The sequence below is a fragment of the Primulina tabacum genome, chromosome 2 (genome assembly GCF_025594145.1).
Source record: "Primulina tabacum isolate GXHZ01 chromosome 2, ASM2559414v2, whole genome shotgun sequence".
In the NCBI taxonomy this organism is placed as follows: domain Eukaryota; kingdom Viridiplantae; phylum Streptophyta; class Magnoliopsida; order Lamiales; family Gesneriaceae; genus Primulina; species Primulina tabacum.
The window spans coordinates 45615623-45687711 of NC_134551.1; the positions used below are offsets into that span (position 1 = coordinate 45615623).

General features: G+C 36.7%; 3 protein-coding genes and 2 pseudogenes across 5 annotated transcripts; 3 read left to right on the plus strand and 2 right to left on the minus strand.

Annotated features, from left to right (window-relative positions):
- The first annotated feature begins 16028 nt into the window (after positions 1-16028).
- On the plus strand, positions 16029-18450 carry LOC142532613 (pentatricopeptide repeat-containing protein At4g16390, chloroplastic-like; annotated as a pseudogene).
- Positions 18451-18498: 48 nt separating this feature from the next.
- Positions 18499-20595, minus strand: LOC142532626 (two-pore potassium channel 1-like). 3 transcript variants are annotated; one of them, XM_075638956.1, is made up of 3 exons: positions 20363-20595; positions 18996-19910; positions 18499-18771 (listed from the first exon to the last, which is right to left on the minus strand). In XM_075638956.1, exons 2-3 carry the CDS (start codon positions 19892-19894, stop codon positions 18627-18629), a joined length of 1044 nt encoding a protein of 347 aa, XP_075495071.1. In that variant the 5' UTR covers positions 19895-19910; positions 20363-20595; the 3' UTR covers positions 18499-18626. The 3 variants fall into 3 exon arrangements, with proteins under 3 accessions (XP_075495071.1, XP_075495078.1, XP_075495084.1); XM_075638963.1 differs by lacking the exon at positions 20363-20595 and adding an exon at positions 20237-20332; XM_075638969.1 differs by lacking the exon at positions 20363-20595 and adding an exon at positions 20064-20227.
- Positions 20596-42083: 21488 nt separating this feature from the next.
- LOC142537724 (uncharacterized) lies at positions 42084-45808 on the plus strand. Its single transcript, XM_075643219.1, has 6 exons — positions 42084-43209; positions 43468-43808; positions 44037-44358; positions 44420-44748; positions 45084-45374; positions 45656-45808. Exons 1-6 carry the CDS (start codon positions 42084-42086, stop codon positions 45806-45808), a joined length of 2562 nt encoding a protein of 853 aa, XP_075499334.1.
- Positions 45809-45983: 175 nt separating this feature from the next.
- Positions 45984-46571, plus strand: LOC142537725 (uncharacterized). The gene has a single exon (XM_075643220.1). It carries the CDS (start codon positions 45984-45986, stop codon positions 46569-46571), a length of 588 nt encoding a protein of 195 aa, XP_075499335.1.
- A 2605-nt stretch (positions 46572-49176) lies between these two features.
- LOC142532621 (transcriptional adapter ADA2b-like) lies at positions 49177-55073 on the minus strand (annotated as a pseudogene).
- Positions 55074-72089: the final 17016 nt, after the last annotated feature.

A 72089-nucleotide genomic window follows, 5' to 3' on the forward strand; every position in this document is an offset into this window, starting at 1 on the left:
ATTGTAATGCCCGAATTTGAAAATTTTAATTGAAAAAAATAATGTTCATCATGTCACTATTCAAGCGCTACAGCGCTAGAATAGTAGCGCCTAGGCCCTAGAGATGCAAGATTTTTGGCACTGAGGCACTAGAAAGTGGCGCTGCGGCGCTACAGACGCAAAAAATTGATATGTATACTCACTTTTACCTCATCTAATCATTATCTCCATTTTTCCTCCTCCTTATCCATCGAAACTCTCTCTCCTTCCATTTCTAAAATTCTTCTTCAATTTAAGGTAGATTTGCTCAAGAAAAATATGAAACGAAAGTAGATTTGTGCCTCTCATCACGGGCTTCAAGATGACGTAAGTATTTCTCGATTTTATTCAAGTTTGGAAATGAGGTGAAATTTGAAATTGATATTTAAGTTTATATTTGAGATATTAAGATGTTGAAGATGTTGTATTTGAGTTGGTTTGAATTTTAAAAGGATATGAGAATGGTTTCTTGTTTATTTGAAAAGAACATTTTTTACACATTCTGTATTTTGTGTATATGGGACAGCTTTGTTTGGATTTTGGAGTTAGGGTCATCATCAAACTTGTAGATCATCAAATTAGCTTTGATTTGGTTCTTGAGTCACTCAATTCCAGAAAGAAATGAAATAGATATGTGATTTGTATTAAAAACTGGTTTTGTAACGTCCGAAAAATCAGTTCACGTAAATCGCATGCATGCAAAATTATTTTAATTGCTTAATTGTTTTATTTAATTGTTTTTAAATGCTTGCATGATATTTTATTATATGATTAAATGTATAATTGCATGATTAAATGATAATATGGCATGATTTCATGAAATTAAGGATCTTACCCGAATATTCGATAATAGGCAGGGGAAAGGAGACCGGGGACGACCAAGACAAGAATATGTATTTTTCATTAAATAATGGCAATGCTTCCTAATATTATTTAAAAATGATTTAATTTTCCCAAAAATGTTGGAGTTCGAATTATTTTACGCGTCGAGCTCGATTTTTCCTGAGAAACCGGTTTTGGGCAAACAAAGAGTTTTAAAATATCAAAAATAATATTTTATGGAAATAAATTTTATAAAATTTTATTAATTAATTAATTAAGTGTTATTGGGCACAATTTAATTAATTTAAGTAAGCCCAATCACCCCTAAGCAAACAAGCCCAAACCTAAGCCCAATTACATGTTAATTAAAATACATAAATAGTGTTTTAGAGTTTCTTTCACCATAATTATCCTCCAAAACAGCCGAGAACAACTCGCACACACTCACAAGTATTTTCGAAAATTTGGGAAGCTTGTGTTCTTCGTCGTCTGTTCGCCCAACGTCGCACCCTCGCCGAAGATTGTATATTCGAGCGTTATAAACACAAAGGTACGTTTCTAAACTATTTTAAACATCATACAAATCATATTACGTGTGTGTTATTTGATTATGCATGAAAAATACATGGGTTCGATTATTTTACGGTACGTTACGTATTTTCAAAGTTTTTACGATTTTACGCTTGTTTCAAAAGAATCGTTATGAACCCAATGGAAACTCTGTCATATGATAAATTATGGACAAAACATGACAAAATAATTGAGAAAACATGCTGGAAACCGTAGGCTAAGAAGCAAAGAAGGACCATAGGTAATTGTGTGCATGTGTGGTTCAAGTAGCTCGTTTGGTTTGCATGGGTTGATGGGGCTCGACCAGGGCTCGTCCAGGGTTAGGGGTGGTCTCTGTCTAGGGCTGGGTTGGGTCCTAGGGTGGCTAGGGCTCGCGCTAGGTGGGCTGGAAGAGTCCTAGCGTGAGGGGAGTCTTCACGCGCAGGTCCAAGGGGGTGGCCGAGAGTTCCAGGGGCTGTGGCTCGGTTAGGGGCTGGCTAGGTGGTCCATAAGGGTCCTAGGGAGATGGATAAGGTCTGGACTAGGGGCTGGTGCAGCTGGGTCGCTGCTGGCTCGAGGAAGAAGAGGGAACCGTGAGAGAGCAATTGCGCGCATGTAGTTTTCCTTATTCAGAAGCTTCGTGCTTGGGCTCCAGGGGCTGGGTTGGTCTGGGCTGGGTATGGACGTGGTCTAGGGATCGTCAGGGTCAGGTGGGCTTGGTGGTGGCTCAACTGAAAGTATCCTAGTTGGGTTAGGAGTCCTAGAAGTCATGGGAGTCTCACGCACAACACCTACAGATTTTGGGTTCGGTTCCAGCAGGGTTTGAGCAAGCTAGGGGCTGGTTCTTTGGGCTGGGCTTGGTTAGTAGGGTCTCTAGGTAGATTGGCTAGGGTTTGGCTCGAGGTGGCTCGGGCATGGCTCAAGTAAATTGGGAGATGGCTTGATAGGTTCATTAATGGGTCAAATTTGAAAATAATAATAAAAAATTGAATCCATGGGTCCACAGGTGTGGCTCATGATTTGGAAGGGTAGAATAAATATTAAAAATGTTACGTTTAAAATTTGAGATCAAAATATTGAGTTTTGGATTTATCCGGGATTTTATCGCCGCACGAAACGCTAATTAAAGAATTAATTGAAAAGCCTAGTTTTAAGCTTTATAAAATTATGAAAAATTATATTTAGACTTAAATAATTATTTATAATAAGCCCATGTCATTAAATGTGAGAAAAATACAAATTCGAGAAATTTTACGTCCATGGGCAAAACTGTCTTTTTACACTTAGGAAAAATACGAAAACGCTTGGCAGCATCCCGAAGGATCATAACGCATGTTAAATGATATTATATAATTTAAAATGATGATTTTGATTAAAATATGTATTTTATGATATATGGTAAAGCTATGCAATTTATACTGTCTAAAATGTTATTTTTGGAAAGCTGTCTTATTTTATTATTTTTAAAAAAAAAGAAAAATATTTTGAGGGATTTGAATTGACTGTGATAAAAGATATGATATATGATTTTGTGGGGATGACGTGAGGGTCAAGGCCCCAGAGGGACCTCGTTTACGGGCCAAGGCTCCAGAGGGACCCCGTGTATGGAAAAAGGCCCCAGAGGACCTCGACGATAGTATTTCCACGGTGGAGCCTAGTGCACACCCCCATGGACCATGTGGAGCTAAGACTGCAGTCGACCAAAGGATAAAAGCTAGTCACTTTCAAGGATCAAACTTCACCAAAAATGATATGTGATTAAAAGCTTATGATAAAAACGATTTTATGATGTACGATTCATGATGATGATTAAAGTTATTTTTAAAATGATTTATTTATGCTCAAAACTTATTTCTAAATGAGTTTTGAAGGATTTATTTATGCTTTAAATATTTTAAAATGATTTTACGATTTATGATTTATTTATGCTAAAATGATTTTAAATGGTTTATTTATGTTCAAAAGATATTTTAAATAAAAATATGATTTTAATGCATGTGAATGTATATGTATTATTTGATATCCATGTTTAGAACGTGCTGACTCTTTAGACTCACTAGGTTTGTATGATGCAGGATTTGATGAATTTATGGGAGACGGTGACGATTGAGTGGATCGAGTGCAACAGTACACACTCGAGGGCCTTTATGTTTCCGCACTAGCTTATTAGATTAATGATTTAAAGATTATGTTAATGATTTTTTTATTAGAGATATTCTTATGCTTTATTTTTATTGTTAGTGATCTTTTCAAAGGTCGATTTATGAATTTTGGTTAGTCGATGATTTAAGATTTATTTTATGCATTTGAGATTTAAAATTTGTTAAATTATTATGAGTCATGATTATGTTAAATTATTTTATTTAGTAATTTAGAATTTATGGTTTAAAGATTAGAAAAAAAATCGAGGTCGTTTCAGGTTTGGAACTCCAGGTTAGTGCAGATTTGTGTACATGCCTTTTTTATTCGAATTTTGGGATTTATTGGTTGTGAATGATCGTGTGCTGAGCACCTTGAGGTGCTTCAAACAAAATATTCTCCAAGAGCTGCAATAGCTCGTGTTCTAAGAATGTATACACTGATGAATTAGATCGAGTTTAACATTAAACCAAGCGGAAAACACTCGAAATAATTCTTCGTTAAGAAACATTGATATATTTTATATCCTGTGTAACTGAATAACTGAAAAATAACAGGAATCAGTTGTGACATATATCAGTTCAGTTATGGTGAAAAACTGAACCGACGGATGCTCTTACTGATCAAATCAGTTTGAAAACAATAGTTAAACAATTAAATACACAAGATATGTTTATGGATGTTCGGAGACTTCAACTGCTCCTACGTCACCTCTTCTATCACCTCAGGTAGGATCCGCTAGAAGACTTTGATTAATTACAACAAGTGTAATAACCCACCCATCTTAGGACTTACCCACTGCCTAACTAAACTCCAAGACTAGACTGAAGGCAGCACCTTCCAATCAACACTTGTTTTGTGGGGCCCTTAAATCCTAATCGTTATTACAATGCAATTTGATTAGGGTTAATTAATTACAGCGGAAAACGAGTTTAAAATTTCTTTACAATGAGCCCAAAACATATTATTTGAATACTAAAACTAGTATTTCATCTCATTTCATAAATTCTGCCCACACATAATCAAACTAAATACAGACAAATAATCATATCCTCGGGACATGCCCCGGTAGATAGATACATATATACACTGGGATAACAATTAAACCTCAAATCATACATGACTCCCTCCAAAATTACCCTCTCTGGTATTCTGATATCCTGGAGTACCTGCCATTGTCCACACACAAAGACAACAACAGCCCCCCTTGGGGGTGAGCAAGGCTCCATATGGAACAACCATCATATATACTACAAATATCTACACAATGATATATGGTATACAAATGCAATATATGCATGTCGTGGAGATATCAGGTCAAATGCCCATCCACTGAGCATGTATCAGAATCAATCGAATCGCTATCAAATCAATGCTCGAGCTGGTACACCGGCCTCAATCAGAGATACTCGTATGATAGCGTCGACAAAGCGCCATCAAATCCCAAATCTCAATCAATCATCGGGGCCACAAATGACTATGCTTTAAGGGTCACATAATATCAAACATAGCATCGTGTTCACAAATCCCAGAATCAAATCAAATCATATCAGGGTATCCAAGGATCATAGCTCAACATGCATGTCATGTATCGATGTATGCATCAAACGATGTGTGTTAAAAAAATATTTATTTTATACATCGATATTCCAATCATAATGTCATGTATGCCACATCAAATCATCACATAAGGCATATAGACACATATTCTCAATCAAATTAATCAAACATATATCATATGATACAGATACCTGTCGTATGTTACTTGGTCGTAACATACCTCAATTCTTCGTTTCCAATTGATGCAGCTTGAAGATATTAGTATAATACTCTATCTATATCAATAACACATTCATTTCATTCAATAACATCATTCAAAATCAACAATATAAGTTTCAAATATCTTTTGAAACTTCGAAAATTCATATCAAATCAAAATCATAGCATAATTCAATTCCGACTTTAAAACTTAGTTTCTTGTCGGTTGTTCTACTACATATATGGATCTCGACTTCAAATACATGCTATTCCAGCACTTTAATAATTAGAGCTGCTGAAACCAAAAGAATCTTACCTCAAAAGGAAGCTCCCAATGCAAGAATTCCGAATATATAAGTTGTTTCAAGTTTGAACAACGTTTCAAGGTAGATTCGTACGTTTGAATTCAAATTCCCACTTTTCCTCTCAAACCATCGAAGGAAGAAGAAGATATATACTGAAAATCTGATCTTTATCGTTTTTTAAATAATGTTTCAGAGAAACTCGCGCATATGCGCGCAATGTGCTGCCCATGTGCTCGGTTCTGCGCAGATGTGCGTCTTGTTCTGTCCGAAACGCTATTTTAGGTTCCGAATTTGCAAAAATGGTCAACATAAAAGTTGTAGCTCTATGTCTTGGCTTTCAATTTCCAACGATCTCACTCAATTTGGGTATCGGATGCAAGAGTTATGCTCATTCTCCCAAAATGTGTCAGTGCAAGAACTTCAACGCACACGATACACTTCGGGATGCTTTTGCCCATATTTCCAAATGGATTTGGACAAAACTCAAAACATGAAAGTTTTAGTACTATGTATTACCTTTCCAATGAAATTGGTCTCATGTCATTTGGACCAATACTCCGTTAATTATGCTAAAAATCGTAACATGTGTCACTTTTCTGTTGCGGTTCATCACATGTTTCAAATACAAATCAATTTCTAATACAATCTTTCATCCTCACCATATATTTTCTCACTTTCATTGTCATGATATACATCATATACATAATCACATGACAATTTCATGAATTATCGATAATCAACATAGGATTTACGATAATACGACACACGGTCCTTACATGTTTAATGTCTGTGTGTCAAAGAATACATACACAAGTTTATTGTCTTTGTGCAAGACTGTATTTTAGTGGTGATGTGTGTGCGTGTGTGAGAACTAAACAAGGAATGCACCACGAATGTGTTCTCACACACTGAGGGAAGTAAGCTTCTAAACTAAGCTGATATGACTTGAGTATTCTCTCTGGGAAAATTGCTTCTTGCAAGATGATAAGTAAATAAGCGTGCCCTTTCTTTGTATATTCACACACTTTTGTATATTCGTCTACTTGCTGATGGTCTTGAGCTTGTATTTATAGAGGCATTGAGACTGTGCTTCAACACTCATCACATGTGATCATTGCAGCTTGAATTTGTTCCTTGATATATGTGTCTTGACTTTTCTGACATGCCTCCAGGAATCTCTCGGCTTTAATCTTAGCTGCAACGTCCATTATTGTACCTTTGATCATACATATGCTTTTGTCTCTTTGTGCGTAGCTAGAATCTACTTAGATAGGCTTGTCTAGATCTGCAACTGATTGATTCCTAACTGATGTTCCTAACTGGTCATCTGAACTGATCTTCAGTTGGGCTGGTGAAATCAGTTGACTCATCAGTTGAACTGATTTCACTTTTCAGTTGAACTGGTCTGCTGGGTTCTTCATCAGTTGAACTCTTCATCAGCTGGCCGGGCTTTTGAAGGTCTTCTGCTGAAACACCTATCAGCTGGACAATCAGTTGAACTGTTTTTTGATATGTTAGTTGACCCGATTCAGTTTGGTCGATCAGTTGATGTTTTCAGTTTACGTCTCGATAACTTCAGTTTTACCTCATTTAACTAATCAGTTCGAAGCCTGATCAGTTCCAGCTTCCTGAGCACTTAGGTAAATCATTAGAAACAAAATAGCAAGTTTTGTTAACATCAAAATCAAGATTGCGAACATGAAATATTCCAACAGGTTGGGATTCTTGATTTGATTTTCCAATGAAAGTTATAGAACATTTTCTTGTCTTAGAAATGATACCAAATTGGCTTGATTCCATTGGATATTGAAGAAGTTATGCTCAAAATACTAAAATGTGTCAGAAATGTATTGACGCATAATTCATGGGAATTATGTTATATGATTCAGATTATGAACGACTAGGTCAACAACCTTATTTGACAAAACTTTGTGAAAAATAATTTTTTGACTTTGAGTTTTCTTGCATATCCAATTTACGGATCCTGATTTGAAGCAGTATTGAATTAATTATGAATTTTGTACAGAAACTTCTATGTTTTGATAAATGATCTGAGTTCTTGAGTTATAGTAGACTTTAGGGGTTCAAGACTTCTCAACTAAACCTTTCGATCTACTTTTGGTAATATTTAAACGGTATGTTACTGTCGGTAACATACGAGGTAAAATTATCATTTTTATTTTAAATTGAAAATTCTATGGCTCGATGAATTACTTGTGATTTGATGATGATTATTGTCTTGAGATGAGTTTATTATCATATCGAGATGATGATATTGATTTGCATCATTACGTTGCACATTGATCCACTTGTCGATTCAAATTTGATATGGCGGAGGTCGCCTTGATTTATTGATTTGTTGGACGTACGAGCTATAGTTGAGTTGGCATAGTAATGCGGAGGTCGCTGCTATGGCCTGAGCACTCTCTATAGGTGCACCATAATCCTGGGATTGTAGAACACAACACCCCACCTCGAGCGGATGAGTCGGTGGATGTTGCTGGTGGATTCTCTTCCCTTAAGTACCCTATGACCAAATGATTCACTTGATCTTGAAATTTATTGATAGCACACATGTTCTGATCATGCATTGCATTATATTGCATCTTTATGAATTTCATATGAACTAATTTTCATTTTAATTCTCATGTGTTATTGATTGTATCATACTGGGTTTATACTCATTGGCACGTCAGTTACCTCTTTTTTTCATGTGCTTGACGGTAGGTGAGGCGAGGCTTGGGATGCCAGAGTCCAGCTCCAGGCGAGGATATACGAGTTAGAGTGGGATTCTCGGGTCTTAGGAGCTATTTTATGATGTTAGGATTATTTTGGCTCACTAGTTATTTTGGCATGTTAAAACTTGTATTTCAAACATTTGAGATCTTTAAATTATTTTGACGATGTTTATGTCGGTTTGTGAATCACAGATTATGTGTTTTACTCAATCGTTTGGTTTGTTACATTTATAATTATTAGTATTGATATGGGACCCGAGGCCCCACATTAGGTGGTATCAGAGCGTAAGATATTTGGGAACATGGTAGATCGAGTCGGTTTAAATTTCTTGGTCATTTGATATATTTGCTAGCATTTACACTGTGCCATAATGCGAAATACATGATTATAATTGAGATATTATATTGTTGAGCTTTATTAGAGATATTTGAGATTTGCCAGAGATGATTGATACAAAATTGAGATGATTATGATATTGTGGTTTTATATGTGTTTGATCTATTGTATATAAGACATGGCTACTCGAGGTAGAGGTCGTGGTAAACCTAGACAGAACATAACAGTGGCACAAGATCAGGCAGTGTTACTCATACTCAGATGGATATAACTCTGACTCCGATAGAGATACTATTAGCCAGATTTCAGTCTTTTCACCCACCAATGTTGAAGGGTACAGAAAATGCATTAGAGTGTGAGAGTTGGTTGGAGAGTAACGATCAGTTATTTGAATCTCTTGATTATCCAGATGATCGTAGAATCAAGTTAGTTGTTCATCAGTTATTAGATGTTGCTAAGAGTTGGTGGATCATGACCAAGAAAGCTTTAGAGGGTCGAGGTACGATTGTTACTTGAGATATCTTTAAATCTGAATTTTATCAGTGTTTCTTTCCCACCTCTTACATGAAATAGGGGAGCCGAATTTGCAAATTTAAAGCAGGGAAATCTGAATGTTGAGGACTATGTTGCTTAGTTCTCGAATTTACTGAGATTTGCGCCTCATTTAGCATCCGATGAAGAAGCTAAGGCAGATCACTTCATAAATGGTCTTAACCATGATATATTTACCTTGGTTAATACCAGAAGGCCTAACACTTTTGTTGAGGCTCTTGATCGAGCCAAGGGAGCTGAAACTGGGATCATTATATAGGGAGTTCTCAGGTTTCAAATGTCCTTCTTAGAACAGCTTGCTCTAATACCAATTAATGGATTGAAATCGTTTGAGCACCCAATACATATGATGCTTCAAAGACACGAATTCTCAATGAGCTGCAATAGCTCATGTTCTAAGAATGCATACACCGATGAATTAGATCAAATTTTGTTTCAAACCAAGCGGAAGACACTCGAAATAATCCTTCGTTAAGAAAACTGATCAATTTTATATCTTATGTAACTGAATAACTGGAAATTACAAGGGATCTGTTCTGGCTTATATCAATTCAGTTATAGACAGAACTGAACCGATATCAACTGAACTGATCAAATCAGTTAAGAATAAAAAAAAGAGGTTTAAATAGAAATCACACAAGATATGTTTATGGATGTTCGGAGACTGAACTGCTCCTACGTCACCCCTTCTACCTCTTCGGGTAGGTACCACTAGAAGACTTTTATTAATTACAACAAGTGTAATAACCCACCTAGCTTAGGACTTAACCACTGCCTAACTGAACTCCTAGTCTAGACTGAAGGCATCACCTTCCAGCCAAAACTTGTCTAACGTCTGTGTGTCAAAGACTACATACACATGTTTTTACGTCTTTGTGCAAGACGGAATTTGAGTGAAGGTGTTTGTGTGTGTGTGTGAGAAATGATCTCTAAAAACTAACGGAAAGTGTTCTCACATACTGAGGGAAATATGCTTCTGAAACTAAGCTGATAACACATTGAAGTGTTCCCTCTGAGCTGATTGCTTCTTCAAAGATGATAAGCATTGTGTCTGCCATCTATTTTATCTTTTCACTCGTCAACTCTCATCATCGTCTTCACTAAGTTTCGGCTTCTATTTATAGGCATTTGGCTGAACGGACAGTGAGACTCAGTGAATGAATCTGTTGCAGTTTAAATTTGTTCCCCCAAATAGATATCTGGAACATTTGGCTTTAAGCACTGCTGAAACGTCTCTATTGTACATTGATCGTACAATAGCTTTTGTACCTTTGTGCACAACTGGATTAAGCTTGTCATATCTGCAAACTGGTTCGCTCATAACTGATGATCTGAACTGTTCTTGAACTGGTGAGGTGAAATTAGTTGACTCATCAGCTGGGCTCTTCATCAGTTGAACATTTCATCAGCTGACCGGGCTTATGAAGGTCTTTTGTTGAGCCACATATCAACTGGACAACCAGTTTAACTGCTCTTGATACTTCAGTTGTACTGGTTCAGTTCGATAAATCAGTTGGCACTTTCAGTTTGCGTCTCGATAGCATCAGTTTAAGCTTGGTAACTGATCAGTTCGAAGCCTGATTAGTTTCAGTTTCTACGCACTTAGGTAAATTCATTAGAAACAAATAAACAAGTTTTGTTAACATCAAAATCAAGATTGCAAATATGAAATGTTCCAACATAAGGCTAGGTGTTAAAGGGCTGAACACGTTGAGGGCTAAGGCGTCAAGGGGCTGGAGTCCAGAATTGGTCGAACCTTGGTGAGAGTACATCGAGTCTAGGGATTATTATTGATGTTTAGGCTAGTTCGAGCCTTGGGTAAGGAACCGGATATAGGGGAGACAATACAAGCCATGGTGCAGTCCCTAAGGGGGCTAAGACGTGGTCTAGGAGGGCTCAACCGCGGCTGGTCATGATCTAGGAGGTCAGCCGAAGCGCATGAATCGAGTAGGGTTGAGTTTGGACTTGTTTTTTGGTGGTTCACGTACTGCAGAATGCATGAGCAGTAGGCATGGGTAGGGCTGGTCCAGGAGGGATTCCAGGGCTTGATCTTGGTCCTAAGTAACATTGGTTCAAGGCTGGTTCGGGTTGGTTAGGTCTAAGATCGAAAATTTGAGGGTTTAGTGCACTAGGGTTTTCGGTGCATGAGTGCAAAAATTTCCAGCAAGTGGCAGTGGGTTTTGAGGGGTTCAAAACGGCTGGAATTGTGTTGTTTAGGGGGTGGTAGGGTGTGAATAATTTGTGGTTAAAATTTGAGAAAGTTTGGTTAAGTTTTGGGTTGATTCGGGTTGAAATCGGGACCTCGGTCCAAGTTTTAAAACGAATCGTAGAAGTTACGAAACGAGCTCAAGGTTACGTCTAGGAAATGATTATAATTATGTTTTGAGGTGCTTTAAGGAGTTTGGTTGGCTTCAGATCGAAATTTTGGTGTTCAGGGGTAAAATGGTAAATTAGAGTTTCTAGGGGCAAAATGTCATTTTGCACTCGAGTCGAGTCAGCGGTCCTAGCAGCGCCCTAAACAATAAAATTGTACGTTTAATATGTATATTATGAACATGAAATTTTATGAAAATACGAAAAATATGTTGCATGTTTGGTTTGAAAAAATTTACATATATGCATATTTTTATAAGTGAATAATACGATGACATGTTTTGAAAGAATGGAGTTGATTGTGACTAATACGAACACGAAGACGAACATGTAAGGCCAAGGTTCAGTGGATTGGTAATACTGTCGTTGATGTCCCCACCGCCGGGAACCGCGGTTATACGTAAATGTATCCATCGACTAGAGCTGATACGAAAGTCACAACTAATGAACGGAATTCAAATTTGACATGTCATGTTTATACTTACGCTTTTGAAATCATGAAATGTATTTTAATTACAGTATTTTTCACAGTTGCATTTATGTATATGTACTTTCTATTACGATTCAGACATGTCGAGTCTTTAGACTCACTAGGTGTGAATGATGCAGGTGAGTATATTGATATGGAGACTGGAGGCGCCGAAGACTGAGTAGGCGGGGCTGAATGTGCGAACGCTAACCTGAGGACCATATTTTTCCGCACATTATGTTTATGAGTTAGGAGTAAACATAGATATTTTTATACACTTTCGCTTTTATATGTTGATGGATGACAGGACTTTGCATGTCGCATATTTGAATAATTTTAAATAACAGTCTAGGGTTTGATGATGAGATATTTTTTTTAACGGCGACCAGTAGTTGAATACTTTTATTTTAAAAAATGTGTGCTTGACAGATGTTATTGCATACATGCGCTTAAATGTAATTTTAGAAAAAATAGTTTACAAAAAAATTCTAGTCGTATTTTAGTAGCACAAGTTGTTTAACCTTAGCCACTTTGAGGTCCTATGGTTTAAAGTTGAACCTCCAAAAATGCATTTTCGAGGTCAAGAGCGGAAATTTTCTAGTCTATATGGTAACAGAAAGAAGAATTAAAGCCAACCCTGAGAGAGTAAAGATCATTCAGTCTGTGTCACCACCTAGAAATATATCCATGAGGTCAAAAAACTTGCCAGAAGGATTGCCGCTTTATTACGATTTATATCAAGGGAAGCGCATCACAGTTTGCCTTTCTTCCGCATTCTCCGAAGAGCTAAGAAATTTGAATGAGATGAACAATGCGGGAAGGACTTTGAGGAGTTAAAGAAGTACTTAGCCTTGCTTCCAGTATTAGCAAGGTCAATTCCAGGAGAGCAGTTATACGTCTATCTCTCAGCTACCGAAGCGGCTGTGAGTTTGGTCCTAATCAAACATGAGGGCACAAAGTAGAGCCCCGTGTATTACATCTCTCACGCACTCAAATGAGCTGAGCTGAGATACACGGTGGTAGAAAAACTTGTCTTGACTTGGGTCACAACGGCTTGGACATTGTGGTCATATTTCTTATCTCATCCAATCATGTTCTTCACCAACAGCCCTCTCAGGAGGATAATGACTGAGTACGATATACAATATGGACCCATGACAAATATCAAAGCAAAAGCATTGGCTGATTTCTTGGCTGAAACTTTGCATGTAGAAGTCGAAGATTTGTGGAAGGTATATGTGGATGTCTCATCCACCAATTAAAGCAGCGGAGTAGGAGTGCTATTAATCTCTCCAAAGGGAGATGAGGTAAATTTGGCCGTAATACTGGACTTCAGGGCATCTAACAACGAAGCAGTCTTAGCTATCCTAAGGACAGCACGACAATTTGGAGCCGTTCGGGTTTACATTTTCTCTGATTCTGAGTTGGTTGCCCAACAAATGAATGGATCTTATGATATCAAAATTGAAAGGCTAATGGAACGTGAAGGAATTTGAGGTTGCAAAGGAGCTCTTTACTGAGCTTGCATTTAAGCAGATCCCCAGAGAAGAAAATGAGAGAGTCGACACCCTTACTAAAATGGTCAGCTCACTTCATAGTTAGAAATCAAGTGAGGTGGAGATCCAGGTAGAATTGAGTCCCTACTCAGACCCTTGACCTCAAGAACTCGAATACAATGACTGGCGAGCCGGGTTATTGGGGTACATGAAAGATGGGGATCTCCCTCGAGATCCAGAAGTGCCTACAGGCTGAAGCAGCAAAGCATTCAATTTATACTTGTTGAATGAGTTCTGTACGAGAAGTTACTTTCTCGACGTCTTCTAAAATGTTTGGGTCACTAGCAATCCGATTATGTACTAAGAGAAATTCACAAAGGCTGTTCGGGATAACTTGAGAGCTTATTTCTTGGCACGAAAAGCACTTTTGGCCGGGTATTTCTAGCCTACTATGCAAAGAGACGCCCTAGCTATGGTGATTTCATGTAACAGCTGTCAACGTCATGCTAAGCTCCAATGAGTAATAGTAGCGGCTTGCCCATTTGACCAATGAGGAATCAACATTGTGGGACCTTTCCCCATGGCCTCGACTTAGAAAAAATTTTCTTGTAGCTATTGACTATTTTTCGAAATGGGTGGAGGCCAAGGCTTTGGCCAAAGTTACTGAGAATGAGGTCCTCAAGTTTCTCTGGAAGAACATTGCCTGCAAGTTTGTGGTGCCAAGAAAGCTGATATCAAGTCATGGAAGACAATTTCAAAAAAGTCGGATCCAAGCATGGTGCAAAGAAATGCAAATTCAGCAACACTTCACTTCCATAGCTTACCCTAAAAGTAACGACAAGTGGAGATCACCAATAAATATCTAGTACAAAACCTTAAAATCATACTTAAGTATGCAAAAGCGAATTGGGTTGAAGAGCTCCCAAGTGTGCTATGGTCGTATATAGGACCACTCCGAAGATTGGCACCGAGAAAACACCTTTCAACCTGGTTTATGGAAATGAAGCAGTCCTTCCAATGGAGATCGAAGAAGATACATCCAGAGTTATGTTTTAAGATAAAAAAAAATGATGAGAGACGAGCAGCAGATTTAGATCTAGTTGAAGAGAAGAGAGAAGTCGCAGCCATTAGGATGGAAGCTTACAAAGGATGCATAGCCAGGTCCTATAACCGAAGGGTCTTTCAGAGGAGTTTTCAAGTTGGAGACCTGGTTTGGAAGAAGATTCGAGATGTGGATCTCGGGAAGCTGGATCCCAAATGGGAAGGGTCATTCAAGGTGATAGAGAAACTCAGTTCAGGAGCCTACTATCTAGAGGACCTAGCAGGGAAGAAATCGAATGGTCGAGATCGTTTCGATGTACGTAAAAGTAACTATTATGGTAATAAATGAGAGAAACATTTCAAATTCAGGGCAAGAACAAACACATCTAAGAGATCTATCTCACACCTCAGCACCACCCATAGGATACCGAGAGCTCAGACCACCGCGAGCTTCTGGTCTCAGATGCCCCGACTTAAGGGGGACTCGTGATACCTCAAAAGATAGGCTCGACCCATTCTCGATAGCCCGTGGAAATTCAGAACGGATATCCAAATAGTTCCGGGAAGTCATGTTAAGTGTTAGAATTCATCAGAAGGTCACGTCATTCACCCAGATCCATTAGATCATCTAGGGACCCACTGGGGACTCAATTTATCCAGATTCATTGGTAGGTCATCCGAGAGCTCACCCCAGCTGACCTCCCATACTCCCATTATCTCGTCGATCAGCATGACATATGGCCGACCTCCCGAGCTGACATTCCATGCAGGTTTTTGGTCAATCTCCCAGAATATATTATCGCAGCGATGGAGAAGGTCTTGGCCGACCTCCCGAGTCGAGCTCCCATAGAAATCCTGGACTCACTCAATACATGTTAGACGAGCTCATGCCTGAAGGAGCTCCCACTCATATATATCAATGTGTAGTTCGCAGAAATAAAGCTCGTAGAGATTTAATCTAAGATTCAGGGAAAGCAGAGTCCAACTGATTTAGAACTCTACAAAGATCAGAGTTTTAGTCGCTCTAGTCATACAAGGACTCTTCTCCTATAAATATCAGGTTCTGGTTATTGTTTATTCATTCATACATTCACTCATTTTGAACATACACAATATTCTCTTTATTTTCTTATTTTTTGACTTGAGTGTTGGAGGGTTGGAGGGACTACGGTGTAACAACTTTCTGACCTTCTTATAACGTTTTTGTTTGTGCTTTCAGATCCGAAAGTCCAACCTAAGCTTCCAAAGCGAGATCCAATTTCCCAACTTCCTTTGCGATTTTCATCAACTTCAATATGTATTGCCTTTTTTCAAAGTTTGAAAATGATATTTAGAAAAATACGACTGAAATTCTATTTTTGAAAAGGGAAAATACCATCCATATACTCAAGGATAAGTTGGTCGTGGAGAGTTGGTCTCTCCAATATGTCTTGATGATAGTTGATGAGCCAACAACAAAACCCAAAAACTCCGCAATCACACACACTAACCCCCACACTGTGTTAAAAAGATGAGAGGAGCAGAGCAGATCAACAATGGCGTACAATCTCAGTGCCTCGACATCTGCCTCATTGTCCCACGAAACCCATCTCTTCGTCCCCTTTATCTCCCCTCAAGCCTGCTTGAACTCAGGCCACCGCAAGGAACTCTCAAATTTCACTCCCCAAGCAAGTCTTTCTCATCCCCCAAGTTTCTTTGCAAGAATGGATAGCCACCATTGATTCAAGAGATTCTGACAGCGCAGATGAAAAGGCTATATCTTCATCGAATTCTTACGTCTGGGTCGACCCGAAGAGCCCCAGAGCTTCAAAATTGAGGAAGAAATCTCATGATTTCAGCTGCGCTTCGTTAGTGAAAGTTGCGGAGTCCTTGGATTCTTGCGGGTCAGCTGAAGAGAATATATTGAATGTTTTGGCTACTCTAGGAGACACAATTATCGAACGGGATGCCGTGATTGTGTTAAATAATATGTCGAATACCGAAATTGCATCTCTCGTGCTTAATTACTTTCAAGAAAGATTTAAAATCGGTGGGCGGGTTGTTTTGTATAAAGTGGCTTTGAAAATATTTAGGAACTGTAAGGATTTAAATGGAGCTGAAAAATTGTTTGGTCATATGCTGGAGAGGGGGATCAAGCCGGACAATGTTACTTTTTCTACCATAATCAGTTGTGCTGGACATTGTAATTTGCGTGATAATGCTGTTCAGTGGTTTGAAAAGATGCCATCTTTTGGGTGTGAACCCGATGATGTGACTTTCTCGGTGATGATAGACACTTATGGGATAGCAGGGAACATGGATATAGCTCTAAGTTTGTATGATCGGGCAAGGAGCGGGAAATGGTGTCTTGATGCCATAACTTTCTCTACTTTGATTCGGATTTACGGGTCTTCAGGGAATTTTGATGGGTGCTTGAATTTGTTCGAGGAGATTAAGGCATTGAGGGTTAAGCCTAATGCAACTGTTTATAACACTTTGTTGGATGCAATGGGGAGAGCCAAGAGGCCGTGGTAGGCAAAAAATATCTATCGGGAGATGGTGAGCAAAGGGATTAAGCCCACTTGGGGTACTTATACTGCACTAATACGGGCATACTGCAGAGCTCGATATGGTGAAGATGCACTTGAAGTGTATATGAAGGAGAAGCAGTTGGAGTTGACAGTTGTTTTATATAATACTCTTTTGTCAACTTGCGCTGATGTAGGATTTACTGAAGAAGCTATGGAGATTTTCTAGCATATGAAAAGTTCGAGGACATGCTCTCCAGACAGTTGGACATTTGCCTCCATGATTACCATATATTCTTGCCGTGGGCTAGTTAAAGAGGCTGAGGCTACGTTGACTGAAATATTGGAAGCTGGCTTTAAGCCTAACATCTTTGTCTTAACTTCGCTTATCCAGTGTTATGAAAAAGCTGGCCTTGTAGATGGTGTTGTGCGCACATTTGATCGACTGTTGGTATCGAACATAACTCCTAATGAGAGATTTTGTGGGTGTTTTCCTAATGTCATAACTCAAGGCCCGAAAGAAGAACTCAGTAAGCTGACCAGTTGCATTGAGAAGGCTAATCCCAAGCTCAGTGATGTTGTAAAACCCCTCGTTAATGGGGAGAATATCAAAGGAGAAATCTTCAAGAAAGATGCCAGTGAGCTCTTTAATTCAATCGGCAATGATGTCAAAAAAAGCTTACTGCAATTGCTTGATTGATCTTTGCGTCAACCTAAACCAGTTGGAGAGGGCCTGCGAGTTGTTAGACCTTGTGCTTACACTTGAAATATACTCTGATATAATGTCTAGAACTCCAACACAATGGTCTTTGCATTTGAAAAGCCTTTCTGGGGGGGCAGCTTTGACAGCACTCCATACATGGATGAATGACTTGTCCAAAGCTCTCGAAAATGGCGAGGAATTACCATCTTTGCTCGGTATTAACACAGGGCATGTGAAACATAAATTTTCCAAAAAAGGCCTGGCAGTTGTTTTTGAGTCGCACTTGAAGGAACTTAATCTTCATTTCACGAGGCACCTGACAAGGCTGGCTGGTTTTTGACTAAAAAGATCGCAGCAACATTATGGTTGGAGTCCAGGCATTTCCACGAGGTAGCTGCTGCCTAGGTGAATTTTTTTTAGGCTGGTGCTATACTACTTCCATTAATCACCGGATCTTTAGGCTAAGGCATCAGATTGGTATCTTTAGACACAAGGCATCACGATGGTACAAGTGTTTCTCAAATTAATTTCCCTAAATCTATTCTGAATGTGCTACCAGAGGGAGTTTTGTGTTTTTACATGGTTATTGCTATACGGAAATATTCTTGGTAATTTTTTCATTGAATGCAATACAAGGGATATGAGCTGTTGAAATCTAGTATCAGTTATCGTTTTCCTGCAAGATATTTGCTAACGTACTAGTCAAAAGCATTATGAATTATAAAAATTTCAACATCAAAAATGTATTTAGTGATGTCCAGAGCACAATCTATAGCAGAAGAGAAAAAGCTGAGACATTTCACCTTCTAAGTATCTAAGCTATTCAGGATTCAACAGATCAGCTATTGTCAGTGTTCCTGAGTGATCGATATCAAGACTTTTAAACCCGGCCATTACTACTGCGATATCTTCCTCGCTGATCTTCCCCATCTCTTTGAGCTTATACACAACGAATTCGGCAGCACTGTATGGAAAAGATGAAAAAAACAGTGAGTCTATTACAAGATTTGCCCGAGTCTTGATGAAGGATGTGTCCAAGAACAAGAATCATATTGGGATTTTAAAGATCTAGTTCGAGGACAATCCAGAACCCAGGATTATACATAAAATTTGAAATGTTTTAGTGTAGTTGCCATTATAGTTACTTTTGGATCACCCACGGTCAAAACCATATAATATTCTTTTTACCTCACTACTTTGTCATTATCAAGATCAGCAGCTTCAAGATCTGAAACTGTCAACTTCCTAGAAAGAACCCAATTCACCAGTGATTGCCTTCTTCTCTCTGTATATAATTCAGCCACAGAATAAAAGAATTGAGCCAAACAAATGGTGCTGATCAATATCCAGAAAGAAGCAAATAAACGTCCCCCAGATGTGGAAAAGCTCTTATCCCCATACCCAAGCGTCGTAATAGTGGCACATACACAATAGAATGCATCAAAAAGATCCAATCCCTCTTTCAGAGACAAGAAAAGTATTCCACTGCACACAAGAATAAGAAGAAAAGCCAGTGCTGTGATGACTTTGTACTTAGCCCTGTTGGTCTCAACCTCTCTAAGCATCTCGACGGGGCTACACTTCTCGTGCATGTGTATTGCCTTAACCATGATTATCTCCTGCTTTTCAACGATATAATCTGCTGCTTTGCTTAGTATAAATCCAACAAGAGCCATGCCAATGAACACGAAGGCGCAAGCTAAGAGCTTCGACACAACACTATCAGGCACCAAATCTCCATATCCAACGGTTGTCATTGTGACAATGCAGAAATAGACGGCATCAATAATTCCATTCGTTTTGTTTCCTTTGATCTGATGGCTGACGAGGAAGAAGCAAAGGGATCCTATGCCTAGATATGCTGCCAAGAAAACGAGTACTCGTTTGAAATCAGGATAATCTGCAAAAATTGAGTTGGGTTGATGAAGGGACGAATCTAGATGCTGCTCAGGATGATTGACATCTTCAACTGGAACACACTTGCTCCGGTGGTATTTTCTTTTCTTTAAGGCAGAGCTCGAGCTAGATTGATAAGAAGAATCTGCAACTGGGGCTAGTAATGGATCGCACACATCATTCTTAGCCATTTCAGACGCTCAAAACCTGTAAACAAGTACCTATCATCAGGTCTCGTTAAATTAAGATCATGCTGCATTTTTCAGATGAAGTGAAATTAGTTTGTAATCATTCTTTGTTGTGCATCAAACTCATACGTACTCATTCAAACTTTTTTCTTAAAAAAAAAAAAACAATTACCAAGTAATCCCGCCCATTGTAACAATCGTTATATCAAAAAGAAGATATTATCAAGGTCACATTTGTACGGAAATATTTTTAGATTTTATATTTATGTTCTTGACAATTAAAAGCTTTGTTCTTCAAATGCATTGTGAAAATATAATCTTGGCAGAAGGATTCCAAGAACCCACTCGATCCACAAACACAGAAACTGTATTAATGAATAAAATGGAACCCAAAAATACGGCTGAAGAGAGCTAACGATAAAGGAAATGAAAGTGCATGGGAAGAATCATTATGGCACGATCCATTCATACCTATAGAAGCAAGAAAAGTGGGAGGGTCAGTTTTCGTTTGTCTGAGTCTTACAACACAAAACATGAGACTGGTTTCTTAGAAAACTTTTCTTGACCGCTGAATATCTAAATATAAATTTAGTAAATGCGAGGAATGGGACATGTTTAAAAACTTAAACGCACAGGAATAATGGACTCTCCGATGACTTATAATCCATCTGTATTAACGTTCCAAATTTAGGAAGAAATTTCTCCTCCCCAAACTCAGAAAAAAGAAACAATGGACTCCTAATATTTGGAATGTTACGTTTGAACAAGTCCAAAATTTTCCCCCGGTTTCTCCTTTTTCTTTCTTATTATTTTCATATTTTAACCATCATATCATAATTATGATGCCATCTCCGATTAACTAGTCCAAACTAGCGCAGGTGTTGAGAATTTGCTTTAGTTTCTTTAAGAATAAAAGTCCACATGTGCACAATCATGTGTTTTGAATTAGTATTTGATTCTGTTATGTTATCCTAGTCTTAAGGAATTAGTTTAGTCATTTTGTTATTTTCAGTTCTTTAAATATGTGATTGAGCATAACTTTTCTGATATGAGAAAATCATCTTCGGACTTGATTTGCATTTGTTTTCTCTAATTCCTTCAGCAATATAATTTTACAACAACAAATTGGTATCAGAGCATTCATCTTGAGGGACCTGTGTGAGTGAGTGTAAACATGGAAGCACAAATGAGTTTCTCATCTATTTCTCCACCTATGTTCGACGGAGAAAATTACCAAGTTTGGGCAGTTCGGATGGAGACACACTTGGAAGCTTTGGATCTTTGGGAAGCTGTGAAAGAAGACTATGAAGTCTCAGCTCTTCCAAACAATCCAACCGTTGCACAACTGAAAACACACAAGGAAAGGAGGACAAACAAATCAAAGGCGAAAGCTTGTCTATTTGCAGCAGTCTCATCAACCATCTTCACTCGAATTGTTGGCCTAAAATCAGCACACGAGATATGGAATTATCTCAAGACTGAGTATGAAGGAGATGAAAGAATTCGAGGTATGCAAGTTTTGAATTTGGTTTGTAGCTTTGAGATGCAAAGGATGAAGGACTCTGAAAACATAAAGGAGTATGTTGATCGACTTCTCAACATAGCCACTCAAGTCAGATTGCTTGGATCTAGCCTTGAAGATTCAAGGATTGTTCAAAAAATCCTTGTAACTGTGCCTGAAAGGTATGAAGCTACAATAACAACTTTAGAAAATACAAAAGATTTGTCTAAGGTTACAGTAGCAGAATTACTTAGTGCCTTTCAAGCACAAGAGCAGAGAAGAGCAATGAGGCAAGAAGGAGTAGTTGAAGGAGCCTTGGCAGCCAAGCATCAAGATGATGGAAAGCACAAGAAATACAAGAACAAAAAGAATGAAAGAGCAAACAGTCATGATATTGCAACCAACAACATAGACAAGCAAGAAACAAAAGGTGTTGGCAACAAAGGAAATTATCCTCCATGTCAACATTGTGGAAAAAAAGGTCATTCTCCGTACAAATGTTGGAGAAGACCTGATGCAATGTGCAACAAGTGCAACCAGCAGGGACATGAAGCTGTGATTTGCAAATTCAAAAATCAACAACAAGAAGTTAAAGTTCAAATTGAAGACCATGGAGATCATGATCAACTATTCGTTGCATCATGCTACACAAATCATGTTTCATCTGAAGATTGGTTGATTGATAGTGGTTGCACCAATCACATGACCAAGAACAAAGAGCTGTTCAAAGAATTGAGGACTGCAGATTCGAAGAAAATTAGAATTGGAAATGGTGACTGCATTGAAGTAAAAGGCAAGGGCACCATAGCAATAGAAAGCTGCACAGGAACCAAGTTAATACATGATGTACTATATGTTCCTGAAATTGATCAAAATTTGATAAGTATTGGTCAATTAATAGAAAAGGGGTACAAAGTGACTTTTAACAATGGTTCTTGTCTGATTGAAGACCAAGCAGGCCTGAAAATCTTCGAAATCAGAATGAAAAAAAGAAGTTTTTCTTTCAATCCACTTGAAGAGGAGCATGTTGCATTCTTGGCAAAGGAAAGCATCACTGAAATATGGCACAAGAGGCTGGGTCACTATCATCTTCGAGTCTGCAATACATGAAGTCAAATCAGTTCACAAATGATTTGCCTAACCTTGATAAACAAATTCCAGATTGCCAAGCTTGTCAGTATGGAAAGCAAAGCAGAAAGCCATTTCCAAAGACGGCTTGGAGAGCACCACAAAAATTGCAGCTAATACACACTGATGTGTGTGGACCTCAAAGTACAGAATCACTGTCAGGAAGTAAGTACTACGTTGTTTTCATTGATGACTTCACACGCATGTGTTGGATTTTCTTTTTGAAGCACAAGTCAGAGGTTGCACGAGTTTTTTGGAATTTCAAAGCAAAAGTTGAAAATGAAAGTGGATGCAAAATTAAAGCACTTAGATCAGACAATGGGAAGGAGTATACCTCAGAAGCTTTCAATCAATTTTGTGTGGAATCGGGCATTCAACATCAACTAACTGCTCCATATACTCCACAACAAAATGGAGTTAGTGAAAGAAAGAATAGATACATTATGGAGATGACAAGATGTATGTTGCACGAGAAGAGTCTGCCAAAGAAATTCTGGGCAGAAGCAGCAAGCACAGCTGTATTTCTTCAAAACAGACTTCCTACAAGGGCAGTCAAAGATCAAACACCATTTGAAGTCTGGTATGAATACAAACCAACCTTAAAATTTCTTAAAATATTTGGTTGTTTGTGTTACACTCATGTTCTGCAGTGCAAGCGTGACAAACTTGACAAAAGAGCATCACCAAGCATCTTTATAGGCTATAGCGATGCGAGTAAAGCTTATAAAATTTTCAAACCACAAGATGGGAAAATTGTTGTAAGCAGAGATGTGCATTTCGTGGAGGACAAAAAATGGGACTGGAATATTTCAGCAAAGGAGGACAAACTGAAGTTTCAACATCTGACTCATGGTGAATTATCAGATCAGATTGATGATGACTGGCAAAATGAAGCATTTGATGATGCTCCTGTTAGAGGTACTCGATCTCTTTCTGAAATATATCACAGGTGCAACATAGCAGTGTGTGAACCAGCAAGTTATGAAGAAGCCAAGAAAGATCAAAATTGGATGGTTGCAATGAAGGAGGAGTTGTCCATGATTGAAAAGAACAAGACTTGGTATCTTGTGGAGAGACCTCAAGACAGAAAAGTAATTGGAGTCAAATGGGTGTTTAGAACTAAACTCAATGCCAATGGTTTAGTTCACAAGTACAAAGCAAGGCTAGTGGTGAGAGGTTTTGCACAGATATTTGGTGTTGACTACTCTGACACTTTTGCACCGGTTGCAAGGCTTGACACCATCAGAATGCTGCTTGCAATTGCTGCTCAAAAAAACTGGAGAGTCTACCAGTTAGATGTTAAGTCGGCCTTCTTGAATGGTGACTTGAAGGAAGAGATCTATGTTGATCAACCTGAAGGATTTGTGAAGAAAGGAGAAGAAGACAAGGTTTATCTTCTCAAGAAAGCTCTTTATGGCTTGAAGCAAGCTCCAAGGATTTGGTACAGCAAAATTGATGATTATTTGTTAAGCTTGGGATTTGTTAAAAGTCTCTCCGAATCAACTTTGTATGTAAAACAAGAAGGCAATGAGGTTCTTGTTTTATCACTTTATGTTGACGATTTGTTAGTTACAGGATCCAACACAACACTTGTAAAAAACTTCAAGCTCAAGATTATGAAAGTTTTTGAAATGACAGATCTTGGCTTAATGACATTCTTTCTTGGAATGGAAATTAAGCAAAGAGAGCATGAAGTCTTCATCCGTCAGAGGAAGTATGCAAAGGAGATTCTGAAGAAGTTCAAGTTTGAAGATTGCAAAGAAGTGAGTACACCAATGAATCAAAAAGAAAAGTTGTGTCAAGATGATGGTACTGATAAAGTGAATGAAGAATTTTTTAGAAGCTTGGTGGGATGCTTGATGTATTTGACAACAACAAGACCAGACATTATGAATGCAGTAAGTATTCTATCTAGATTTATGCATTGTGCTAGTGAGATACATCTAAGGGCTGCCAAGAGGGTGATTCGATATGTTAAAGGCACAATTGATCTTGGAGTCAAATTCACAAAAGGCAAGGAGTTCAAGCTTGTAGGATTCTCAGATAGTGATTGGGGAGGATCAACTGATGACATGAAAAGCACCTCAGGTTATTGCTTTAGTTTTTGGGCGGGCATTTTTTCATGGTGTTCAAGAAAACAAGAAAATGTGGCACAATCCACTGCAGAGGCTGAATTCATTGCTGCAGCCTCAGCTGTAAATCAAGCAATATGGTTGAGGAAGATTCTAACAGATCTCAACATGGAGCCAAAGAAAAGCACTGAAATTTTTGTTGACAACCAAGCAGCCATTGCTATCTCAAAAAATCCAGTGTTTCATGGGAAAACTAAGCATTTCAACATTAAGTTGTTCTTTGTAAGAGAAGTACATAAAGAAGATGTTGTAACACTGCTCTACTTCAAGTCTGAAGATCAACTGGCAGATTCATTCACAAAGCCACTACCTTTAAACAGGTTTGAGGTTCTTAGGCAGAAAATTGGAGTTTGCAGTTCCTAAAGCAAGGAGGAGTGTTGAGAATTTGCTTTAGTTTCTTTAAGAATAAAAGTCCACTTGTGCACAATCATGTGTTTTGAATTAGTCTTTGATTCTGTTATGTTATCCTAGTCTTAAGGAATTAGTTTAGTCATTTTGTTATTTTCAGTTCTTTAAATATGTGATTGAGCATAACTTTTCTGATATGAGAAAATCATCTTCGGACTTGATTTGCATTTGTTTTCTCTAATTCCTTCAGCGATATAATTTTACAACAACAGCAGGTTTTGCACCGAAACAATCATCTTCCATCTCTCTATTTCAATATCCGTTGTGAAATATAAAAATTCTAATCAATATATTTCTTATTGTCTTCTTTACAATAATTCTTCTATTCAATCACATATCTGTTCATAAATTTATTAAAGTATTTGTAAATATTTAATTTATTTTTAAGTCACTTATGTAAAATGTAATAATTCATTTAATATATTTGAACAATTTTATATTAATTAAATACTATAGTAAATTAAATACTACACAAATAAATTAGTAAATTCATAATAAAACTTTGGGAAAAAAAATTAGATCTTAAATATCATGAGAAATAATTTAATTATTTGGATGCCAGAAATTCTATAAGACATGTAGATGTAAGTTCCGTGGGATTTGTTTGGAAACATATAAGCTATGAAAAAAGTGGACCTGCATTCCTAAAATTTTATTATTTTTGTGAAGATATTTTTTATCCAACAGGAGAGTGAATTAATGGAATCAGTATCTGGATCCTTGCAGCAAACAACTCTTGAACGTTCAACCTATAATGCCACTATGCCAGTTTCAAGAAATGGGCAACTTTCGCAGGTTGTTATTTCATCCCTTACGCCATCTTTTTCATTTGTATTAAACTTCCAACAACCAAATTCCAGTGTAATATTATATCAAGAATTTCATATCCAGAGCCGTAGATTTTCATGTATAGTGCAGTGCAGGCTGGTGTTTTTACAAATTGGTGAAATTTTGGATATAAATCTGGCATTTTCTTTGCTCATTTGAATCCATATCAAATATAAGCAGTTGAAACTTAGAAAAGAGTTGTTGCTGATGAATGAAATCCAAGAATCTTGTCCCTAGTTATATGTTCGTGGCAAGTTTCTATCAAGTCATTTGATTCATTTCGGGTTGTTCAGTGTGCAGTCTCCATGTTTTGGCTTCTCTTCTCGGTTCTAGCATTTTAACTTTACCATAATCGCTGCCCATAGTGGAACATGAGCCATTTGAGCCTCTTGCAGAGTTATGGCTTCTTTGAGCCTCTTCCATTTGATATAGATTTTTAACAATGGAAACTTTCTTCCTCCTTTGCGTTAAAGTAGAAGCCCTGGAAGCCAACTGTTGGCTAAGGATTTTATTGACTCAGTTGTAATTAACAATCTTTATTTTAATATAATTCATTATTTCATGGTTTGTTATTTCTTTATCTGTATACCCATGTTATCAAACATAGATAAAGACCTTGATTATACTTTAATACAAATGAATCGTAATTCGATGTTGAAACTCATTTTTAAACAATGTATGATCTAAATTCGTTCCTAGTCGATTCAGGCGCCTAAAACATGGATAAAAGTCGCTTGAGCTCGAGACTAGCATCTGTGATGTTGTGTACTGCGTTTCTTGGTAAGGGCATAAAGATGTCCAAACATGCAGATGGGTAGTCATATGATGATTATACCGAACAACTCTCCCTCGGACTTTCCAAGTGGTTATCATTCATCGAGAGGATAAGTTCGTGGTTATGATTGTACACCATTAGTCCTTACGACCCGGGACAACACTGAGGCTCTATATGCTAGGGCTGTGCTTTGACTCGTTTACCGGCTCCAGGAGAGTCATCAGGTGGCGAGGTTGGGTACAGTTGCGACACATATAGGAGCCAGTACATTGTAGTCGGGAATTCACCGCTCACCTGCAGGTGTGGATATCCTATGTGATCTGATTAAATAATAGTGCATGGAATCTCTGGCCTGAGTATGAGATGTACGTTGGAGAAGGAGTTCTCCAATAGTACACGCGATGCCACTATTATAGTTATCACATAGTTATCGAATTAATATGCAACCCTCGATGAACCAATGGTTGCAGATTCAATCGGAATATATGAGATGAAGGGACCGTACTGTACGTTAATCATAATGGTTCTTGCAGGCACTATCAGTGATACCTAGGGGATCATGGGGCGATGCTACTAGACGCTCTTACCACGATCCGATGGGTGCAATCAGAAATGAGTTCTAGCATTCTTGATCAAGGCGTTGATGAAAAGAATTGGGCTAACTAGGGTAAGCCCGAATAAAGGATTATGTCCTGAATCACAAAGAGTTGTGAACTCACGGCTAGCTGTATCTCTGAACCATTGAGGGTCAAACAAGCACTGGATCGTTTGTTCCCGTTGAGAGAATAAATCAAGGAGTTGAATTTATAAAATTTGAGAATTTAATTTATTAAACTCAAATGTTGGGTTTATTAGATATTAAATTTTGGAGTTGATATAAATTCAAGGAGTTAAATTTATAATTTAAATAATAAATTCAAATGTTGAATTTATAATGATTTAATTTATTAAACTCAAAAGTTGAGCTTATTAATTAATAAATTAAATATGTTGGGTAATATGTTAATGGGCTTGTAAGAGTACAAGTCCAACATATTAAATAATTAAAGTTATTAATGGACCTTGATTAATTGATTAAATTAGTTGGACTAATCCAATTAATTAATTAAGCTCATTAATGTTAATTAAAGGGCCCAATTATTATACTATGATAATTAGGTCAATGGTTAATTATAAAAGTGGGTTGAGAAGTCATAACCCTAGCCTCCCAATCACCATATTTTCGAGAAAACCACTCCTCCAAAGAAACAAAAATCGGCCACCTCTCTTGAGAAAGAATTTTGAGCCGTCTCTCAAATATTTTTCTCCTACGTAAAATCTCTTCCATATTTTCTAGTGCAGTTTGGAAGAGGATCAAGCGATCTAGTCGTGGACTTGATATGAGGATCATAGAAAGCAGATCTGAAGAAAGTTCGTAGGGATTCATCAAGAGCTAATCCGTTTATATCGGATTAGTTGGAGTCCAGTGATCTATTCACCAAAGGTATAACGATTCTAACGCCCTATGAATGTTTATGATAAAATCATACGAGCGCCCAAAGCAAAATATATTTTGATTGTCAAAACTATTAAAATTTTTAAAACTTCCGCTGCGTTTGGGCATGTAGAAAACCCAGATCCAACAGTGGTATCAGAGCCAGTGTAGTGCCCAAATTCAGTACACGTATAACACATGCATTTATTTAATTATTAAAGCAGTTATTTAATTTTAAATCGAGTGTTAGTAGTGCATGATTTATTTAAATGCATTATTTTAAATTAATTATGTTTACGTGATGCACGTTAAAATGTTTTTTGAGTTTCATGTTTCAGGCGATTATTCGAGGCGGGATCGAGGAAAAGACCGGGGACGATTCTTGGCAATTTAAAGTGCGGTATGTTATTTTAAAAGTTTAGAAGGGGCATTTTAAATAATTCATTTAGTTTAGTATTTTAAAGCCTTATTTATGTATTTAATAATTTAAGAGTTTAGAACTTTTAAAATTAGTGTGTAATTATTTTAATTGAGGAGATTGATTAAACTAGTGTGTGTTAACATTTAATTAGTTAATTTAGTACTAATTTCTCCTAATTAAAAACCCACACACGTTACACACACTCACACACACTTACACGTTTTTACACACACTAAAACACACAACACACCCTACCCATTTTATTTTCAGATTTTTAAAAGAGAGAAAACCTAGGGTTCTTGTGAACTCAGCAGCCGCCCCTCCCTTCATAGAATTTCAGCACTTTTCAGTGAGTTTTATTGCAAGAAAGTCGAGCCGCAAGTCGTCCCGGATCAACCTCGCTTCTTTCCCGCGTCGGTGTCGTCGTTACGGTATTTTTAAGTATCAAAAGGCACGTATATTCTGTTATTGCTGCATCGATCTCGTCATATTATGCGTGTGTTGTTATTTATGTGTAAAAATACATGTGCGATGCGTAGGAGTTTGAGCAATTATGTTTAGAACACTTTTGAAACCATTTTCAGATATAAAATTTCGTTTTTGCTGTATTTTTTAAATACTGCGATTTTTCGGTCACGTTTTTGAGAAAACTTTCAACACGAAAATTGTAGAACTTTTTGATACCTTCGATTTGACAATAAATTCGAAATTTTTGGATGAAAATTGAGTGAGACGGTTTTCGTGAGACTGCTCAAACTTCGTTTTCCAGAAAATTATGTTTTGATGTGTTCTTGAGATTTTATTGTTGCAGGCTTCGTTGGAGATCGACGGGTGATCATTGCTGCATCTAAGTATGCGTATTATGATGTTGGGATGTTATTTGATAGGTCGTTTAGTGTCGATAGATATGCAAATGCATTAGAAGTCATAGGAAACGAGTTGGTGTCATTTGCCACGTTTTTTGAATTGTATGTGTCGTAGGGTGGACGTTGTTGCTTTGGGTGTTGTGCGAAGTTGGGTAGATGTTATGGCATGCTAGGATGGGTCTCGGGGCTGTCGGTTCATGGTCCGTACTATCGAGTCTAGAATGACAAGCATAGCATGTATTGAAATTTCGTGAGTTTGCACTTCCCGCAGGTACACGGACCTTGGCACGGGGTCCGTGCCTTTGGTTCTTCTTGGTGCCATTTTACCGAGACTACACGGACCCACACACGAACCAGGGCACGGGGTCCGTGCCTTTCCCTTTCTGCACGACAGCTTTTACCGAGTCTACACGGACCCGGAGCCAGGTCAAGGTCCGTGTCCCTTCTCCTTCCAGAGTATTTCTTTTGCGTACCTACACGGACCCAGGCACGGGGTCCGTGTACTTCATGTTTTGGGAAATTTTATACTTTGCTTTGGGGTTTCATGTCTTGGGTTAGTACGATGATTAAAATGAGGTCAAGTCCCGAGCGTTTTAGAATTCCTTAAGCTATTTAATTGATTCGGGTGAGTACGATTACCTACGTCTAGGTTATGTAAGTTAAGCTTAAATTCATGTTAGTATGTGCAGCAGCGGCCCCAATCGAAGTCCAACGAATCCCTCAACGTCAAGTAAGTATGTTTGACGTGCAAAGAAAATATTTTCAAGTTTTTGAGATAAGCGAAATGTCTTGTGGCCAATGTATGTATGGGGTTGAAAAGCGTTAAATCATGAACGGGGACCAACCCACCCCGTTAAAGCATGAACGGGTTTATATCAGGATTGGAAAGCGTTAAAGCATGAACGGGGACCAATCCACCCGTTAAAGCATGAACGGGGATCTCATGTATGTGGCAGTGGGTTCGCCCCTGTCATCCCAGTACTGTGGTTTAGTCTGATCAGGCGATTATGTTATGGGTCACTTGCATTGAAACATATCTCTATGCAAAATAATGAAGTTCATGTATGTTTATGTATGTACAAGTAGGCAAGCATGTTTATGAAAGTTTTTACGTTATGGCACGTCTATGATATGTATAAGTTACTTCAAGTTCAAGTTTCAAGTATGTATGTTCTATTTTTAAGCTGCATGTGGTTTTATTATGTATTATTCGTTATTCCCAGTTTATACGTGTTGAGTCTCTAGACTCACTAGACTTGATCGATGCAGGTGAGGATGTTTATGAGGAGACAGGAGGTGGGGACCAAGGAGCAGGCTTGGACTGAGCGGGAGGCTAAACCCGAGGGCCGCCATGTTTTTAAGTCTTTATGAAAATGTTCAAATACTTTTGTCAAACTCTATTTTAGATCTTTGTTGAGACGTACAATTTATTTTACCGAATTTTGAATGCTCACGTTTTATTTAAGAAAAATTTTTAATTCTTCCGCAAATTTTAGTAGTAAAAAGTACGGACGCGCACAGGAGGCCGCCACTGCCCGAAACGTTCGGGCAGCGGGCGGGCAGCGAGGGCGGTAGCCCTGGATCATCTCGAGAAGCGTGCTGAATGGCGCGCAGGGCGGCGCACAGCGTGCGGACGTTCCGCACGCTGAGCGCGGCGCCGCGCGCACAGGAGGCCGCCACTGCCCGAAACGTTTGGGCAGCGGGCAAGCAGCGAGGGCGGCTGCCCGGGATCATCTGGGAGGCGTGCTGAATGGTGGGCTTGAATTGTTTGGGCCCATGGTGCAATTTTCTGATTTTTCAAAATTTTTGGCAAAATTGATATTTTTGAAAATTGGTTCAATTTTTATTTTGAAAAATTAATAATTTTCTTGTAAAATAAATAATTAGAATATGATTTTAATTATTTATGGTAAAAATGAGTTTTATAAAAATCAATTATTATTGATTTAATTGAAAATTAAATAAAGGATTTTATTTAATTTATTAAATTCTTTAATAATTGTGGTGGTTAGTGATAAAATTATTAGATATATGATTTATCAATTAATTAAAATTTTTAATTAATTGATGTTAATATTTGATATTAAATGCATGAAGGATGATCGAGAGCCTTGACCAATGTGTTAGGTGTATGTTAGGATATTTTACTGTTTTATTCGTTTTTAATATTTGATATTATTAAAGTGGGCTTGGTTTATGGCCCGTTCCCACCCCATGAGATGTATCACTTATGTGTCATGGCTATTTAAATGTAATTATTAGAAATAGTGGGAGATCAAGACTGGAAGATGGTGGGCCCGATGAACGAGATGAAGACATATAAAATATTGGAAGCTCTTGTAATAGTTGCATTTGCATCTCTGCATTCACCTAGGTTTTGGACCTGGATCCATGTTTGGCTCACATGGATCTAATAGTGTTGGCGATCGATCATCCTTGTTTATTGTTGAATGTCATATTATGATATATGCGATATATAGTAGTATGCATGTATGTATATTATTAAATAATATAGTTTCATGAATCCAGCAAACATACAAACTCGTGGCACGCGATTTTTAAATTAAAATGATGAGACAATTTTAAAATTAAAATCCCTCATTTTGAATAAGATTCAAAATTTATATCAAATCGGAAAAAGGAAAAATTAAAAGGGGAGGCCTGTACGCCGGAAAGCTGTGACTTCCACCGGACATATGATGTGAATTGAGTGAAACTCCCATGACTTCGGCTCATATTATTGGGGGAACTCATGGCGACCATCTACTACAATTCAATATTGATGGGTTGGTTTGACACGTGAAAATAAACAGCGTCATATTATTGGGTCTTTATTAAACGTGAGGCAAAACACACGGAGGTTGCATAGAGATGCAATTGAATTCTACCTTTTAGAAATTATAATTGGCTGATATTATTCGGGATTATAATTGGCTAATTGGACTCTACGTGCCTACTAAAGAAATACGATTTCCCTTTTTCATCAGAGGGTGGTGGAAATGTCAAAATAGTGGGAGGGGAATTTATAAAATAAAATCCATATTTTATATCTTAGAATTATTTTAAAATTATCAGTAACCATTATCTGTTTTCATTTTCAGTATATTTACGATGACTACTCGTAACCCGCTTTCAATCATTCTCGATCAAAACAAATTGACTGGCCCTAACTATCATGACTGGTTTCGAAATTTAAAGATTGTTTTTAACTCCGAAAGGATTGCGTATGTGCTTGATAAGAAGCCACCTAAGGAGGCGGCTCCTGATATCAGTAGGACTAAATTAGCTAAGCTTGAGAAACATTGGGATCATGATCTTCAAGCTAAGAGCTTCATGTTGGCTTCTATGTCGAACGAACTTCAAAGGAGGTTCGAGGAGGCGGTGAATGCTGCTGACATTCACCTTCATCTGAAAGAATTGTATGATGTACAAACTCGTTCCATGCTACTGTTAAAGAACTCATGACTAAACGCTTGCGAGAGGGGACTTCGGTCCATGAGCATGGTGTTAGGATGATTGGGCTCATCGAGAAGTTGGTGGGGCTTGACGTGGTTATTCCTAGTGAGCTCTCGACTGATATTCTCTTGTTGTCTTTGCCTGCCTCGTTCGATGGATTCGTGGTTAATTTTAATATGAACAAGCTTGAGGCCACCCTTGAAGAGTTGGTCAATATGCTTACTAATTATGAGGACACAATTAAGAAGGAAAAGCCTGTTCTTCTAGTGGGTTCTTCGTACGGTACGAAAAAGGGAGCCCCATATAAAGGCAAGAAGCGTTCTGCCCCTCCAAAGAAGAACAAGCCCAACAAGAAGCCATACAAGAAACCTAATCCGGGGCCCACAAAGCCTGACAAGTCAGAACAAGTCTGTTTCCACTGCAACAAGCCTGGATATTGGAGGCGTAATTGCGAGGAGTATCTAGCCCAGAAACGTTATGGCCATGGTATGTTTTATATTGAAGTTAATGTTTCTATCAATTCCTCTTCTTGGGTATTGGATAGCGGATGTGGTTCTCATCTATGCAATGATTTGCAGGTGATGGGAAGAAGCAAGAGGCTTAGAGATGGTGAGACCTTTCTAAGACTAGGAAATGGAGCAAGAGTTGTTGTCACTGCCATTGGAGACGTTACTTTAATTTTGGACAATAATTTTAAGTTGTTTTTGAGAGACGTTTTATTTGTTCCTGAATTAGTTAAAAATATTATTTCTATTTCTATACTTGATAGGGATGGTTATTCTTGTGTTTTTGCGAAAGGTGTTTGCAATTTATACAAGAATGAATGTTTGATTGGAACTGGAAAATTAACAAACGATCTTTATAACTTAAAATTAAAAGATATTCCGTTAAACAATATCCAAGCGCATACGAAAACATCAACAAAAAAAGAAAAATAGAAAACCCGAATCCCGCACAAATATGGCACGCTAGACTAGGTCATATTTCCCAAAGAATGATGCACAAGCTAGTGGGAGAAGGCATATTTGACTTGTCAGAAATAAATTCTCTACCAACTTGTGAGTCCTGTCTAAAAGAAAAAATGACTAAAATTCCATTCAATGGAAACGTGGAACGTGCGCATGGTCTACTGGATTTGATCCACACGGACGTTTGTGGCCCGCTAAGTGTTAGCACAAAATTTGGGCATTCCTACTTCATTACCTTTACTGATGACCATTCGAGGTATGGGTACGTTTATTTGATGAAACACAAATCTGAAGCATTTGAAAAGTTCAAAGAATTCAGATCTGAAGTAGAAAATCAGCTAGAAAGAAGTATTAAGGCACTTCGATCTGATCGAGGTGTAGAATACTTAAGTGCTGAATTTTTGGGTTATCTAAAAGAGAATGGGATTCTCTCACAGTGGACTCCACCAGCAACACCACAGTTGAATGATGTTTCTGAACGTCGAAATCGAACCTTGATGGACATGGTTCGATCTATGATGGGATTCACTGAATTGCCTATATCGTTTTGGGGCTTTGAGCTTGAAACTGCGGCAATGTTGTTGAATAATATTCATATTAAAGCAGTGGATAAAACGCCATATGAGATATGGATGGGAAAACTCCCAAATATTCTCACATGAGAATATGGGGATGTCCTGCTTACGTGAATCAGACAGTGGGAGACAAATTGGATAGTAGATCCACTTTGTGCTACTTTATAGGATATCCAAAGAATTCTGTTGGATATTATTTCTATCATCCCAATTAAGAAAAAGTGTTTGTTTCAAGAAATGCCACCTTTTTAGAAAAGGATTTTCTATTAGATAGAAAAGGCAAGATGATAGAACTTGAAGAAATTCAAGATACTCCATCAACTATAGAAGTTGAACCCATTTCCCAAGAACTAGTAGTTGAAGTACAAGCTTCTAGAAGATCTGATAGGGTTATTAGACCACCTGTAAGATATACGCTTCTTCATGAACAAAGCCATGATGAGTCTTGTGTTGGATGTGATCCAATGAATTTAAAAGAAGCAATATCTGATACTGATTCAACCAAATGGCTTGAAGCCATGCAGTCAGAAATGGACTCTATATATTCAAACCAAGTCTGGACATTAGTGGATCCACCTGAGGGAATCGTTCCCATAGGATGCAAATGGATCTACAAAATAAAGCTTGGAGCGGATGGGAAGGTAGTGATCTTCAAAGCAAGACTGGTTGCAAAAGGTTATACTCAAAGGCAAGGAATTGACTATGAGGAAACTTTTTCACCAGTTGCTATGTTTAAGTCCACTAGAATACTACTAGCCATAGCAGCATGGTATGACTATGAGATATGGCAAATAGATGTAAATACTGCATTCCTCAATGGAGACATCAAAGAAGAAATTTATATGTCTCAACCTGAGGGATACACATCAGTAGGAAGTGAGCATAAGGTATGCAAATTTCAGAGATCAATATATGGTGTCAAGCAGGCATCAAGGAGTTGGAACCTCAGATTTGATAGCATTATCAAAGAGTTTGGTTTTGCTAAGAATCCTGAGAAACCATGTGTGTACAAGAAAGTTAGTGGGAGTGCAGTGACATTCCTAATACTTTATGTTGATGATATCCTGCTCATTGGGAATGATATAGGATTACTGCAATCAACTAAAGTATGGTTAGCCAGTAAATTCTCCATGAAATACATGAGTGAAGCATCCTACGTATTGGGAATACAATTCTATAAAGATAGATCAAAGAGGATGCTCGGACTCACCCAAGCCACCTATATCGATACCATTATAAAATGATTCTCTATGGAAGAGTCCAAGAGAGGATACTTACCAATGTGTCATGGTATTACTCTATCTAAAGCTATGTGTCCCAAAACTGATGAAGAGATAGAGATGATGACACGTATTCCATATGCATCAGCTATTTGTAGTATCATGTATGGTATGATATCGACACGTCCCGATGTTGCTTACTCTTTGAGTGTTACAAGCAAATATCAGGCGAACCCTGGTCCAATGCATTGAAAGGCCGTGAAAGATATTTTTAAGTACTTGAGAAGGACTAAGAACTTGTTCATGGTCTATGGGGGTGGAGAATTAAAATTGGAAGGCTACAGTGATTCGAGCTTCCAATGTGATGTAGATGATTCGAAATCGACCTCTGGTTTTGTATTCATGCTTAATGTTGCGGATGTCTCTTGGAAGAGTTCCAAACAAGACACCGTTGCGGATTCCACCATTGAAGCTGAGTACATTGCTGCGTCTGCTGCAGCCAAAGAGGCAGTTTGGATGAGGAATTTTGTCCAGGAGTTGTGCGTTATTCCTAATGGAGTTGATCCAGTCTCGGTGTACTGCGACAACACTGGAGCTGTTGCGCAAGCAAAGGAACCAAGGTCTCATCAGCGATCCAAATATGTACTGAGGAAATTCCACATCATCCGGGAGATTGTGGAAAGAGGAGATATATCAGTCGAAAGAGTCCCCTCTGCAGATAACGTTGCTGATCCACTTACAAAGCCCTTGCCAGGACCATTGTTTGAAAAGCATCGCGAACCAATGGGATTAAAGTTTATGGGTAGTTGGCTATAGGGCAAGTGGGAGATTGTTAGAATAGATGCCCTGCAAGCCAACTGTTGGCTAAGGATTTTATTGACTCAGTTGTAATTAACAATCTTTATTTTAATATAATTCATTATTTCATGGTTTGTTATTTCTTTATCTATATACCCATGTTATCAAACATAGATAAAGACCTTGATTATACTTTAATACAAATGAATCGTAATTCGATGTTGAAACTCATTTGTAAACATTGTATGATCTAAATTCGTTCCTAGTCGATTCAGCCGCCTAAAACATGGATAAAGGTCGCTGGAGCTCGAGACCAGCATCTGTGATGTTGTGTACTGCGTTTCTTGGTAAGGGCATAGAGATGTCCAAACATGCAGATAGGTAGTCATATGATGATTATACCGAACAACCCTCCCTCGGACATTCCAAGTGGTTATCATTCATCGAGAGGATAAGTTCGTGGTTATGATTGTACATCATTAGTCCTTACGATCCGGGACAACACTGAGGCTCTATATGCTAGGGCTGTGCTTTGACTCGTTTACCGGCTCCAGGAGAGTCATCAGGTGGCGAGGTTGGGCTACAATTGCGACACATATAGGAGCCAGTACATTGTAGTCGGGAATTCACCGCTCACCTGCAGGTGTGGATATCCTATGTGATCTGATGAAATAATAGTGCATGGAATCTCTGGCCAGAGTATAAGATGTACGTTGGAGAAGGAGTTCTCCAATAGTATACGCGATGCCACAATTATAGTTATCACATAGTTATCGAATTAATATGCAACCCTTGATGAACCAATGGTTGCAGATTCGATCGGGATATATGAGATGAAGGGACCGTACTGTACGTTAATCATAATCGACTGGTTCTTGCAGGCACTATCAGTGATACCTAGGGGATCATGAGACGATGCTACTAAACGCTCTTACCATGATCTGATGGGTGCAATCAGAAATGAGTTCTGGCATTCTTGATCAAGGCGTTGATGAAAAGAATGGGGCTAACTAGGGTAAGCCCGAATAAAGGATTATGTCCTGAATAACAAAGAGTTATGAACCCACATCTAGCTGTATCCCTGAACCATTGAGGGTTACATAAGCACTGGATCTTTTGTTCCCGTTGAGAGAATAAATTCAAGAAGTTGAATTTATATTATATAGTAAATTCAATGAGTTGAATTTATGATAATTAAATTTTGAGATAATAAATTCAATGAGTTGAATTTATAAATTTTGAGAATTTAATTTATTAAACTAAAATGTTGGGTTTATTAGATATTAAATTTTGGAGATGATATAAATTCAAGGAGTTGAATTTATAATTTAAATAATAAATTCAAATGTTGAATTTATAATGATTTAATTTATTAAACTCAAAAGTTAAGCTTATTAATTAATAAATTAAATATGGTGGGTAATATGTTAATGGGCTTGTAAGAGTACAAGTCCAACATATTAAATAATTAAAGTTATTAATGGACCTTGATTAATTGATTAAATTAGTAAGACTAATCCAATTAATTAATCAAGCTCATTAATGTTAATTAAAGGACCCAATTATTATACTATTATAATTAGGTCAAGGGTTAATTATAAAAGTGGGTTGAGAAGTCATAACCATAGCCTCCCAATCACCATATTTTCGAGAAAACCACTCCTCCAAAGAAACAAAAATCGGCCACCTCTCTTGAGAAAGAATTTTGAGCCGTCTCTCAAATATTTTTTTCCTACGTAAAATCTCTTCCATATTTTCTAGTGCAATTTGGAAGAGGATCAAGCGATCTAGTCGTGGACTTGATAAAAGGATCATAGAAAGCAGATCTGAAGAAAGTTCGTAGGGATTCATCAAGAGCTAATCCGTATATATCGGATTAGTTGGAGTCCAGTAATCTATTCACCAAAGGTATAACGATTCTAACATCCTATGATGTTTATAATAAAATCATACGAGCGCCCAAAGCAAAATATATTTTGATTGTCAAAACTATTAAAATTTTTAAAACTTCCGCTGCGTTTGGGCGTGTAGAAAACCCAGATCCAACACTTTGTTCATAAGAACTACATCAGACGATGTGGTTCCTGTCCTTATCTGTTGGCTTATTTGGAACAGAAAAGATACGGACATGTTCAATCAAATTAGATGATATTAGTTCATGGCCAGACTAGAGATATTCAAAGAACACAACCATTTTCTAGGCTAAAACAGGAGATAAGTTGGTGGAAATCGGAAGGGATGATTGCCAGAAGGGAATCCAGGGGAAGCAGCAGCAGTGTTTAAAGCCTTAAAAGGCATAGAAGTAAAATTTTGATATCCATTGGCTCATCTCCTTATTGAGTAACAACATCACTCATATTTTTCTGGGAAGGCAACACTACAGAGAGAATAGCTACTGAAGGTTACTTCTATAAAGTTTCTACAATATGGGACTCCAGCACAACCCACATTTTCTGAAAGGACATTTCTTTGCGATAGGCAAAGGCTCCCAAATTTCAGATTTTCTATATTTCTATCTGTTCTAGTCTTCTGCAAAGTTCAGTAAACAATCTTCCTATCTTTGATTGCAATAGAGGGTGCCAACCTGCAAAAACTCAAAAAATAGAAATTTTCTTCATTGGAAAATATTAGTAATTTTTTAAAAAAAACAAAGTATTTTCTGCAATTTCACAACTAATAATTATAATCGTTAGAAAAATCGATCAAACAAACCATAGCTGACACCACATGAGCAAAGATGAAAATGCCTCCCCAATTATTGCCAGTATATGTGAGAACCGGATTTTTTCTCATTTATGTATTTGTTTGCAAGGAGATTGTGTAGAAGATTTTTATTGTGATTGTATGGAATAAGAATTTCACATGGGGAAATTATAATTGAGGAATCTTTATGGCCAATACTATAATACCTACAATAAGGCATACACATTTCGAGATGTGCAAGGGAATTACAAGGTTGAGATATCCTCAAGATCCAAGTGAGTAAGGCATGATATGGTGATCAAGATTTCGAAATCTTCACTATCAACCTTGTATAGATTTTGAGTAGTTGCTTGCATGCCAAATAAAAAGGAAGCAAATCATCTATCCATGCACCAGGGAATCAATGAAGCTTGACCAAATATCCAGCACTTAAATTCGAAATATTGAGGGGCAAGGGATTAAGGAATGAGCCCCACGAAATTGGAAGAAAAATCAGTAACAATGGCAAGGAGATTAGGGTAAAAAATTGTGAGATTTATGTCAATCTTGAGCATGATTTTAGTGCCAAAATTAGATCCATCTCCCTCACCTATAAATACCACACCATCTCTACTCATTCTCCACCCCAAATTTTCGAAACCCTTGCTGAATAATTTCGAGTTCCAGCAGCCTCCCCATTGCCGAAACTCTGCCCAAATATCGTCACAACTTTAGCCTAAAATCGAAGCCGAAGCACCGTCCGAGCAAGAACGAGGAACGATCCACGTCGAGAAGCCAAGCACCTACGTTTCTTAGCATCAATTATACGGTAAGTGGGCTGTTTTAAATGCTTATAAATTCGGTTTTATGCATATGTGATTTTCGGTTTTTGGTTTAAAAATACGGTCGAGTACCGTCGTTTTGTCTATGCGTTTTTACGAAAATTTTGGTACGTTTTGTGGACACCGTGAGGATTCCCTGAAAATGGGTGGAATTCCAACATATGGCCCTTAATGGTGGGATAGAACCGTTTTATGGCCTCGCCCCCTTAGAGGATTAAAACTTAGGGACTGACGTCAGTAAACCGTGAAAGGTGAAAAATCGCAGTGTTGTTATGTTACGAATACGATGTTACGGTTATGAAAAGCATGTTATATGTATATGTATGTTTCGAAAATGTTATTAAATTGGTTATGCTGTGTTCAATATCCCCCATTTACTAAGTATTCCCAAATACTCACCCCCCTTACTCTCCCCTCCCAGATAAGTCCGAGGAACAGGTTGAGGACGAAGAGTCTGAACAGTTTTGGGGCTGGTGAATCACAAGATTAGTAATAGGTTTTATTTCGACTTTTATGATTTAATGAATTGTAAGACGCTTCCGCATTTATTTCTGTCGTTTAGTGATTTTGGTTGTAAAAGACAATGTTTCCTTTGGATTGAAATTGTGATATATAAACTGGTTCGATTTATACTGTGCTACGAAAGGCTTGTTGTTTCGATTGTGTGATTGTTAAACAACGCCGGTGTCAATCCCGAGTTTCGGGGCGTGACATTTAAGTGGTATCAGAGCCGCCATGTTCATAATCCGAGTGGGAAAAATCGATTTTCAAAAAAAAAAATCGTCGGTGGAATTTTAACTCGAGGCCGATGCTATCCCCTCCGAAACGGCCCAACGAACGAGACTCACCACACTAAAGTCGTGAGATAGGGGCTGAAATCGCGAAATTCCTCCGTTTAAGCCTCCGAAACGTCGTTTTTGCCGTTTTAGGAAATATTCGTAGACCCTATAACTTCTCGTATGAAATTCCGAATTCGATTCCGTCAATTGTTCTGGAATCCTCTCGACATATGCTTCGAACCCATATGTCAAATTCCAAACTTTCCATTTTTGGAAAAAAAATATATATTTATTTAAATTTCGAAAATTTCATATATATTGCATATTCTCACTTGTTATATACTGCCTAATTCGAATTCTGAGCATTTCCATTTTTTGATTTCAGGAAATAGCTCCATCTACCCCTATGCGACCCCACACCCGTGCCCAAGCTGCCATTCGTCTGAAGGAGCTTGCCCTTCACTATCAGTCCCGTCAGATTCGGCGACTTAGAGCCAGATTGAGTGGGAGGAGGAGTGAGGTCGAAACCTTAGCCACTGAGAAAGAGGAGATTCAGGTCCGCCTTAACCAATCGATCTATCAGGGTGAGTTAGTGAGAGGTGATAACATGGACCTAAGGGATATCATAGAGCAGTGCAAGTATCAGCATGGGAAGCTGCGAGAGGATACGGAGCGTTGTCGCAAGGAGCTGGAGGACGAGAAACAGCAGAATGCCAAAGGTAAGAGGAGGCTGGAAAATTCGTGTGAGGCCATGAACAGCCTCGCATATGTAAACCAGCGTCTGACCCAACAGCTGGAAGCTCTAAAGGACCAACTCAAACAGAAGAAACAGTATCATCTTCAGTATCAGCAGCATTGGAACTATGAGATGGAAGTGGCTGAGGCAGAGATTCAGGGACTTAAGGCTCAGGTGACACAGCTCACAGAAGAGAACGCCCAGCTCACCCACATAGTGGAGATACTGCAAGAGGAAGAGCCAGAGGAGGAGCCGGAAGGAGAGGAGCCAATAGAGATCGATGAGCCTATAGCTGCCATAGGAGATGGAGAGATAGATGATTAGAGTTTCTTAGTGACCTTTCCTTATTACTAGGAGTTTATCTTTCCATTGTTGCTATTTTATTTCAGTCAGTATGATTTATTTCCATTCAGTACGCTTTGTTCATTCAGTTGTTTCTTTACACTCAAAAAATTAATAAAATTATGATTATTTATTAATCTCAGTCGTTCATTTATGTTCAAGTTATGTTTACTTATTAACTTCAGTTGTTCCAGCATAACTCATTTATCCAATCTTGTCGTTATGCACGTCAAATTCTTAGAAGCGTTTAACTTGTAGGAAATGGCCGGTAGACCACCAAGACAGAACCGCAACCCGCGTTATGGTAATACCGACCGTGAATGCGGACAAGAGAATGGGCAGGGAAATGGACCCCCGCCTGCAGTCAACTTAAGCCGAGCTAATCTCATGGCCATAGCCACTATAGTGGCGATAACACTGCAAGGGTTGGAAAACCCGAATGCCAATCAACCTCCACCACCACCACCTAATGGAATCAAATTTCATTACGAGTCCCTCCGTAAGAACAGGTGTCTGACATTCAGAGGGGACGCCGATCCTGAAGTTGGCCAGAGTTGGCTAAAGAGTATCGAGACTCAGTTGAGGCTACAGGAAGTTCCCGATGCGCTCAAGGTTGACGTGATCGTGCCCTTCTTGGAAGACAAGGCAGCCAAATGGTGGGAAGCAGTCTCGCCAGCCATGACCTCTGCTGGACCAATCACATGGCGAATCTTCCGGGAAACATTTCTGAAACAGTACTACCCGGCAGAAGTCAGATTGCAGAAGTTAAGTGAGTTTGAGAATCTCACTCAAGCTCCAAATATGTCAGTAGTGGAGTATACATCTCAGTTTAACGCCCTTGGGTCTTATGCTCCGACAATTATGGCAGACGAAGTTTTGAAATTGCACCGTTTCAAGAAGGGGTTGAACAGCAGGATCCAATCAGCTCTAGCAGTCTACCAACCTGCGAATTTCTCAGACTTGATGGGCGCAGCTATCCGAGCTGAAACTGATATCCAGCGAAGAGAGAAGGAATTTAAAAACAAAAGGCCTATGAGTAGTCAATCTTTGCATAACGGTCAGACCTTCAAGAGGCCTAACCAGTCTGGTGGACCATCAAAAGGGCCTTCGCCTAACTCAAGTTATCAAGATATTAAGCCTTGCCCAACTTGTCACTTACGACACCTGGGAGAATGCCGAAGAAATAGTGGAGTATGCTTCGGATGTGGGAAAGCGGGGCACCGAATTGCCGAATGTCCTACTGCCGCCAACCAAGTAGCCGGGCCCAACAAAGGAACTGGGCCAAATACAGGAGCTAACCCCAACAAGCCAAAGGAAGGCAAGCCTAACGCCAGGGTCTTTGCTATGACTCAAGAAGAGGCCGACGACGCCAATGAAGTCGTGTCAGGTACCATCCTAATTCAGAAAGTGCCTGCTTATGCGTTATTTGATTGTGGTGCTACGCATTCCTTTATGTCTAAGAGATTTGCTAAGAAGCTAGGACGTAAGCCCGATAAGCTAACTGAACCTTTCCGAATAGCCACACCTACTAGTATAGCCATTGAAACTGACGAGATCTACAGAGATTGTAAAATCAGTATTAGTGATCAAACTTTTAGCGCCGACTTGATACAGTTGATCATGGTCGATTTCGACGTAATCTTAGGAATGGATTGGTTAGCAAGAAACAATGCGATAGTAGATTGTAAAGGGAAGAGAGTCACACTCCGAACCCCAGATCAGGAAGAAGTCGTGTATCATGGCAAGTCCAAGGAACGAAAGTCACTGCTTTCCGCAACTCAAGCTTGGAGAGCCATGAAATCCGGAGAAGACATCTACCTAGCAATGGTCAGTGAAATAAAAGAGGAAGCCGAGCTGAAACTGGAGGACATCCCTATAGTAAGAGAGTTCCCAGATGTTTTTCCAGAAGAACTCTCGGGGAAGGTCCCAGACCGCGAAGTGGAGTTCGAGATCAATCTTGTTCCCGGTGCGACCCCAATCTCTAAGGCACCTTACAGAATGGCACCAGCCGAACTCAAGGAGCTAAAAGAAAAACTCCAAGAATTGCTAGATAAAAGGCAAATTCGACCGAGTGTGTCCCCCTGGGGAGCTCCAGTACTCTTCGTGAAAAAGAAGGACGGGAGTATGAGATTGTGCATCGACTACAGAGAATTGAACAAGATCACAATCAAGAACAGGTACCCTCTACCTCGAATAGACGATCTGTTTGATCAGCTTAAGGGAGCCGCCGTCTTTTATAAACTGAACCTGAGGACAGGTTACCATCAGTTGAAGTTCAGGGCTGAAGATATCCCTAAAACAGCTTTTCGAACCAGATATGGGCATTATGAATTTACAGTGATGCCGTTTGGTCTGAAAAACGCACCGGCAGCATTCATGGATCTGATGAATAGAGTGTTCAAGCCATTCCTGGATCAGTTCATAGTGGTGTTCATCGACGACATTCTCGTCTATTCCCCTGATGAGACCAGCCACGAAAAGCACCTTCACATTGCTCTGCAAACTTTGAGAGAGAATAAGCTGTATGCTAAGTTCAGTAAAGTGTGAATCCTGGCTAAAGAGTGTGTCCTTCCTAGGGCATGTAATTTCGAAAGCAGGAGTGTCAGTGGATCCAAAGAAAGTACAAGCAATCACAGAATGGCCAAGACCGAAGAACGCCGCCGATATCAAAAGCTTTCTTGGATTGGCAGGCTACTATCGGAAGTTTGTCGAAGGGTTCTCCACAATAGCCGTACCACTGACGAAGCTCACTCAGAAGAATTCTAAGTTCATCTGGGATGAAAATTGTGAGAAGAGTTTCCAGACATTGAAAGGGAAACTCGCATCCACACCAGTGTTAATATTGCCTGCAGAGAATAAGGACTTTACCATCTACAGTGACGCATCTAAGGAAGGTTTAGGATGCGTGCTCATGCAGGAAGGAAGGGTGATCGCCTACGCATCAAGGCAGTTGAAACCGCACGAACAGAACTACCCTACTCATGATCTGGAACTAGCAGCGGTTGTCTTCGCCTTAAAGATTTGGAGGCACTACCTCTATGGTGCTAAATGTGAAATCTTCACAGACCATCAGAGCCTCAAGTACTTGTTCACCCAAAAGGAACTGAATATGAGGCAACCGCGATGGATCGAACTTCTGAAGGACTACGACTTGACCATAAGCTACCATCCGGGTAAAGCAAACAAAGTGACTGATGCGCTAAGTCGGAAGGGCCCAGGCAAGGTGACTCTAGCTTCCCCTCGGCCCAGCCATGTCTGCAGGAGACCGTCAAGTTAAACCAAGATCGAGACCCGGCACTGACTAAACTCAAGGAGCAAGTTAGAGAAGGGAAATCTCAGGATCATCAGAGTGATGACAAGGGAATCTTGTGGATGAAAAGAAGACTGTGTGTGCCCGACAGTGACAACCTTCGCCAAGAGATAATGGCAAAGGCACACAAGTCAAAATTCTCAGTCCATCCAGGCAGTACGAAAATGTACAGGGACCTCAAGAATAATTTCTGGTGGAATGGCATGAAAAGAGATGTAGCTGAATTCGTCTCCAGATGTCAGGTATGTCAGCAGGTCAAAGCAGAACACCAGCGGCCCGGAGGATTACTGCAACCTCTGGAAATTCCCGAGTGGAAATGGGAGCATATTTCCATGGACTTTGTGGTAGGATTGCCAAAATCTAGGCAAAGCCACGACGGTATATGGGTGATCGTGGACAGACTCACAAAGACGGCACACTTCCTACCCGTCCGCATGAATTACAATCTCGACAAGTTGGCTTCACTGTACATGGACAACATCGTGAGACTGCATGGAGTGCCAGTGAGCATTCTATCCGATAGAGATCCGAGGTTCGTCTCGCGTTTTTGGAAGAGCTTTCAGGAGGCCATGGGAACGAAAATGACCCTAAGTACCGCCTATCATCCTCAAACAGATGGGCAAACGGAGAGAACCATCCAAACCTTAGAAGATATGCTGCGAGCATGCGCTCTTGAATTCAGTAGCAACTGGAGCACTCATCTACCCTTAATCGAGTTTGCTTACAACAACAGCTATCACAGCAGCATCGGAATGGCTCCATACGAAGCTCTATATGGCAGGAAATTTTGATCACCGCTTTATTGGGACGAAGTGGGCGAAAAAGCCTTGGTGGGACCCGAGCTAGTACAGATGACAGTGGACAAATTTAAGATCGTTCGAGAAAAACTCAAAGCAGCTCAAGACCGACAGAAAAGCTGGGCAGATCTTAAAAGAAGGCATGTAGAGTTCAATGTGGGCGAGAAGGCTTATGTGAAAGTCTCGCCTATGAGAGGAGTTGTCAGATTCAGTAAAGCCAGGAAGCTGAACCCTCGATATGTTGTACCCTTTGAAATCTTGGAAAAAATGGGCACGCTAGCATGCAGGCTGGCACTGCCACCAAACATGTCTAGAATCCACAATGTGTTCCATGTGTCTCAGCTGAGAAGGTACATTCCAGACCCAAGTCACGTTTTAGAAGTAGAACCACTCTTGACCGAAGGAAACTTGGGAGAAGGACTGAAATACGAAGAAGTTCCTATCAGAATCGTGGACACCAAGGAACAAGTCCTCAGACGACGCATCATTCCCTACGTCAAAGTGCAGTGGTCTAACCATATTGAGCGAGAAGCAACTTGGGAAGTGGAAGAGAAAATGCGAAAGGATTATCCCTACCTATTTGGAGACCAAGCCAACTCCAGTTTCGTGGACGAAACTTCTCATAAGGAGGGAGGGATGTGAGAACCGGATTTTTTCTCATTTATATATTTGTTTGCAAGGAGATTGTGTAGAAGATTTTTATTGTGATTGTATGGAATAAGAATTTCACATGGGGAAATTATAATTGAGGAATCTTTATGGCCAATACTATAATTCCTACAATAAGGCATACACATTTCGAGATGTGCAAGGGAATTACAAGGTTGAGATATCCTCAAGATCCAAGTGAGTAAGGCATGATATGGTGATCAAGATTTCGAAATCTTCACTATCAACCTTGTATAGATTTTGAGTAGTTGCTTGCATGCCAAATAAAAAGGAAGCAAATCATCTATCCATGCACCAGGGAATCAATGAAGCTTGACCAAATATCCAGCACTTAAATTCGAAATATTGAGGGGCAAGGGATTAAGGAATGAGCCCCACGAAATTGGAAGAAAAATCAGTAACAATGGCAAGGAGATTAGGGTAAAAAATTGTGAGATTTATGTCAATCTTGAGCATGATTTTAGTGCCAAAATTAGATCCATCTCCCTCACCTATAAATACCACACCATCTCTACTCATTCTCCACCCCAAATTTTCGAAACCCTTGCTGAATAATTTCGAGTTCCAGCAGCCTCCCCATTGCCGAAACTCTGCCCAAATATCGTCACAACTTTAGCCTAAAATCGAAGCCGAAGCACCGTCCGAGCAAGAACGAGGAACGATCCACGTCGAGAAGCCAAGCACCTACGTTTCTTAGCATCAATTATACGGTAAGTGGGCTGTTTTAAATGCTTATAAATTCGGTTTTATGCATATGTGATTTTCGGTTTTTGGTTTAAAAATACGGTCGAGTACCGTCGTTTTGTCTATGCGTTTTTACGAAAATTTTGGTACGTTTTGTGGACACTGTGAGGATTCCTTGAAAATGGGTGGAATTCCAACATATGGCCCTTAACGGTGGGATAGAACCATTTTATGATCTCGCCCCCTTAGAGAATTAAAACTTAGGGACTGACGTCAGTAAACCGTGAAAGGTGAAAAATCGCAGTGTTGTTATGTTACGAATACGATGTTACAGTTATGAAAAGCATGCTGTATGTATATGTATGTTTCGAAAATGTTATTAAATTGGTTATGCTGTGTTCAATATCCCCCATTTACTGAGTATTCCCAAATACTCACCCCCCTTACTCTCCCCTCCCAGATAAGTCCGAGGAACAGGTTGAGGACGAAGAGTCCGAACAGTTTTGGGGCTGGTGAATCACAAGATTAGTAATAGGTTTTATTTCGACTTTTATGATTTAATGAATTGTAAGACGCTTCCGCATTTATTTCTGTCGTTTAGTGATTTTGATTGTAAAAGACAATGTTTCCTTTGGATTGAAATTGTGATATATAAACTGGTTCGGTTTATACTGTGCTACGAAAGGCTTGTTGTTTCGATTGTGTGATTGTTAAACAATGTCGGTGTCAATCCCGAGTTTCGGGGCGTGACAGTATAAGCAGAGCAGAGATGGGATACTTCAGTAGATCCACTATAGGCTGCAAAAGAGCGCAAATAGCACCAGTAATTACTGTCAAAGCATACGGCCCATATCTCCTCATGCTGTCTCAAAATTCTTCCATCAATGGTCCTTATGGACCCAAAGCAAATGCCTTTTAATGATCGTCAAAACCCATTAACAAAACTGCAAGTCCTAAAGGCATTGCTTCAAAGAACACGATTCTTGAATTCCCTTCTGAGGAAACTGCAGAAAGTTCATTTCTTTGGTGAATTTTGGACTTGAGAGAAGCAAGCTTAATGACGGTTCTGTCATTATGGTTTAATTTTCTCAGTTATTTGATTTACAAGTGATGGTAAAGTCGTAATGGGGTTGAATTTGGCTTTTGTTTGGATGATTCTTTGGGAATTTATAGTTGGATTGTGAAGATTCGAGTGTATGAAGTGGAGTTGAGGCCTCAAAAGTATTCATCTTCGTTTACTTCTTTCAAGATTAGTTGAGGTTTGGAAGTAGAGTATGTTGATAATTGGGTGGTGGTGGTGGTGGTGGTGGGGAGGTTTTAAACTTCGTTTTTCGCTTTCCTCATCTTCTAGCAACAAATGGGCCTATGATTTTGGAGTATGCATTTGTAGGACTTCAATTTCGTTTCACAATCTCTCTCTTAAAGTAGACCAATAAATATTATATACAATATGCGCAAAATATTATTGAGGTAGAACCGCAATGCTTCTACTGTTCTACATTAACCCTATAGTACAAAATGAACGACGGATCTTCAAGTTCTCAAAATTTTCTTCACTTTGCATAATATTATCAATGTTGATCTTGGAAATAAAGAGATATATATTGAGTTGTTGGATCTGCATATGCTAAGAGAATTTGAACATGAATTGCACAACAGCCTGATCTTGATACAGGATATCCATTAACAAGAAATATAAATTAAAATCCAATGAAATCTCACTCAGTCTCTCGTTTCAAATGCTACTCTAGTATTCACGTATGTAGCTAAATTACACATCATGTACATGTACAAGTGAACGTAACTTGTTACATACGAAATTCACCTTTGCATACCAAGCAAGAAATAGTGAGTCGTTTATAGAATAGAAGATTTGAACATACAATCTACGCCCTTCAAAAACATTGCCCATTGTTAATCTTTTTCACAAGGCAGTAGCATACATGACAAGATTTTATTGTCTGCGAGGATAGGTCATGCATATTAAGCTTCAAAAGTATCCTTCTTTCCATCCCTTAACTAAATCGATGGAAAAGGCAACCATGAATTTCTGGGAAGCCTCTTCTCCTACAGCCTGTAAAAGAACACAAATACAAATCCATGTTTTTCTCCCAATATGTTGGCTATACCTGCCATGGACAATCACATGATCCTAAAACATCATGAACTGGTGCATATTTGAGTGAGTAGCTGGAAATATCATTGCTGAACCAATCCCTTCTTCAAAAGCAGATCATATACTCTGTCTATTTTGGTTCGATCTATTTGGAAGAATGAGTAAGCATCGGATTTGTTGGATAAATTTCCGATCATAAATTGTATGGTCATATCCGACTGAAGTTTCAGAAAATCAGGTGGCGCTAACCTGATCTCACGGCACAGCTGTTTCTCCTGTCAATGGATAAAAATTATATGGTAAGAAGTCTGGGGTTAAACCCACAATGGACTGCAAGACTCTTGTTCAACTTTTTAGCCTTCTAACTCATATGTGACTTGCAGCCTTGTATTAATAACTCTGTAAAACCTACTACATGTCGCCATACTGTATAAGCAACAGCTAGTGGTGCAACTCAAATTTTAAAATCGAAAGTTAGTCCAAGCACCACCTCATGAACATTTAGTTTCATAAATACAAATGGGAAAAAATGGCTCTTTTTACTATTCAACAATCTCCTCCCAATAATTATTAAACTTGCAATTTATGGGAATCGAGCAAATGCTCTCTCTTTCACCAACTATCTAATCTAACAACAGCCATTGTACCAAAACCTGTAGTAGATAATGAAAATACAACTCCAATCCCTTAAATCGCTAACACCAACAACGCTTAATTCAATTCCAGTATGCAGTCTATAAAGGATAACAGGGATTGTCCCCCAACAATATTTCCAACTTCAAGATATTCATCAATCTTTTGAACCTAAACAGTCTAATAAAAATAAGCAACACTCCAGGCTAGCTCGATGACAAATTGCATTCCTATCACAGCAAAGAGAAGACTTACATATTCAGATAAACAATTTGCAGCAGAAAATGAAACGATATCCATATCAGTCTGTGTTGAGTTGGATTGACCGGCAGATGGTGTGTTCGAGTAGGTACCAAATGAATCTGAGGAAACAGGTACATTCAAACTTTCCTGGCTGCTTGGTCCAGCCTGATAACTTTCTTTCAGGCAAGCACCATCTTCAGCATTCCGCAGTTTTTGCTCAAGATATCTGTCAGCTTCAGCTGAAGAACGACATCCGGCAGCTCGTGCTTCCTGAATGCACATCTCCAAAAGTCAATTATACGTAATATATTCACTAATTCATAGGATCTATGAAAATTACAATATTTCAACTAAATTACCTATACAACTGATTAATTAATGATAGTCTATAATTGAAAAGCTTTTTTACCTATAATCCTTCCATTATTCTGAAGCACATTAAACTATGTCCAGCAAATGTGTCTAGTGTATTACTTGTAAAATCTTATCCTTCACACCACAATGAGATGGAAAATTATTAAATAAGTCTGGTGACTTTCATTTCAAATTATAGGGATATACCTTAAGTTCTTGAATTCGTTTCAGAATTCTGTACTCTGACACTACAGTTTTTAGAAGTTCTTCATGCTCCTCCTTGGAATGGAAACGCATGACGACATCATATTGCCGGCATAAATCCTTCTCTTCTTGAGATAATTCCTTATGAAATGGACTAGCATGGAGTATGTTCCTATCCAGAATGAAATGCTTCCTCCTTTTTCGCTCATCAAGTCTGCAAAGATTCATCTCAAGAATATTAAATACATAAACTCATTATAAGCAATTGATGAATTTTTTAACAGAAATAATAATGGAGATTGTGCAACATTGCAGCATAAAGAAACTGAAAAGTAATCTCTCAATGACTACGGTCTAGGGAGACACTAACCATATGAGGTAAGCCAAATTGGCGGCTTTCACTCATGCTGCTTGGGAAGGAGAGGCAAAAGTCGTTACACGCTTTGTATTTTGCGACATTAACATCTTAGTGAAACTAAATCGCAGGTTTGCCTACCATTCTTTTTCAGTTTATTTTTAAAATTGATAAGGAGTATAAATAGCCAAAAGCTCTTATAAATTAAGTCTGAGGAACAATACCGCTTTGAATATATACGAAGCACTCGCAGTTTCAACTCACGCTCCTCTTCAGTATCAGTTTCCTTGAATTCCATATCAGCCAACAATTGTTCCGCATCATTATCATATTCAGGATCAAATTCTTGTCTGTTTGCATTATAACCACATGGATCCGGTAAAGCTGGGGCCTCAATCTTTGCTGATTTTGGTTTGTTCCCACCAGAACTCCTCCCTGACATATGATCTGCGGGAACTTTTAAAATTAGAAAGAAAAACATTTTTTTCCATAAATCATTAAATTGGAACTAACAATCAAACTAAACCATGTCACTCACCCTCCATTTTTAAAAGATCACTCTGATCCTTGATGTGGGCCATGTTGGATGCCTTAACTTTAGCTCCAGCAAGATTTTCTATTTTAATAGTTTCAAATTAACTACCAATGAGAAGAAGATAATTGTCCAGTGGTTGCCAACTAAAACATAATTCTAATTACCTGCCATGGAGATGCAAGGTAAACGAACTGAAGGACCGCTTTTGTATGAATCTTCAACTCTAAAATCGGATACATAGATTATTAGAAGTGCTTGAGAAAGTGGTGAATATACTTGACTCTCAAGGGAGAGAACAAAGGTTCCTCCTTTAGCTGAAGTTCCCCTGGCAAAGGAATCCAAGTACATTATCACTTAGACCATATTGTTAGAAAAGCATCTCAAATTAAGAATGACATCATGCAAGGGAAATATTATTAAGTTACGGCCACCAAGAGGGGTCCTAAACACAATGGAAGGAACTACTGAGTTCTCCCAAAAGTAGTGAATAAACTTCCTAACACAAGTAACATTCACTTCCTTAAAACATCACATTACTAATTATCATACTTTCCATCATTTAAAAATTACATGTAAAAGTTAACCAAATAATGCAATTTACACAACGGTCTACTTAACCTTCTCCTATCACACAAATTTTCAAGCTTTTACCAAATTGCATTCAAACAAATCCACTAAGTAGGTTCCGAAAGGAATATAAGGCCAATTTCATGCATGCAAATATTTTAAACCCAAGAAAGTAGTCAAAAAGTCATCCCTTTGGTGATATGAGAAAGATTATAAAGAAACCAGCCCCTGTCCATGAGTCATGACCTATATTGCTCAAACACAAGCAAATTATGCAGTATTTCAAGATTTATCGTTATACAATTTCCTATCCTAATAGTTAAATGTACGAGTGATGGACTAAAAACGTGACTAATTTTGATACTAGAAAGATAACAAGAAGAAAAGGAGTAGAAAAGTAGAGGACTACTCATAACACCAACCTTTTTTATCATCAAGATGCCCTTTAGCCATAGCAAGGAGTTCATTTCTATTTTTACCCACTACATGTTTCATGTCCTGAGGAAACAGATGTTTATCTTGTAGCACTGTTCGAAGGAGAAAACATTCTTAGAAGCAACTTAATTATGTAAGAAATTATACCGGTATAGGAAAGTGAGGAGAGTTTAGATAAGCATGTCTTTGTTCCAACATGCTCTGCAACTTCTGCCCAGTTACACATGCCATACATTTCAGATCCCTGCTTAAGGAACATTTAATGAAGCAAAAAACAAAGCTAAGATTTTCAAGAAAAAAGCGAGACTCCACAGATCAAGGTTCTGATAAACACTCAAAAGAGGTTACAGATCACCTCCAAAAGTAGCATTTCTTCATCAGCATTCCATTCTGGACATATGAGAGGAAAGGATAATATGTCCTGTTAAAATTACACTTCGAAGACCATCAGCAATGTGGGCAGGTACATCACTCAGCAGTAACAAACAAAACATATGGAAAAGAAACAACGGATAGAGAAAAACAAAAGAATATTCATACAGAAAAAAATTCAGAAACAGAATTGATTTAAGATATATTACGCTCTTCTCATGTTATGTTGTAAGCAGAAACTTTAAAACGACACAGTAAATATGCGCCTACCACTCTATCACCATTAGCACATTGAAATTCAAACTACTTACAAAATAGAGTTAATAAAAACATATATGACAAAAGTAAGTAGAATCCTTTGTGTTAAAAATAGAAATATTTTCAGATAAGGAACTCACCATAACCCGATAGCGATGACCACTTTTGTGTGGATGAACCTCAGTTCCTACTGAGAAACACTCAATGCACAGGTCAAAATCAGAACATACACCACATTTTATGCAAATTCTCCCAGTAATATCTTTGTTGCAATAGTTACAATGGTATAAAGCCCTTTTTCCTTCACCTATACCCTGACCTGAGCATTCAATTAAAAGCAGGATATAAACCAGTTTAATGTATTGCATGTAATATAACATGAATTATATAAAATATCACACAAAACAAAACAAAGCCTAACTCCAAAGTCATCTTATATACTTTCTAGTTGTCAACCCAAAATGCGTAGGTTGTGGATTCCTATAAGATAATTAATTGGAAAAAAAATTAAGTGTCACTTAGCATAGCAAATCATTAACTGCGTGATAAAGCCAAGAAAGGATGCTAGAAGTGAAAGACATAAGACCAATAAATGACCACGAGAACCATTTCACTCCACTCTCTTTTTAACATATTACACTCAAAGATAGCCATGGTGCTCTATTCAATGAGAAACATACATACTAAAGAAGATAAATCAACCTGCAGCAAGTGATTCTATGTTTTCACAACTTGAAGCGCTCTTTTTTCTCCTTGATCTGCAAAAAAAACATCGACTATTTGAAGAAACGGAGAGAAGTATACTGATGTACATAAAAGAAAAGGAATAGTGATAGAAAAACATGAAGACACAGTTCCACTTAATCTATTGGAAAGAGGATAAACCTCATTTGCATCACATAATGCAGAAAAGCAGCAGCGATATAAACTAGTTAGACGACAGCACGTCTCATTTAATTTTGTGCAAAACAAAATATTCTTGACAATGCTTCAAACTTCAAAACACGAAAATTTACATAACCATAGCCCAATATTAAAAAATAAATTTGGTCGTATGTGGCATTGCACAAAGGACCATTCATTTATCTTACAATCAATAATACAAATAGGAAGGAAAAGACAACGACGCACAAAACCACAATAACATCGTCAAATAAACTACGTCCTCGTATAACTCAAACAAACAATAAAACAGCACAGCTAACTGTAATGCCATACAGTTAGCCATAAATCTTAGTACAAGATAAAATACCAAAGATATTGATGCACCCATTAGCATACGCAATATGCAAGATGATACAAAAAAAACAAAAAACAAAATCCCACCTTTGACTAGGATCTTCTTCAGAATGAAAATTTCCACGAGAACGACCCATCGAAAGGATCGAGCAAACAAATTTTATACCGTGAAACGAAACTCTTAAGCGTACGTAATTGACCCAAAAATATACCAGGTCTTCATTTGAGCTCAATCATTTCAACAGAAAGCACAAGAATTAAGTTTGTAGTGCAACTAAGAAGATTCGGATATCTCTCATGAACCCTAAATTCCAGTCAGAACTGAAAAGATTCATGAAAAACCCCATATTTTGACTTCAAAAATTGGGTAATCTTTTCGGTAGCCGTAATGTGAGGAAATGTCCTGACATTTGCCTCTTCAAAGATTTTCTATGCGCTTTCCGTTATCCACTTTGCACGAAAACGCGAATCATACCATATCCAACGAAAACACCCATCGTAAAAGGGGGGTCAAAATGCGACACGGTCCGTCAATCCGACACGATTCAACACGAAAAAAATCAAGTTCGGGTTGGGGTTTTTCGGGTTTGGGTTGGATGGATTCGGGTTGGGTCGCGGGTTGACCCGCGAACTTTTTTTTTTTTGAAAATACTACCTATATTTTTATATATTGTATGTTTGAACAAAATTTACTGTATATTTATATAATAAATTTTTATCATTTAATATTTATTTTGCATATTTTTATTTTTTTAACAATTTTTTATTTGATTGGGTAAATATTCTTTTAATTTTCTACGATTAAACTTTCAAATTTAAATCGAAAATTTTGTTATTATGTGTTTAAATTAAAATGTTATTTTTTTTATTTTTTTGAAATTTTTTTATTAATTTTTTTAAAAAAATTTAAAAAAATAAAATAAAATTCGGGTTAGGCCGGTTAGACGGGTTGAGTCGGGTTATATGGGTTCGTGTTCGGGTTGTGGGTTTTCGGGTTGCTTCGGGTTCGGGTTGGGTTCGGGTTAAAAAAAATAAAAAAAATTTCGCGTGTTGACCCGAAACCCGACCCAACCCACCCGATTGACACCCCGTAGTTATATCAACAGGGTGTCACGGATTTTTATTCGTAAGACATATCAATTTTGTTCGTTTTTATAATAAAAATAATATTTTATATGAATAAATCAAATAAATATATTTCTCATAAAATTAAACCGTCTTTGTAATTTATTATAGTATACTGTTGTGAAATTAATAATAATTTCTTTATTCAAAAATAAATAATAAAAAAAGGTTATATTAGCTTGATTTACTTTTTAGATTCATTGTCCATGAACTTTTTAATTAAATATTAAAACAAAGTAAAATATGACAAAACATAAAATATCTTATGTATATAATAACCAGATAAATTTTTAAAAAAACATATAATAATAATAATAATAATAATATATAAAATAAGTCGAATAAATAGGCCAGCCCCATTAGGGTTAACCCATAAATGGGGATCGAATTTAATTGTCAGCCATAGCATCAACAACACCATGAGAAAATGGTCCTGGACCAGTCAACTGGCCCGTTACTATTTCCTAGATGGCTTCTTTCTTTACTCGTGGAAAATCCATAGAAGGGAAGAGACGGCGTTCTTCTTCTCGTCAAGTAGCTAGACTTAACTCGATCTAGAGTCTGATATCTCGTCTCAAACTTAAAAATTTAGAACAGATATGTATGTAAAATGTGTCTCCACTTTCAAAAAATTTGTGGTGGTTGATTCTCTCAATTCTCTACACAACCCCATTCATAAAATTAATCGCGAGCCTTTGAATATAATTTTATAATATATATAAATGTATAATAAAAATTTATGATAAATAGAAAATTATGATAGAACTGAGTTGATACTGATACCAATTCATCCATAATTATTAGGACATAATATTCAATAAAAATGATCTTATATTTAAAAACAAAAAAGCGAGCTTGAATTTAAAATAATAATAATAATAATAATAAAAAAAGTGAAGAAGAAATTTGTGTTACCTGTTGCCAACAATTAACGACAAATATGCTAAACAGACGTCACATAGAAGTGGTTTTGTCTTTTCTTCTTTTTATTTTGTTTTGGGAAATACAGATTAGACGAATTTTTTATCTACATAGTTTATTAAAAAAAATTATTTATTTATTATTTTAAAAATAAATAATATTAACTCGTATCACGAATAAAAATTTACAATATCATGTCAATAAATATCTACTATTTTGAAAAATGAGGGGTTTTGTTGTCAAAATCGGGTAGAGGCCGATATTTCTTGAAAAATTATCGGTAACCCGCAACACAAAACAAGTGGATGCGTACAACTTTCAAGAACATCAACTTCAGAATTAATTAACCTGAATATGAGGTCTACGTCGACAATCTCTCGAATCTTCTTCTATTTTTAAAGTATTTTTGTACATGGAAAATATATAATGCATTTTTACTTATGATGCACGCAAAGTCGAATTTTTTTATTATTATTATTACAATTTATATCTCGAAATAAACAAAAATTTACGTGAGACAGTTTCACGAGTCGTATTTTATGAGATGAATATCTTATTTTAGTCATCCATGAAAAAGTACTACTTTTTATGCTAAGAGTATTACTTTTTATTGTGAATATCGGTAGGGTTGACCCGTCTCACAGATTAAGATTTATAAGACCGTAGAGACCTACTCTTTAAGTGTCATGATTTGATCGTTATCCTTAAACATAACTCGTCACCAATTTTTCATTAGTAAGACTAACGGTGTTCAAAATTGAATCAAACCGTAAAACCAAATTGTATGGTTTGGATCATTTTTCATGCGATCACAGTTTGTATTGGTTTTTAAATCAACCATACTGTAAAAATTGGATTAGTTCAAATTTTGATTTAAAAAAAAACCAAATCAAACTAATTCAAACCCATTACATTGATATAAAATCATGCCATAAATTTTGTTAATTTAGTGTGTCTTTGTTTGGATATAAGTACATTTTATTTGATTTCTAGATTGTATTCTATTATTAATTAGTTTTGTAACAATATAATTACGTTGAAATTTTATTTATTTCAGATTTTAGTCAAATAAAAATAACTACAACTCTAAAATTTAGTCATTTTTTAATATTTAATGTAAACATGGATAATTTAAAAATGTATTGATTTATTTTAATTGAAAAAGGGCATTAGTTGATGAAAAGATCCCATCCCACCAAGTTTGATGCTATCTGGCTTTTTGATCTTTATTCCATTTGCAGGCACAAAAGGGATTCCACCCACACAAAGACGGTAACAAAAGATTAACCAAGTTGAAAAAGACACTAAATATATTTTTGATGGTGGAAAGTTTGCTTGATTTTTATTGAAATTTTGTATTTTAATTTAATTCGCCTTTCACATAAAATAGTCTTGGACTATAAGATATATCGAAAACAAATTTGTAAATTCCAATTTTCAAATATAAATCGTACGTGACCTGAATTTCTAATCAATGTTATGTACCAATTAACTCTATATCATATTATGCATATACACTTGGGCATAGTTTGATGCGAAGAATCAGTCGTCGAATGCTTGTTTCGTCTAAAATTTGACAGAAGCTCAACAAATGATTAGTACGATACATCGTTTTGTTATCAGTGTATATTAATTTGTTTTCCAAATATTATACATAATTTATCATTTCATAACGAACAAAAATGATAGGTTATGATAGCATGTTTCCATCTCCTATATACAAAATTATTTGGATATTCAACAACTCGTATAAATGAACAGTGTTCTAAAAAGCTCGCTTAAGCTTGAAGCTCGACAAAAATACCCCGCTTCGGAGAAAAGCGGTTAAACTGTAGTTTAACCGAATTAAGCGTAATTAAGACATTTAATTAAGTGTGCTTAAACACAGTTAATCACATCTATTTATTTTTACATTTTTTTATTTTAAATGTATGTCTTTTTATTTTAAAATAATAAAGTATATTTATAATTTAGATGTTTGTTTTTTAATTTTAATTATGATTAAGCATGTCTGATAATGATTTAACAAATATTTAGCATTTTTTAATGTGGTCTGGTTGCAAAAACAAATAAAGATTGCAATTTTGAGATTTTTATTCTTTATAAATATGAGAACTAATGCATCATACTTAAATTTATCATATTTATGTATTATTTTATCTATTTATTGGTTTGAGATAATTACAATTACACTAAAAATTAAAAAAAAAATTCACGCTTAAACCTGTATTAATCTTGCTTAAGCTTGAAAAACTTGGAGTTCGACAGTCCACACTTCGGGATGCTTCATGCTTTTTAGAACCTTGATAACGAATGCCCTTAAGTTTAGTTTTTTTTGTTTTTTTTGAATAACAAAAATAAAACTGTTTATTTCATGACGTAAGGCAATTTTCACTTGGCGACGTCACCACGTAGACTTCATTTACTTACCAATGCAGACGACATTTATTTCTTTATATTTATAGAAATGTGGGATCGGAAGCATCGCGGATGTTTGGTTTGCTAACGTGTGTGTGTGATATATATATATATTGTTTCAAAAATCACGCGTACTAATTAATATAAAGGTCGTACGAATTTTTGTGCATCTCGAGTGTTCTCAAATTAATACTTGAGCACATGGAATAATTGATCTATTTTTTAATATTTCATAAAATTATTATAAAACAATTGAAAATCAGATAAATCCATTTCAGACTATGGTAAATATATCCTGAATATTAAAATTGAACTAAAGTTACATATGAAAAATGTAAATAAATTTAGGCTCTTTATGGACGCCCATAGATTTAATAAATGTATTACAACTTGAGACTTTACCCGAGGGAATGCATTTTTGTGTGTCACTATGCCGTTTTCACCGGTTAAAGTGTCAAACTAGACGAATAGATATTTGCTTTTTTTATCTACCGGATGCTTGTCCCTATCGTAATTATCGATTCAACCTTGTTGAATATTTTCTAATTCCCAGGAAATTTAACAGAAATTTCGGAATAAGAGAAGCTGTAATTTACTGTCGTTTGATGAATTTTGCTCATCATCAAACGTGATTGAATAAAGGAAAAGCTCAACTATAAAGGAAATGATGAATGCATTAGTGATATTTTCGTGATACCCCGTCAGAGTTTGGGTCATCCATATCACGGGTGATACTCCATTAGAGTCTAGGTCATGGATGACCCGAAATATTATTTGGATAGCCCAAATCAGCATAAATCTATAGGAATGGTTCGTCAGAAGTCGGGCAGGTGAATGCCCGGGACATCTTCTTCTCGGGTTATCAGAAACTCGGGCTCTCATACAAGCTCCCAGATGATTTCTACCTGGGCTACCTCGAAAATAGCATTTCACTCGAGTTCAGCAGTATCCGGGCTATCTCGAAAATAGCATCTCACTCAAGTGCATCAGTATAGCTTACTTTATGCTTGACAATCATTACTGTCAGAACCACGGGGGTTTGGCGTGTCAGAACAAATTGTCAGAAGTAGGGTGTGGGCAACCATCTTTACCATAAGTAGCAAGTGGGCCCTGAAAATAAGGTAATCATGTGATTTCTTCCTATAAATAGCAGGTGTGTATTTCATTTGAAGGATCAGAATATTTTTGTTTATAAGCTCTTGGCATTCACGTATATCCTCACATATACATACTTTATCTTTCATCTCCACCTGCTGACTTAAGCATCGGAGTGGTGACTCCGGACACCCCTCTGGTGCCATTCACGAGTACGTTTCTTTGTTTGTAGGACACGATTGTAGCCATATTATACAGAGATATATCTTCACTACAAGATATATCTCCTTGCTCATCTTCCTTAACAAAACTTTCATCTGATCCGGTGGATTGTCCCGACTCTACTTATCCAGTTCACTCGGATTGCATCATCGGGCTTACCCCATAATTTGTTAGAGGGAAGTAATATTATCTGATATCCATCTCTTGAACAAGATTACTCACAAAAAAATTATATATATCTATATGAGTTATGGAAAAATCATAAATCTTCCTACAAGTACCTGAAATTGTGGAGGTGCTTGCAAAAAGTTGAAATACTAAAGCAAAACAAATTAGAATTGGAACAAAGATGGTTGACTGCATATTCATTGGATATGCATATAATAATAGTGTATATAGATTTATAGTGCACAATTCTGAAAATTCAGAAATTATTAGAGGCATGATTACTTATTCTAGGAATTTTTTTATTTCTGAAAGCATTTTTCCTTACAAGAAAGGAAAGAAGAAAGTTCTAGCAAAAGAAAAATAGAAATGACGAATAAAGGTTGTGCAAATAATGATCCACCTATACACAATAAAGATGCTAGAATAAATGAAGATTCCTCCAAGGAGGATGAACCTAGATGAAGTAAAAGGGCAAGAAATTTGAAGCATTTTGGTTCTGATCTTCACATTTATAAGCTAGAAAATGAACCAAATACCTTACAAGATGTTTTATCTAGCCTAGAGGCGCCATACTGGAAAGAAGCCATCAACTACAAAGAAATCCATTATGCAAAACTATACTTGGGAATTGGTAAATCTTCCACCAGGTACCAAACCGTTGGGATGTAAATAAATTACGAAAATAAAATATATAGTCGTTGTAACAATCAAAAAATACAAGGCTAAATTGGTGGTTAAAGGCTACAGACAACATGAAGATCTTGGATTTTTCAATACTTATTCACAAGTCTCAATAATTACTTCCATTTGTATCTTCATTGCAATTGCAGTTTTGCATAAGCTTTACATACACCAAATGAATGTTAAAACAACATTCTTGAATAGTGAACTAAAATTAGTGATATGCATGGAACAACCTGAAGGTTATATTTTTCGGGGTCAAGAAAATAAGGTTTGTCGACTCGTTAATTCTCTCTATGGGGTTAAGCAAGCTCTTAAGCAATGTCATGAAAATTTGACTAAATAATGACATTAAACAACTATGACATTAAACAACTAATTTAATATTAACAGATTTGACAAATGTGTTTAAAATAAGGGTATATGAGAATCTTATGTAATAGTGTGTCTATATATTATTGACATACTTATAATGAGAAGTAATCAAGACATTATAAAAACAACAACAAAAAAATGTTGACAACAAAATTTGGTATGAAAGGTATAAAAATTGCGATTGCCATACTATGTTTTAAAATCTACAAGACTTCAGAAGCATCGTCATATCTCAATCTCAATATGTTAAGACCATCTTGAAGTAGTTTAATTCTTACGGCTCCTCTCCAGTAAAGCATATGGACATGAGCATCCATATGGGAAAGAAAAATATAGAGCCAGTGTCCCAACTGGAATACTCCAGAATTATTGAAAGTTTTATGTACATTACTAATTGTACTCAACTGGATATCACTTGTGCGATAAATAAATTGAGTCGATTAATTAACGATCTTATTATGTTAATTGGAAGGCTTTGACAAGAGTGTAAATATTAAGAAACAACTTAAAGTATGGATTTCTATACAAGATATCATGTGTTGCTAGAAGGATATAGTGATGCAAATTAGATTTCTGACACCAATGATTCCAAATCCACCAATGGCTATATTGTCTGCATTGGTGGTGGAGCGGTCTCTTAGAGGTCATCCAAACAAAGTTTTGAACCTATGTTCACGATGAAATTTGAATTTATAGCATTAGATAAAGCTGCAGAAAGACTTTGCAACTTTATAAAGGATATTCTTTCTTGGATAAAACCAGTGGCTGAATTAATGACATACTATGATAGTCAGTGGACAACTGCAAGGGCACATAATAGTATGTATAATGATAGGTCTCGTCATATTCATCGAAGGCACAATACCGTGCGAAAATTAATCTTAAATGATTTATCACTATTGATTATGTTAGATATAAGGATAACTTGGTGGATCCACTTACGAAAGCATTGAATAAAGATCAAGTGTATATCTTGTCAAGAAGAATGAGTTTAAAACTTATAAAATAAAGTTTTCACAGTGGAAAACCAATATTTTTTATTGAAGATCCCAAAATATTGGTTAAATGGAAAAAATAAATTATAAGTATTTGTGTTAACACTTGGGAATTACTCTCTGCCCATTCTTAGAAAAATGAGTGTTTTTCCTACAAATTTAGTGAGGATAAGTTTGTGTTTTTAATGGTTCATTTGCTTATAAAAGAGGGATTATGGTAGGATACTCTTAAAGGAAGGACACCTATGTAAGTGTGAGAACATGCCACCTCAACGAAATACTTATGAATCAAAGAAGTGTTATACAGTCAAAATAGACACAACGAGAAAAAACCAAAAAAGAAAATGATAGGGAAGTTATCATGAAGTTAAAACATCAAAAAATTCAAAACATCAAGTTCGCTTCATCAACGAGTAAATCCGATATCATTCTACTAAGGAAGGTTCAAAGCCAAAAGCTACCTATTCCTTATGCGATAATTTTTCATATAAACTTTCTTTTTGACATCCAATGAATTCATACATTAATTTAATTCATGTGGGGTATTGTTGGAATATTTTGAGCTTGATGAATAAAAATTAAGCAAAGAAAAAGACTAAGAAAACTCGATCTAACAAAACAAAAGGAAACATCTACCTTAAAAAGCTGATTGAGAATTTCTCAAGCAATAGAGGAGGCGCTTAGGAGCCTAAAAGGGGCGCGTCATCTCCCAATGAGAGGCTTGGAAAATTACAGGCCACAGGGAAGGCGTTTGTGAGTAGAAAAGGCGCCTAAGAGCCTCTAGATACACAAGAAAAGGGAGATAGAGGTGCCCATGTGCCTGAAAAGTGGCGTCTAGGTGCTTTAAGTGCTGTTTGACAACATTTGTGAGTTTTTCATGATCCAATATATCCAAATGATGTCTCTAGATGTTTTCATTTGACTTTTTGATGAATGGACTGTAAAAAATATGACACATACATATTAAAAGACGTAGCGTGTAGGAATTGACTACGGCCAAGAAACCTACCATTTTTGACGAACATGCAACCTCAAATTTTTGACAATTGAGACGGCATGCGCCTCTTCTTTTGACATTTAGACTCCCGATTTTTCTCGTTGATGGTATGAGAAACGCCTATAAATAGAGGTGATTGAGGTCCCTAAGCACACACCTCATAAGAAAAATATACACCATCTACAGAGTGTGTTGAGTGCTTAGAAGGCTTCAATCGAAAGGAAATCAGAAAACGTACAAATTGCTCGATGGCCGGAGGTAACGCTCGATCTGCTCCGCATATTATTTATCATGTTTATATATACGTAAAAACATAATTTTTGAGAAAAAATTCTGACATTTGGTATCAGAGCCGTGATACCTCTGTCTTGAAAATTTGTTTTCATTTTTCCGATATTATAGAACTTTGAAAATTTTCTTTCTGAAATTTCCGTAAGAAGCTTAAAGATTGGATATCATGAACTTTAAGAAATTGATTTCTGAAAGTTTACGTAAAAATGAAAGTTTTGATATAATAATATTAAGAAACTTACCTGAAAATTTGTTCTTGATTGCACCTTAAAGTCTTGAAGATGATAATATTCAGTTTTCGGATTTCTCAAAATAATTTTGATAACAAAAGAAAGTTTCTGAAATTTTTTATTTTGAACGAGAGAAGAAAGAAGAAGATTTCGAAAGATTGTAATTTGTGGCAATTGAATTCAGAAGTTAGAATACAATTATTCAGACAAAGCATTTAGTATATTAAATGATAGAAGACCCACACGTCTTGTTCAAATCTTCAATTCTCCACCTTCAGCTTGTGTCGGAAAATGGTTCAAATTTTTATTTTTTTAAAAAAAATTAAATTAATGTGGGACCCACATGTTGGTTATAATTTAGTTTTTTTATTATTATTGTTTTAAAATAATAATAAATAAATAAATAATGATTAATGTGTTATTAAGTTATATATATAATTCGGTATACATATAGCATTTGGTTAAATAATTTGTATACATTAAAATAATTTCAAGTTCGAAGTAATTTCTAATACATGTTTAGAAATTATTTTTGCATGTTAGATATAATGTCAAATATTTTGGATAAGTGTTTGCTGTGTACGTGCAAATTTAATATTATGTTTGCATTTACTTTTGAAATTTAAATGCAAATAATATTGAAAAATAATTGGTACATCAATATTCACATTATGTTCATATTAAATTATATTAAAGTTATTTATAATTTGAAATTAGCATATCAAGTAAGATGTTAATATAATATAATAAAATAAAATATTTCAGATGTTCACAAATGAACAAATAATCCTCACTTTATCACTACTCTGATAAAAGAGAAAAACTGATGAGGAGTCCACATTTTCACGTAAATGTGATCCTCACTTTATCACTACTCTGATTGAAGAGAAAAACTGGTGGGGAACTTATTTGTTCATATTAAGTAAAAATGTGAATATAAAGTTATTTAATGAAAAATTTTGGCTTATAAAGATTCACATAAATGTGAATAATTAAGTTGAATAATAATTATAAGGTGACGTAAGAAAACATGATATGAGGGAGTTCTTCATAGATCGGTTTAAACTGCCTTGACTTGCCACTGATCTCCCTGAGGAATAATGCTCTGACTAGAAGTTAGGTATTTAAAAGGCCTTAGTACTACCTATATTTCCTGGGAGCACTCTTGGAAAATGTTGATTATGTTACTAAATAATTATTATATAAAGTATTAAAGTAAAGCCAAAATTTTGTCTCGTGAATTGTATAATTTTAAATAATTGAGGAATAGCCACAACATCCGTAATTATGAAAAATTGTGCATTAAGTGGATTTGGATCACATAATGGACATCATTTGTAATTAATTATATAAACACAATAAATTTTACCCCACATGAATTTTTATTATATTTATATAACTAATTAGTTTAAAATATCAGCTTATATTTTTCTTAATTTACCCAGAGGAGTTAAGGAAAATAAATTTTGATAGTTTTATCATAAAGCTACAGAAAAATTTATTGAATTAAAATTTTAGCCCACATGCAAATTTTATGTCACTTGATTTTTTAAAACATGAATTACATTGGTAAAACATGATATTGTCTCAAAATTTTAAGCATATGATATTTTTTGTAGTTATGCAACCTGCGAGTTTTTCTGATATGAAATGTGACATTCCCGAACTAAAGGGCGATAATTATAAAATATGGAAAGAAATAATTCTTCTTCAATTAGGGTGGATGGATATTGATTATGCTATACAGAAAGACGAACCATATGTTATTACTGAAAACAGCATCCCGGATGATGTTGATCTTTATGAAAATGGGAGCGATCTAATCGACTCTGCATAATGTTCATAAAGACCAAAATCTTTTCTGGTATGCGTGATTCTGTCGACCAGCATAATAATATCAAAGAATTACTGAAGGCTATTGATAAACAATTTCAGTCTTCAGATAAGGCACTTGCCAGCACCCTAATTATGGAATTCTCTTCATTAAGGTTCACCAGTGCGAGAGGTGTAGCGAGAGCACATAATGAAAATGCGGGACATAGCGGCTCGACAAAAAACACTTGAAGTGGAAATGTCTGAAACTTTTCTTGTGCACTACATTTTATGCACTCTTCCACAACAATATGAACCCTTCAAAATTTCCTACAACACACATAAGGATAAATGATCAATCAATAAATTAATGACCATGTGTGTTCAAGAGGAAGGAAGGTTGTTGATGGAAACAAGTGATAATGTTTTTACGACTACACAAGGAAAATTTAAGAAACAAGCCAAAGTCAAGGGAAAAGCAAAAGAAATAATTCCATCGCAACCTAACATCAAGAAAGAATCTAAGTATTTCTTCTGTAAAAAGATGGGATACATGAAGAAGGATTGCATTAAGTTTAAGAATTGACTTGAAAAGAAAGGTATTCATACTTCATTTGTCTGTTATGAATCTAATATGGTTGATATGATTTATAACACATGGTGGATTGATTCTGGTTCTAAAATCCATATTACAAATACCTTGCAGGGTAAGCAAAACCTAAGGAAGCCAATATAAAATGAGCGGAGCATCTATTCAGGAAACAAGATGTCTTCGCATGTGGAGGCTATTGAGACTTTCTGCCTTATATTGGATAGTGGTTTTATTTTAAAATTGGAAAAGACATTTTATGTTCCTAGTTTTTCTAGGAATTTAATTTCAGTTTCAAAACTTGTACATCTTGGTTATTCCTTTCAGTTTTTGGATAAATCAATAAATTTGTTTTATAAATCAAATCTTATTGGAAATGGTACAATTATTGATGTTCTTTTCTCTATTTCTTTACAAAATAATAACACCACTATGCATGTTCAAGGAGGTATTAAAGGATGTGTTATAAATGAAGATTCTTCTATACTATGGCATCGGAGATGGACACATCTCCATATAGAGAATTAAAAGATTAGTAAATGATGGAGTACTCAGTACTTTAGATTTTACTGATTTTGAGACTTGTGTAGACTGCATTAAAGGAAAGTAAACAATAAGTCTAAAAAAGGTGCCAAGAGGAGTACGGAAATATTAGAAATCATATATTCAGATATATGTTGTCCAGATATGGACATGCAAAGTCCGAAATACTTCATCTCCTTTATTGATGATTATTCACGATACATGTATATCTACATGCTTCATAATAAAAACGAAGCACTTGAAGCCTTTAAGGTTTTTAAGGCTGAAGTGGAGAAGCAATGTGGAAAACAGATTAAGATCGTGAGAATAGATAGAGGTGGAGAATATTATGATAGATACAATGAGAATGGACAAGCACCTGGTCCGTTTGCGAATTTTTTCCAAGAACATGGGATTTTTGCCCAATATACTATGTCTGGTTCTCCTGGCCAGAATGGCGTAGTTGAGAGAAGAAACCGAACATTATTGGACATGATGAAGAGTATGTTAAGTAGCTCCAAACTTCCTAAGTCCTTGTGGACTGAAACTCTTAAGACAACTGTGTATATATTAAATCGAGTTCAAACTAAGGCTGTCCCAAAGACGCCATTTGAATTATTAAAATGTTGGAAACCGAGTTTGCAACATATATGTGTTTGGGGTTGTCCTTTTGAAATAAGAGTTTACAACCCACATGAAAAGAAACTGGATCCAAGAACTATAAGTGGATATTTCATTAGGTATGTCGAAAAATCCAAAGGGTACAGATTCTATTATCCATATCACAACACTAGAATTGTGGAATCAAGAAACGCAAAATTTCTTGAAAATGACTTGATTAGTGGGAGTGATCACGACATAGTTTTTGAGAATGATCACATTAATGTATAACCCTCTTATTCAAATGAAAGATTGGTAATTATTCACACCCCTCAAGACCAAATGAGTGTTAGACAACCAGTTACTGAAGCTCCACAAATCACTGATGAAAATCCAGTAGAAAAAGTTGTTAATGAAGAACAACAAGAAATTGTTAATCAATCAAACAACCTAAGGAGATCTACTAGAATAAGAATATCAGCTATATCTAGTGATTATGTTGTGTATTTACAAGAATCGGACTTTAACATCGGAGCCGAAATGATCCTGAAATTTTTTCACAAGCCATGAGTTGTAATGAGTCAAAACTATGGTTTAATGCTATGAAAGAAGAGATGAATTCTATGGCAGTTAATGGAGTCTGTGATCTTTTTCAGTTGCATGATAGTGTAAAAGCCATTGGATGTAAATGGGTCTTCAAAACAAAGAATGACTCATTAGACAACATTGAAAGGTATAAAGCAAGACTCATTGCTAAATGATTCACTCAGCAGGAAGGAATCGATTATAACGAGACTTTTTCTCCCGTATCTAAAAAAGATTCTCTTCGTATTAATCTAGCATTGGTTGCACATTTTTACTTAGATTTGCGACAAATGGATGTGAAAAACAGCTTTTCTCAATGGAAAACTAGAGGAAGGGGTTTATATGAAACAACCTGAAGGATTATTCTCTAGTAATGGTGAGCAATTGGTTTGTGAGCTTAAGAAATCTATATATGGATTGAAACAAGCTTCCCGTCAATGGTATTTGAAATTTCATGATGTTATCTCTTCATTTGGATTCGTTGAGAACCCATGAATCAATGTATATACCAGAAGGTCAGTGAGAGCAAGATTTGTTTCCTTATTCTGTATGTGGATGATATATTACTTGCAACCAATGATAAGGGTTTGTTATATGAGGTGAAACAATTTCTCTCTAAAAACTTTGATATGAAGGATATGGGCGATTCATCTTATGTCATTGGCATTAAGATACATAGAGACATAATTCGAGGTATTATAGGTCTGTCTCAATAAACCTATATCAACAAAGTTTTAGAGAGATATCGGATGAAAGATTGTTCACTGAGTATAGCTCTCTTTGTGAAAGACGATAAATTTAATTTGAGCCAATGCCCAAAGAATGATCTAGAGCGGGAACAAATGAAAAACATTCCTTATGCTTCTGCTGTCGGAAGCTTGATGTATGCTCAGGTTTGCACTAGACCTGACATTGCATTTGTTGTTGGGATGTTAGGAAGATATCAGAGTAATACATGTTTGGACCATTGGAAAGCTGGAAAGAAAGTGATGAGGTACCTTCAAAGGACAAAAAATTATATGCTTATATTCAGATGAACTGAGAATTTGGAAGTAATTGGCTACTTTGATTCAGACTACGCCGGCTGCATTGATTCATGAAAATCCACTTCAGGATATATTTTTATGCTAGCTGGTAGAGCTGTATCTAGGAGAAGTGCAAAGCAGACATTGACTGCTACTTCCACTATGGAAGCTGAGTTCGTAGCTTGTTTTGAGGCAACCTCAGATGGTGTATGGTTGAATAGTTTCATTTCGAGGCTTGGAATTATGGATTCTATATCTAGGCCATTAAGACATTATTGTGACAATTCAGCTGCTGTTTTTATGGCTAAAAATAACAAAAGTGGTAGTCGAAGCAAGCACATCGACATTAAGTATTTAGCCATACGAGAACGTGTTAAAGATAAGAAGTTACTTATCGAGCACATTAGCACTGAATTGATGATTGCAGATCCTTTGACTAAAGGAATGCCACCATTGAAATTTAAGGATCATACAGAAAGAATGGTTCCTTTATGTAATTTTGTTGTAAGAACAAATTAATGAAACTATGATGTGATATTTTCTCATATTTGTTGTGTACACATTCATTGATTTAAGAAAATATCAATAAAGTTGGACCTCAAATAAACATAAGGTTTATTCATTAAGTTATTTGAGAAATATAATATATTATGATACATGGAAGATAATAATCGTTTTTAGATGACTTAACGCCATTATTCATGTATTTTATTTTCTCCTAAGGTAAAAGAGATATATGTGTCAAGTGGGAGAATGTAAAAAATATGACACATGTATATTAAAAGACGTAGGGTGTAGGAATTGACGACGGTCAAGAAACCTACCATTTTTTATGAACATGCAGCCTCAAAAATTTGACAATTGAGACGGCATGCGCCTCTTTTTTTGATATTTAGACTTTCGATTTTTCTTGTTGATGGTATGAGAAACGCCTATAAATAGAGGTGATTGAGGTCCCTAAACACACACCTCGTAAGAAAAATATACACCATCTACAGAGTGTGTTGAGTGCTTAGAAAGCTTCAACCGAAAGGAAATCAAAAAACTTACAAATTTCTCGATGGCCGGAGGTAACGCTCGATCTGCTTCCGCATATTATTTATCATGTTTATAAATACATAGAAACATGATTTTTGAGAAAAAAATTCTGACATGGACACCTTAAATTTGAAACGACATGTCTCTGCAGATTGATATTTTAAATACACGATCAATAAAATTAAAAAAACACTTTAATTCTGAAAAATTCTGTAGACAGATTTGCATTCAGTTTGTATATATATCTTCCTTCCTAAAAGTGTTAGGAACAAAAATGACAGTTTAGAGGGAGGGTGAATGAATTGTTACATAAATATAGAAAATAATGCAAAACTTAATTTTTCTTAATATTTCAAATTAATATTTCACTCAGACTGAATAAAATAATCTACTGTAATATTATGCGAAAATAACTCAAAGCACTTACTGAATAAGATATACGTAAGTTTAATAGATTAGTTCGAGTAAATGAATGAACAACAAAAGTGATGAGATATAGGACAAATTGAAAAGAAGCAAGAATTAGTTTATGGAATTTTGAAGATTAAGATTCTATGTCTCACTTCATTCTGTTTCTAGAAAGATTTTATTAGAAGATTTGATCGGTACAACCATTTGTACAAACACACTTCATCTTGGTTCACCGACCTATTGAAGTGAAACTTCTATTAACTCTTTCTTAACTTAATTTGTTCAGAAACAAGCTTTGATACTTACACATATTCTCATAGTAAAATAAAGCTCATGTAATAATGATACATGAGAACAAAATGTACACAAGATGATCCTTAATTGATTTGATAGACCTTAGTGCGAATGCAGTATCAGCTTATTATAAATTTGCACTAGAGATGCTGAATATTTTGAGAATGTTTGATGATACTCAATGTAACAGTGGTCTTCTTCAATTATAATGCATCCCATTTTATAGATTTTAGTCCTCAATGTCAATAAATATAGACGGTACACACAGATTTATTTGTTAGCTGAAAATTTTGCAAAAGATGTCACATGTCTTTGTCGTGTTTTCGAAAATAGTAATGATCACTTCATATTTTTTGGACACTAACTATAAGAGTAACCAACATATATTTTAGTCTCAACTTTTTGATGTTGTTCATTTGCCATTTTTAAGGTACCAACAATATCGACACTCAATCAATACTCGACCATGAAATATTGATGGTTTAACATGTGGTAGTTGATGATTATCAGTGCTTGACCATGATAGAGTACTTATTATAAATTTATCAAACAAGAGTTTTTTTGTATAAAATTTCGTCGATTCATTTATATATTGTGTCACTATTCAAAAACAATAAACCGATTTATTACTACATATGGTCTTAATTTACCATTTATTGTCTTTATCAATATAATGTTTTAATAATTGTCTAGATGAAGATAGATTTTCAATTTGGCTTTTTATATATGATTATCAATTTATTAAAAACAACATGGATTTTTTTATTAAATTTTTTTCCCCAAAAACAAGAAATTGTTGTTTTCTCACGTTGTAGTATTATGTAGACACAAAAGAGACAATATTATGAGTCAATTTTGTGAGACAAAATTTTATTTAGGTCACTCATGAAAATATTATTTTTCACGTCAAAAATATTAATTTTCATCATAAATGTATGTATAGTTGACCCGTCTCACGATCTCACGAATCTCACAATAGATCTACACGGAGAAAGATGCTTGAAATTAAACGAAACATCGTGAATTAATTTTTTGAGAGCAAGTATGATCGAGCTATATTTTAAGAGTATTATGAAAAATAATTCGAGCATCTTGGTAACAA

Excerpts from the sequence above, each read along its gene's own strand:
- LOC142532626 (XM_075638956.1), bottom strand. The coding sequence starts at position 19,894 with ATGGCTAAGAATGATGTGTGCGATCCATTACTAGCCCCAGTTGCAGAT. Across the intron at positions 18,772-18,995 it reads GATAATGACAAAGTAGTGAG|TGCTGCCGAATTCGTTGTGT; the intron begins GTAAAAAGAATA and ends TTTTCCATACAG.
- LOC142537724 (XM_075643219.1), top strand. The coding sequence starts at position 42,084 with ATGGCCGGTAGACCACCAAGACAGAACCGCAACCCGCGTTATGGTAAT. Across the intron at positions 43,210-43,467 it reads CGCCAATGAAGTCGTGTCAG|GAATGGATTGGTTAGCAAGA; the intron begins GTACCATCCTAA and ends ACGTAATCTTAG. Across the intron at positions 44,359-44,419 it reads TAAGCTGTATGCTAAGTTCA|GAGTGTCAGTGGATCCAAAG; the intron begins GTAAAGTGTGAA and ends TTTCGAAAGCAG.
- LOC142537725 (XM_075643220.1), top strand. The coding sequence starts at position 45,984 with ATGACAGTGGACAAATTTAAGATCGTTCGAGAAAAACTCAAAGCAGCT.